Here is a 72,089-nt window from a genome sequence, read left to right as displayed (position 1 = left end):
GAGGTATGATAGTCTTGTTCACATGCTTAACATATTGCACTTTGTTGTTTGTCCTGCACTTACTGAATAGCAGTTATGTTTTGTGTCAGTAGGTGGAAGTAGCTAGTTGACCTTTATGAAGGGTCAGTCTGATCAGTTATTGGTTGGGAGACAACGCAGAAATTCTAGAGCTATTGGAATGATTAGGAAATTGAATAAATATTGTGAAAAAAAGCAATAGCTATCCACGTTATTACTAACAAAGCTGCATGGATGCAGTCCCAGGGAACTGGGGGAGTGGGGTGGAAGAGCTCTTGTTTCTCATAGGATCCAGTCATAGGAAAGCTTCTTCTAAACATTGGCTAATGAGATGCTAATGTATTTAAAACTTTTATCTATTTTCCTAATGACTGACGTTGGAGTTATTCCCCACAGAAAAATAAGCATTGCAGCAGAAGTGAAACTGATTGCTGATACGGTGATAAGTTATAATGGTGCTACAGAAAAATGGGATAAAAGTGGCTTCATCTAGAATGTGGATATAAAAGTGACAGCTGTGTGCTATAAAATACGGTGAACTGTGTTTTGTTTCTCTAATCCTTTTCATATAGAAATAGAAATATAATGGTGCTTTGATTATATTTGAAATTAATATAAAATCTGCTTAGGAAAAGAAAAGGGCTACAAACCAAGAGATTTATTCAAAAAATACTTCAGGGAAAATTCTTTGTCAGAGAGTTGTAATAATTACAAAATCATTTTTAAGTGCAACATTTTAATCTGAAATTACTCATAGCTGTTTTCTATAGAACAACCTTTGCCAACCTGACACCCTCCAGATACACTGTGACCAAAATCTGAAATTACAACCCTAAAATATGGCTTGTGTCCAATTGTCTGGTCCATTTTATAAAGATGCATGGCTTAAATTTTATAACTCCCTTGTAAATTTTAGGCATTCTGATCTGTTCTGTGTGCAGCTGCTGTTAGCTGTCCAATATAACTCAATTACCTTCAATGTGCTTGTTCTATTTTACTGTTTTCAAAATACACAATGACCTAACCATATGAACCATATTGATATTTCTCTTTTATTTGTTCATTTTTATTTTATACTTTTAAAATACTTATTTTGCTTTTAATGGGACCTTGGTCAATGCCTTCAATATATTCTATATGATGTATCAGGAATCCAGTATCCACCATCCATCTCTTGTTTTAAAAATCAGCAAGATAGTGCATGTAGATTTCAGGACTCCCACAAACCATAGGTTTTTTTTTACTTGCTGAAAACTTGTAAGATCTTAGTCAAGAATGTTCAAAACTTTCAAGATCTCAGTGAAATCTTAGAAAATGTTGGTAGTCCTTTCTGAAATCATCTGGGCTTTTGGTAGTCTCACTGTCAATGCTGCAAACTTTGGATGTTTTTGCTCTGACAATATAATAGGCAGCCTTTTTCTTTAAACTGTTTGCTGTGATTAAAATGAAGTTGGGGGGGGAGGGAAATGCTAACCCAGTTGTTTAAATAAGATAAGGAATGGGCTAGATAACGGAAGTGAAGCTTGCGTTTTGGGCTGATTGGAGAATGTGATTTATGACGTCTGAAAAAGGGAGGGAATTGTGTTTGATACAATGTGTTCAGGGGAGGAGAATTCAGATTTTGGCATCCATCCATGAGTGCCGATGCTTCGTTCTCATTATTATAGACTTTTTAGAATAAACAATGCTGGAATGTTCTTTGATCTGTCTCATTAGTCGGAACCATGACACTCACATTAGATCTTGTACAGTTTAGCTTTGGAGAGGAGTGCATGAATTATGGTGCATTTTTTGTAGAATTGGGCATGAAAGCATTTCAACAACAAAGCGGCTACGTCTCCAAAAATCTTCAGTAATTGGCTACAAAAAGCTGTACAGCAACTAAATAAAAGCTAATTGTATCCTCATCTAACGGTCCTCTGCATTTTTGCAGCTCAAACCTGGTAACTCTAGTCTGACATGCCCACTGAGGTTGATAGAAGTTGGAGAATGCTAGATTGTCTATTGTTGCATAGGCATTGGCCTCTTTGCACACCATATTTAACTGGCTTTTGAATTAACAATCAATTAATCCAAACAGTTTACGTTTAGCCTCAGAAAGTATCTTGCTATAGCGTAAAGAAACTCCTCCTTAGCCCAGTGTCATGCTAATTATTTTTCGGGAGCATTATGTGTCTTTTCTGTCCATAATTGAGAAAAGGCTGTTGGACAAGCCCCATAAAAATGCAGTATATTCAACCTTCCAGTTCTGTAGTTTTGATCCTCTGCAGCCATGAGGGAAATGGAAATAGAATAGAAGGACTTTGTGGGGTGGGAGTTGAGTGTTTTTGAACCTGTTCATAATCGTATAATAATCATACAAGTACTCTCATGATGGAAAATAATAAAAATGGCAGGAAATGGGATAGGAGAGGAATTATAGCTTCTTTTTTGCAACCAAACAAGACAGTGATTGGTATCTTTCTATCTTGCAAATGGGACCAGTTTTGTCCTGGCTTCTCTTACTCAAAGGTTACAGAGTCACGCAGGATAGCTTCTTTAGGAAAAATGACTAACATAAAAACATTGTCTGAGTTTACACAACACTGTAGCTGGTATATTAGGCAAATTCAGCTAGTATAGTTAGCATATGGTTCAGTATATTATATCAACACTGACAACTGCATTCATTAATTAAGCCATTAGTTAGTCGTGGCTTAGGGTGCTGTGCCGCATAAACAATGCTGTGTGCCTGAATGCAGTTTATGCTGCTCAGAACCATATGGAGCTTGAAATTGCTTAGATCAGAAAAAAAATCTTGGGTGAGCAAAAATAAGGTAATTTTAATATATTCCATAGAAAAATGGGTTGTTGAGAACACAGAGAATAGAATATATAAGACAGAATAACTAATCTAGGAGCAAAAGTATTTGAGCTTTTCCAGCAAACTGGAATTCAGTAAATCTCAGAGCACTTTGAGATTTAGAAGCTTACTTTATTTGAACTACTTTAAAACAAAAACAAAATCCCAATATCAAATATCAGCATGAGATACCCTATATGCTATCCCAGATTCTCAGAGATACTGTAGTCAAACTGCCTTTTTGTTAGCAAAGGCATCTAAAAAGGAGGGTTTCAAGATGGCAGCCAGGACAGCACAATCAAAGCTTTGCTCGTTTTATGTTTCTAAAATGAGTTTTGATCATGTAGTTATGGGCCCCATTTTTTTACCCTTCCCATTGACACTGTCTATTATTATTTATTCATTTCTTTTTCTATTCCTATGTGAGAGTTGTAATGTGGAGATTGAGAGTTTTCCTAAACAACAGTTTTCCACTTGCTTATTCATTGTCACCTAACCATGCAATAAACAAGGTTGAAAACATGTTATTTATAGATATTAAAGAATAGACCTGAAACAGTTCCATTAAATTATTATGGTCTTTCAGTAGTAGGAAATATCTTGGAGATAGTTTGGAGAAAAGGGTAATTCCTAATGGAGCAAGTGAGAATTCCCAGATGATCCTTGCAGAAGTCTCTCAATATCTTTGAGAATAGATATTCTCAGCTATGCAAGATTGCTCGGTTTTACAGAGTTTTGCTCTTGCAATTATCTTCTTGTTAATAATGTTGCATAGACCTAAAACTGGAAATGCAGTTTCAAGTAATTCCAGGCTATGCTGAAGTAAAATTTAATAGACATTATCTGCTTTACTTTCATATAAACCATACAGACTACTGTAGTGGGATTGATTGGAATTCTTAATGGAGTTTGTACATGGTATATGAATTACCAGGAAGTTCAACTAACTAAGGTGAGACGACAGAGAAGGATTGAGTCTGATAGGAACAATCCTACCTTGCTAAAATGAATACTGCATACGATATTTGCCTGGAAATAAATATATACTAGAAGAAGGCATTCCAAAGTCCCAATTAAGACTCTGCCAGTTGGGGCCTGTTGTAGTGTCATGGCAATAAGCTTTAAAAAGAAGTTCCTAAGGGAGGCATCTCTCATTATGGTATCTCTGATCCACAGGTTGCAACTTGTTGAGTTGTTGGATTGATTCAGTATTAGAAAAATGAGTTTGTATTTTATTTTTCATGCTTTGAGAAACAGATGCATAATAATGTAACTCCATGTGAGAGTATTTCCTACAATCATAATAGTAAAAGTGGGTGGAGGGATAGATATGGCAATAGAAGGAAAAATGAACTGTTTCTGGTCTGACTATTAGTAGCTATTGAAAAAAAAATCTACTTAATATATCTTTGCTTTAAACAATATTTTACTGTTGTTTGTTTCACTGATATCTTTTACAAGAAGTAACCATACAAGAAGTAACAAAACAGCTAAATTCACTTAAAAATACAGTTATACAGAATTTTTTTTTAAAAAAAATGGAAATCAAAGAAGAAAATGATAAAAACTCCAAGCAAACAAAGAAAAGAGAAAAACCCGTAAAATATTTATGAAATTTATTAATAGTCACTGGTTTACTAATACCATGTAGTATTATAATGTTATTATTCTTGTATTATTGTAAAATATCCAAAAGCTCTGCAAAGTAGTACATTCTTGGCTTCATTCTTAAATTAATAGAAAATATGCCAAGATGGATAAATCACACATTTCAAAAAACCATTTCTTAACATCTGGAATAATGTTACGTTTCCAATTTCTCAATATAATTAATTTAGCCATTCTCCATGATTGATAGAAATTCTTGATACAAAGTCAGATTCCAAAACTTGGTGTATAATTCAATATCACATTAACATCTTTAACATTTAAAGATTTTTCCATAAATCTACTTACCGTATATACAAATAATCCTCACCATCTGCCTTTCTTGGCTGTTGGAAGTTATAATGGTACTGAAAAAGTAGGCTTATGGCCAGTCCTTGAATTTACAGCTGTCTCAGCATCCCTGCAAACACATGATTGTGATTCAGCACTTCACAACTGGTGCAATGGTCATAGCATCTTGCAGTCACGATTGCCATTTGTAACATTCACAGCTAGACTTCAACCAGCAAAGTCAATGAGAAGTTGGCAGGAAGTTGCAAATCATTGTCATGTGATATTGTACTTAATGACCTGTAGTGATTTCCTTAATGACTGCCACAGAACGATGCTGTACGTCTGGTGCATTCATGTGATTTTTTATGGCCACATCACTTAGTGGTGGGTTTGCCAGACCCAATTGCAGTTGGTAAGTGAAAACCTGTATGTTAAAATACCATTCCAAAAAGATACCAGATATTTACATGACCATATCATCTAAGTTACTGAACCTTCATTTTTAAAGAAAATCTGATGCCCATCCTTTCAAGTATATTTCCTAGGGAATCTAAATACATTTTTTTGATAAACCAGGTTCAGTTTCAAATCTGTTAATACATTTAAATATTTTTAAGGTTTGTTGTTGTTAGCTGCGAAGTCGTGTCTGACCCATCACGACCCTATGGACAACGTTCCTCCAGGCCTTCCTGTCCTCTACCATCTTCTGGAGTCCATTTAAGCTCATGCCTACTGCTTCAGTGATTCCATCCAGCCACCTCATTCTCTGTCGTCCCCTTCTTCTTTTGCCCTCAACCTTTCCCAGCATTAGGCTCTTCTCCAGTGAGTCCTTCCTTCTCATTAGGTGACCAAAGTATTTGAGTTTTAGCTTCAGGATCTGGCCTTCTAAAGAGCAGTCAGGGTTGATCTCCTCTAGGACTGACCGGTTTGATCGCCTTGCAGTCCAAGGGACTTGCAGGAGTCTTCTCCAGCACCATAGTTCAAAGGCCTCAATTCTTTGGTGCTCAGCCTTTCTTATGGTCCAACTTTCACTCCATACATTGCAACTGGGAAGACCATAGCCTTGACTATACACACTTTTGTTGACAGGGTGATGTCTCTGCTTTTTAGTGTACTGTCTAGATTTGCCATGGCTTTCCTCCTGAGGAGCAAGTGTCTTTTAATTTCTTTTTTTTTATTGAAAAGTTTTACAGTACATTTTATTTTTACCACAACAAAACAAAACCCCTCCCAACCCCCTCCCCTCTTCCCAACCCTCCCAAACACCTCCCTCCCTCCCCCTCCCCCCTCCCCGCCTTCCCTGAGCTAAATACAAGGTATAAAAATACAAACAATCCTAGTCTACCATATGCAAACAACAATATACTATTAAATCTATCGCACTTTAACTCTTATAAAATAACTACAAGCCATATAAATATCACATCAGTACTTATTCAAATGCTAAGTGAAACTTTTTAGTCCCATATTTATTCTGAATATAATCAATCCATTTTTTCCACTCCACAATATATCTCTGTTGCGAATGGTCTTTCAAATACGCTGAGATCTTTGCCATTTCCGCCAGGTTGGAAACTTTTAAAGTCCATTCTTCTATAGTTGGCAGTTCTTCCTTCTTCCAATATTGCCCTACTAAAAGTCTTGCTGCCGTAATTAAGTTCAACATCAACTTAATGTCCACAACAGTAGTGTCAGTAGTAATGCCCAGTAAAAACAATTGTGGACAAAACTTTATCCTTTTCTTAAATATCTTCTGCATATTCCACCAAATTTTAATCCAAAATGCTTTAACCTTTTTACAGGTCCACCATGTATGAAAATACGTGTGCTGTCTAGATTTGCCATTGCTTTCCTCCCCAGGAGCAAGCGTCTTTTAATTTCTACAGATGGGCTACAGTCCCCATCTGCAGTGATCTTGGAGCCCAGGAAAATAAAATCTATCACTACCTCCATTTCTTCCCCATCTATTTGCCAGGAATTGAGAGTGCCGGATGCCATGATCTCAGTTTTCTTAATGTTAAGTTTCAACCCAAGTTTGGCACTCTCCTTCTTCACCTGCAACACGAGGCTCTTTAGTTCTTCTTCACTTTCTGCCATTAGAGTGGTATCATCTGCATATCTTACATTGTTAATATTTCTTCCGGCAATCTTAATTCCAACTTTTGATTCATCTAGCCCTGCCTTTCTCATGATGTGCTCTGCATATAAGTTAAATAGGCAGGGCGACAGTATACAGCCTTGCTGGACTCCTTTCCCAATTTTGAACCAATCAGTGGTTCCGTGTCCAGTTCTCACTGTTGCTTCTTGGCCCACATATAGGTTTCTCAAGAGACAAATAAGATGGTCTGGTACGCCCATCTCTTTAAGAACTTGCCACAGTTTGTTATGATCCACACAATCAAAGGTTTTAGCATAGTCAATGAAGCGAAAGTAGATGTTTTTCTGGAACTCTCTAGCTTTCTCCATGATCCAGCATATGTTGGCAATTTGATCTCTAGTTCCTCTGCCTCTTTGAAATCCTGCCTGTACTTCTGGTAGTTCTCGATCCACATACTGCTGGAGTCTAGCTTGTAGGATTTTAAGCATAACTTTACTAGCATGTGAAATGAGTGCAATGGTGCGATAGTATTCTTTGGCACTGCCTTTCTTTGGAATTGGAATGTAAACTGATCTTTTCCAATCCTGTGGCCACTCTTGAGTTTTCCAAATTTGCTGGCAAATTGAGTGTAGCACTTTTACTGCATCGTCTTTTAAGATTTTGAATAGCTCAGCTGGAATACTGTCACCTCCACTAGCTTTGTTGTTGCTCAGTTTTTCTAAGGCCCACTTCACTTCACATTCTAGGATGTCTGGCTCGAGGTCAGTGACTACCTCTGTGATTATCAGGGACGTTAAGTTCATTCTTGAATAGTTCTTCTGTGTAATTTTGCCACCTCTTCTTAATCTCTTCTGCCTCTGTTAGGTCCCTGCCATTTTGGTCCTTTATCATGCCACTTTTTGCATGAAACGTTCCCTTCATCTCTCCAATTTTCTTGAAAAGATCTCTGGTCTTCCCTATTGTATTGTTTTCTTCTATTTCTTTGCACTGTTCATTTAAGAAGGCATTCTTATCTCTTCTAGCTATTCTCTGGAATTCTGCATTCAATTGGGCGTATCTTTCTTTTTCTCCCTTGCCTTTCGCTTCCCTCCTTTCCTCAGCTATTTGCAAAGCTTCATCAGACAGCCATTTTGCTTTCTTGCATTTCTTTTTCTTTGGGATGGTTTTAGTTGCTACCTCTTGTACAATGTTGCGAACCTCTGTCCATAGTTCTTCAGGCACTCTATCAGATCTAATTCCTTAAATCTATTTGTCAGCTTTACTGTATATTCAACAGGGATATGATTTAATTCATACCTGAGTGGCCTAGTGCTTTTCCCTACTTTCTTCAGTTTAAGCCTAAACTTTGCAATGAGAAACTCATGGTCTGAGCCACAGTCAGCTCCTGGTCTTGTTTTTACTGACTGTATAGAGCTTCTCCATCTTTGGCTGCAGAGCATATAGTCAGTCTGATTTCTGTGTTGACTGGTGATGTCCATGTGTAGAGCCATCTCTTGGGTTGTTGGAAAAGAGTGTTTGCTATGACCATCGTATTCTCTTGACAAAATTCTATCAACCTGTGCCGTGCTTCATTTTGTACTCCAAGGCCAAACTTGCCTGTTATTCCGGTTATTTTTTGGTTTCCTACTTTAGCATTCCAATCCCCCATGATGATAAGGACATCATTTTTGGTGTTAGTTCTATAAGGTGCTGTAGGGCTTCATAGAACCGGTCAATTTCATCCTCTTCAGCACTGGTGGTTGGGGCATAGACTTGGACTACTGTGATATTGAATGGTTTGCCTTGGATTTGAACTGAGATCATTCTGACATTTTGAGGATTGTATCCCAGTATTGCTTTTCCTACTCTTTTATTGACTATGACTGCTTCATTTCTTCTGAGGGATTCTTGCCCGCAGTAGTATACCTGATGGTCATCTGAATTAAATTCACCCATTCCTGTCCATTTTAATTCTCTGATACCTAAGATGTCGATGTTCAGTCTTGTCATCTCTTGTTTGACCACGTCCAGCTTTCCTTGATTCATGGATCTTACATTCCAGGTTCCTACGGAGAATAGATCTTTACAGCATCGGACTTTCCTTTCACCACCAGACACGTCCACAGCTGAGCGTCCTTTCGGCTTTGGCCCAGTCGCTTCATTCTTTCTGGCGCTACTAGTACTAGCCCTCTGCTCTTCCCCAGTAGCATATTGGACGCCTTCCGACCTGAGGGGCTCATCTTCCAGCATCATATCATTTTGCCTTTTAGTACTGTCCATAGGGTTTTCATGGCAAACATACTGGAGTGGTTTGCCATTTCCTTCTCAGGTGGATCACTTTTTGTCAGAACTCTCTGCTATGACCTTTCCGTCTTGGGTGGCCCTGCACGGCATAGCTCATAGCTTCATTGAATTACACAAGCCCCTTCGCCACGACAAGGCAGTAATCCACGAAGGGGTTTTTAAGTTTATAAAGCCATAATTGGGACATTATCAGAGACTCCATTCTTTAGTCCATAGGTGAATATCCCCAGAATGTCACTTCAAAATCATTCTTTGAGTTTTCAGTAGACATATTTTATGGATTTCATGGATTCCATCAAACAAGAGAGCATCTCAGGTGTCTTTGAAGAGGTCAAAGCATATGACCCAGGATCCCATGTGGTTCACTGAGCCACGTTAATGGCTCATTAATGGAAGACATTGGAATCCCATTAAGGAGTCAGTGGGCACATGAATCCTGTGTGGAGCCAGGGTGTACTGTGGGAGGGACCACTATGGTGCTATGGAGTGTTGGTGGGAGAAAAAGCAGGAGTGTGAGGAACTTCCAAATTCATGCAGGCATTCCCATTAATTTTGTTTCAGAGGAATTGGCAGGAAACATAATCGAGCAGCCAGATCATGATCACATGACCACATGGATATTGGATTGGCCACAGCTTTGTAAGTCCCCCCTCATTCAGCACCATCACAACTTTGAACGACCAGTGAACAAGTGGTCAGAACCTTTACTGCCACTTTTGTGAGCTGTGAAGATCAAATTATTTTTGAAGTTGTGAGAGAAATCCTTAAAAGAATCCTTACAAAATAAATAGCTGGAAGTCATGATTCTGGCTTCCACCCAAACTTTCCAATGCAATATTTTGCCACCTATTTTCAGAATCGAATGTTTCCAAAGAGTTAAATATTCACATGTCTCATCAAAACCCAATCAATGCTCCAAGGTTTTATCACCATTTGCACTCATGGAAATAAATCACCTTTTCTGCTATACGTTGTATAATAGCAGAAATAATAGCTTTCCAACACAGGGCATAATGAGTAGTATTCTACTATATTTGTATTCTATATACTGATAGCTGATGAATATAATCCTAATGATATACTTGAAAATCAGATAGATAAAAGGCATCTTCCTCAAATGGTAATTTTAATTTAGCTAAAGAAAATGATGCTCCATTATTCCAAATAAACTTCCTATGTAATCAATCAATCTGAAGGAAAAATACTTTGTATTAACATAAGGATACCTTTAAACACATAAATAAATAAAGTGAGGGGCAATGTTCATTTTAATAACATTGCTTTTACCCCTCATTAATAACATTACTATTACCCCAGTTTAATGGGATTTTAACTCAACTTTGTATCCTAATTCAATGTTTTCTAAAAAATTGTGTTTTTACATACTGGGAAATATTTTGAGATATGTGAAATACCAAATATTTAATACAGTCAGTAGAAGTCACAAAATCCAATAATTTATATAACTACATTGATATATTTGGACCCAAAAGAAGTAAACAAGATTCATCCCAATTAATTTTATAATCAGAATACTTTCCAAAATCTTATACTACCTTTATAAAATTACTATGACTGTGACTATGTCACAGAGTTAGAATACTTATTCAAAACTGCTAAAATATCATCAGTATATAGAAATAGTTTCCACTCACTCCCTGCCAATGTAATACCTTTAATGCTTAATTACTGCCTTACAAGAATGACCAAAAGTTCAAGGATCAAATTAAATAGCAAGGGTAAAAATTAGCAGTCCTGCTAAATACCATGTTGTAACTGAAAAGAGCCCAAAATTTACTATTTTATAATTTGCACTGAGTTGCAAATAATACATTTATTTATTTACTTGTATTTATATTTCATATTTCTAACCTAGGAGGACCTTTGCTCAGCTTTGTGTTGTGCACCAATGATGCCTTTTCCTGAATGGGGGAGGGGGGCTCTCTGCTCCGTTTCTCATGCCCTGATCATCTCCTGTTTGAACTATTGCAGCACACTCTATATGGGGCTACCATTAGCTGGAAGCTTCAGCTACTACAAAGTCCAGTTGTGCAAGCAATTTTAGGCCCCCAAAGAAGGATGCATGTCATGAGCTGCATTGCGTGCCAGTTTGCTTCCTGATCCAATTCAAAGACTACCATATTTTCCGGCGTATAAGATGACTGGGCGTATAAGACAACCCCCCAACTTTTGAGATGATTTTCAAGATTTTTCGTCTTATACGCTGGAAAATCAGCGAGCCCGGGAAGGCACGCCCTCCCCTCTCACTGTGGAGGAAGCAGGGCAGGCTGGCATCTGGCGGGAGCCAGCAGGGCAGTCCTGCGCACACGCGCACTCCCCGGCTGTTAAGGAGCACTCCTTAGCAGCCGGGGAGTGCGCGCGTGTGCAGGACTGCCCTGCCGGCTCCCGCCCAACACTCTTCCCTCTTGAGGCAGCATCCCCGAGGACTCCTTAGGAGCCGGCTGATTTTCCGGCGTATAAGACGACTGGGCGTATAAGACGACCCCCCAACTTTTGAGATGATTTTCATGGGTTAAAAAGTCGTCTTATACACCAGAAAATACAGTACCTGTATTTTGGCTAGCTTGATTGCCAAACTTAATCTTTTTCAAAATACATATGGGCTAATTATTTACCTATGTATATATTCTTTAAATCTAATTTTGATTTAGCAGACAATGTTATATTTCTACATGAGGTTTTAGACTATGTCACCTTGGCTTGTTGCTGCAAAAAGTAATTTAATCAAAGAGAAGGGCAAAGAAAATAATCAAACTGCTTGTGCTTCTTTTAAATGAAGGCTTGATAATAATACTATTATCGGCTTCAAGAGAAACTAAAGGCATCAGTATTCACAGGAAGAGCCATTGTCACTTGAGTCTTACAGAATGCTTTTCAATTAAAAAAGCAAGCCTCATAAAAAGTCTTAGAAATGGGCTTCATTGAAAAAGAACTGAAGGAAGTTGCTTGATATTTGACAACAATAGCTACAGTGATTTGTAATCATGAAGGGCAGAAGATAACATATAATTTATATTGGTAAAAATAGAAAGATGAGTGGAATTTGTGCAGTCATTCTCCTATCTCTGTGCAATGTCATTTCTCAAAAACGTCCTCACTTTAACAAACTACAGCCGTCTCCAGTCTTATAAGCCTTTTTTATTTGCTTCTTTATTTGCTTCTTTCCTGTTGTTTCAACAGTGAAGAATAAACATTTTTTATTTTTGTTTTTAACCAAGAGACCAAACTACATTTCTGCTTGATTGTTAGTGATGTAGGGTCGGGATTTTGGATTTATTAATAATTACATCTCTGCTTAATAATATGTTATTGTGCATTGTTATGCTGGTACACCTTTTAAAATTGTTTTGTTACATACTGTATTCATCCTCTGAAAAACATTTTATTTTGAAAAAAATATATTTTAAAGGGCTTAATAAATAAATGCCAAGCTTATTACATACCTTGTATCAGAGTTCCTTTTTTTCTGAAGTAGCTAGCCAAAGATGCTGCCTGTAAAACTACCAAATTACCATTGAAACAAAAGTATATATTATTCTATCATTAAAATAGGAAGGGGGAGAGTGAATTTTGTAGAAGATTAAAATCAATACCATGCCCTTTGTCACACTGTAAATATCAATTTAATTTAAAATAGCAGCAAGTGCTCTTCATTTTGAAGTGACTCACGTGTAAATATTGCATCTGCCTTTATAGGAAATGATGTGCGAACAAAATCTGTAGCTGCTATGATTAGTAGTTGCTGATCTTTAAAGATAAGTTGACAAGACTAAAAGGGGGAAAGGGGGAAAATGCGTCACTTTCTGAAAGAGAAACTTTCTCCAGTTCCCAGAAGTAATGAGGCTGTAAATGAAAATGATTGTAATGAATCATTTCTCTTAAGTACAGCAACTTATCAGAAAAAAACATGAAGGACCTTAAAGATTGTGGTTGAGGTCATCAGGGGAAACCAAATACAGTGCAGAAACTACATAGAAAATAAATAAGTTTGTCTTGGCTTGTTTAGATGAACTAACAATTGAACCCTGTTGAGTTTCTATCTAACCATTCCATGGAATTCTTGGTTATCATTTTAGACTATTCGCTTATCATTCCCCTTGCTTATTGTTTCTGAGGTCCAAATACTGCTTCCAATAGCCTTCTGTGCCCTGAGGTGATTGTCTGGCACTCAGCCTTGGATAGCCTTTGATACCTCCATAGCACCTGAGGGCAGACAAGAAGCAATGAGTGGAAGTTTGTCAGAGGAAGATTCAGCCTGGAAATAAGGAGGAATTCCCTGAGTAAGAATGATTAATGTATGGAACAGCTAGCCTCCCGGGGTTGTGGGTACTCCATCACTGGAGTTTTTCAAGAAAAGATTGGATAACCATTTGTCCAGACTGATATAAGGACTCCTGCCTTGGGCAGGGGATAAGAATAGACATCCAAGGTCCCTCCCAGTCCTATGCTAGGGTTCTAGAACTTTGTGTGAAGCTTTTCTTCTCCAATTGTGACTTTCCATCTTTCCAATTATTTCCTCCATGCAGGTCACTAGATGGGCTTGGAGCATTTCCTCACAGTTTTGAAGTATTGCATACGAATAGTCTCCATCAGCTTCACTAATTAACCATTAGTTCTTGATGAGAAGAATTTTAGCTTTGCCAAGTAGATTCTCACAGGGCTTGCAAAAGTACATTTTATTTATCTTAAAATGTGATAGAGGGGCTTTATATCAGGAACTGAAAAGGCATATTAAGCAGACTGGAACACGAAATACGTGGTGGCTGATTTCATCTATGGCTAATTCTGAGGACTGATACAACCAGTTGATTTGAATGAGATTTATAATTGGAAGGACTGATCATGTGCTTATAGTAAGCACCCACTGCTTACAGAATAGAGTTGAAAGGGACCTTGTAGGTCTTCTAATCTAGTCCAATCCTTGATCAAGCAGGAAACCCTATACCATTTCAGACAAATGGCTGTCCAATCTCTTCTTAAAAACTTCCAGTGATGGAGCACCCACAACTTCTGGAGGCAAGCCATTCCACTGATTAATTTTTCTCACTGTTAGGAAGTTTCTCCTTGATTCTAGGCCTTCAAACATTGGAACACTGCTATCATGTCACCCCTAGTCTTTCTTTTCTCGGAACTAGCCATATCCAGTTCCTGCAATCGCTCTTTATGTTTTAGTCTCAAGGCCTTTAATCATCTTAGTTGCTCTTCCCTGCACTTTTTCCAAAGTCTCATTAAATGGGTTGAAGTAAGGCCTTGAAAAGGATTTTCCTTTTTATAGCACAGTTTCAGAGTGTTATGCTATTTTCTGTTCTAGAATCATAGAGTTATTTAGTTCAACCTTCTGCTCAGTACAAGATTTGGTAAAATTATTACAGACATTACTTACAAACTTCCAAGGTACAAACTTACGTTGATATGGACAAATCTGTCTGAAACTCCAGCCTAGAAGATCCAGAAAGTCAGGAGAAGATTAGCTTACAATGCACTACATACATACTCTTATTTGGACCTATGAACAAAATGGATCTACAAAATGGATCTATGAACAAAATCTCAGAACATAACCTGTTGAAAACCTTTAGTGCAGGTGCCATTGTTCCACTGGGTGACAGCTGGTTCAGTTCCTCCTGATGTACTTCCTTACTTCCTTGTAGTTTTAACCAATTGGCTCTGCTCTTGCCCTCTGGGGTAATAAAGAATCAATCTGCCACTTCTGTGTGGCAATGCTACTGATATTTGATGTTGATCCTCTGTCATCTTTTCCATAGGCCAACACACCCAGATCCTTTAGCCATTTCTCCTAGAATTTGGCTTCCAGAGCCCTCACCATTTTGGTAGACCTTCTCTGAATTTACTCCAATTTTTCAGTGTCATTTTTGAAAAGTGGTACCCAGAATGGGAAACACTTTCCAAAAAAGATCTGACTGGGGAGAGTAAGTAGAATGAAACAATTGCTTCTGGAGTCCAGTAATTATTTCTGAACATCCCAAGAATGCATTCCCAAATACCATTTTCCTTTTTAGCAGCTTCATTGCATTGCTAGTTCATGTTTAACTCCTAGTTAACAAGGACACATTCTCTTCCTTACATATACATTTCTCATAACAAGATTCTCCCTGTTAAATTCTACCTTATTAATTTCATCTCAGATTCAATATTAAATATTCTGTTCTTCACTTAAAGTATTAGCCATCCCCCCCAGCTTTGTGTCACCTGCCCCTCAATCTCCTTATCCAAGTCATTGCCCAAATAGTGAACTGTACAAGACTCAGGACCCAGCTTCTATAGCATTTTCTTTATGCTCCTGTCCAGGTTAAAGTTGAACTATCCACAAGAATTTGGAGGATTGGGTCACTCAGCCAACTGTAAGTTTATCTCATAATAAATTTATCTCATAGGTATCATCCAGGTGATGCTTTACCACTTTTAGGCTTGTCCAAAGACTTACAAGGTTTCTGTTGTAAATATCTGTTTGAATATATTTTTCTTAATATAGTTTTTGACTTCTTTGACTTTCTCCTAGGTCTGTCCTTTTTGAATAAATGGTATCCTTTGGGTGCTGTGTGGCAATCGTGACTCTCATCCCATCAAGTGCCAGTAATGCGTTATATCATATTCATCTTCCCGAATTATCATCCCTAGTTCTCTCTGTTTGTTTCCATATTCTTTGGTATAGAAATATCTGAATTTTGAGTACCACTTACCGATATCTCTGTGATAATGTCCTGTGAAAACCTGACTCTCCATCCTTGCCTCTTGCTTCTTCAGTTGTGTCTTGTCTCCTTGGCCTCAGTTCTTCACTTTTTTGCCATCCTTCCGTTTTAGTTTGACATGAATGCTTCCTTCCAGTTTTTGTAAGATGTTTCTTCTCCTCCTCCAAATTTCTACTACTAATACAGTACAGTTATTACTTCTACAACTACCACTAAACCTTTTCCAGGATGCAGTGAAATAAGTAAGGACAGATCTAGTTAAGTCTGGACAAATTTCTGAACCTGAATCTCAAGAAAGGTTCATAAGAAGCTGTTTATTATAGAAGATATTCTTGCTAGTCTGTGAACATAATAAAAATTGATTGATTGCCATATATTCCAATTGTTCGGGATGCACCCACGTACAGTACTTTTTCATTTATGAGATTTAGGAGTTTGGGGTGAGGTGTGACTGACTTATTCTATCAGCACATCATGAAAAACCATGTTATTTGTTTAGTTACGATCATGTAATGTGCAAAGCTATGATTAAGCAAAATTGGACCGTGTGACAATTCAGCCAATAGTTTATGAATAGTAGAACTAGGAGTGTTCAGTTGGGAAGCATCCCAGATGGTCTCATGATCTATTTCTTGCTAAAGTACTGGAGATAATCACACTGAATGGCAAGGGTAGAATTCTAAAAGGTCTTCCCCACAGATAATACCACTTTTTCCCCAGTAAATTTGGGAAAGCAACTTGACACCATCAATATTCTAATAAGACCACATTTGCATGTTTCATTTTCCCAATTAAGAACATAGGCATGTATTGAATATTTGCCACATTCTTCTCTTCAGCCCTCCCTGTTTTCCACTGGATTCCACCCATTTTTTTAATTCTTGGAAAAGTTTGCATTTATATTCCAATCTTTCACTCAACTATGGGGAGTATAGGTTCAATATGGATTTTTGAATGGATTTTTGAAGTAGACAGGCTTTAGATTTAGGGAGGCCTACACTTTATAAAAGTGTCAGAGTCTTGTTACAAGATATTAGGTATGTATATTATTAGGAATCAAATTGTGGTAGAATATTAATAAGTCCAATTCTGAAAAGTTACGGTACCTTAATGAATGAACACAATAGAAATGTATTCCAGTCCCTATTCATGGATGTTGATCCACCAATCTAATTTTACCAATTAAAAATTGATATTAAAAGTTTATCATATATAAATGTAGTTAACATTCTCATTAACTTCTTAGTTAAATGTATAATTGTTGTTTCTAGTACAATGAAATCCAATTGATGAAAGTCAGAAGGAACAAAACTGTACAACTAAATTTGTTCAATACTACGAATGTATTTATTATGTTTAAACCAATAAAAGCAAGATCTTTTTTTCATGCTATAAATTTTTATTAAAAACTGAAAATACATTTGTTTAAATAAACTAACTGGCAATTAAATTTGTGCACTGTGATATTCCCTTATAAAACTGAAATGTCATTTCTCTCTATGGGAGTCTTTATATATTTGACAGCTAAAGAGGGAAAACTGCAAATTGAATTTAACAACGTTCTAAAATAAGTACCGGTACATACACTCTAATTTCAAAAAATTGTGCATGTATTTGAACATTTGTGGCCCTTCAAAAGAGGCACTCTGATGCAGCAACAACATATCACATTTGCAATCAATGGATGCAAGTATGCCTAGAGACAGCTTTTGGAATCTGTACAGATTTGTGTGTCTTGGATATATTAAATATTAAATACTCTTAAAGACAGGAAAAATACAATGTATTGCAAATGCTATGAGTAATACTGTTCTAATCATGTTCATGGAGATAATGATTTTATATGAAAAGTGCTTAAACAGCAGAAGTGTTTCACCAATTTAGCTGCTCAAAATTAATACGTTCCAGGAAGAGACTTGTCTGATATTTCAAATGCTTGAAAGACAATATTCATTCAGGCTGTTCTTTTCCTGTTCATATTGATCCAACTGGTAATATTCAAAGGTTACTTGATTGATATGCTTTCCACTTGAGACTAACCGCAGTACAGTGTTGTCACAGCCAATCTTCATTTGAGCTAGTCAAAGAGAAATAATTTAGATTGTATTTTAATTGCTTTAAAAAATCTATAGTTCTTAAACAACTTTAATGGATTGCACTGTTATATGCAGGACTCGTGTACAAATTTTCAAAAGGTATGCCTATATCATTACTTTATACCTTACTGCCCCTGTACAGAAAAAAATGATCTGTGTCTATGGATAAAAGCAACTTCCATCTTCATGCACTATTATGCATGAAGATTAGACATGTGTATGCTTCAGTGAATATTTGGACATATGATATCTAACAAGGCATCTTCTTTCCACATTAAAATGTACATTATTACAAAGAGGATTGCAAAAACCTTATTAATATACTAAATCACTACCAAAGAATGCCTTCACGCTGATTTCATTGATGGCTTCAAAAAAAAGGTTGAATATTTTTCCTATTCTGGATTCATTGCCTTTACCCTGAAATGGCCTAATCTGATCTCAGTAAGATCAGTGTATGACCAATTTAACTGATAATATAACATGACAACAATATACTGTTCTTTATAGGATCCCTGATCCCTAATAATTCTTGAGGCATTAATTCAAGACGCACTATCTTTATATCAAGTGTGTTTAATTTGTCTTCATTAACACCCATTAAACCAAATTTGAATGCACACCATAATATTTCATCATATGAACTATGTTGTACTTGATTTCCTGAAAAATAAAAATCGTTGTAACTACAAAAATAGCAGGAGAAGGCAGAAGCAACTGACAGTGAATGATGCTGAAAAGATTGTGAAGGTTTTTGTTCGTTTGAAGGAAAGTCGTTTACACTCAGCATCATTTACAACTCTCAGATAGAAAAGACTAAGCCTCACTAAGTTGCATAGAAGGGAAAAAATACCTTACTGTGAGGGTATTTAGCTGAGCTAGGTCTTCTCATGTCTTCATGCTGCGTACATTATAGTGTGCAATTGCATCTAGATTGAGAAGGAAGACTTTCAGGGCCATGAGGCCCTAAGAGCCATGGTAGGTGGGAGCAATAATACAAGGAGAATGAGGCTATACAGATTACTTGGGTATGGACATAAGTTGTTGTTTTTTTCTGGATAGTGGACAGAGTTTGCAGGAGATGGCATGTCTGTGGGTCTTAGTTTGTAATAAGCTACAATTGTTTTGTGTTTTCTGACTCAAAAAGGGATCAAATAATTTTTGGCAATTGTGATTAGACAGGATAGGCATGGAATAGCAAAAGAGATGTTTGGGGGCTGCATAAAGCCTGTGTACTTTCAAGTGGAGCAGTGTACTTTCAAGTGGAGCAGTGGGCTAATGCCTCCTTAAGTAACACCAGCTGCCTTCAATTAGTGCAGGTTCGCATACCACCAGGCTCAAGGTTGACTCAGCCTTCCAACCTTCCGAGGTAGGTAAAATGAGGACCCAGATTGTTGGGGGCAATTAAGCTGACTTTGTAATAATGCCGCTTGGGGTGTGTGTGTGTGAAAGCCCTAATAATCAGGCATATACATAGAATGAAGGCTACTGCTAAGCTTGTAAGCCGCCCTGAGTCTTCGGAGAAGGGCGGGATATAAATGGAATTAAAAAAAAAAGTTTCCCACTTTGCTGTATGGTATTTGTGAGACCATCTGCACATAGCAGTGATGACACTGACTTGATACCCACCTAGGGCTTGGTCGGCAGCTAAGCAAAACTCTTCACAAGATAAGACCTTTTTTTAAACACTCATTGCTAGTCTCCTGTATTAATCTCTGTCATGAAAAGAAATTTGTACAAAAATATCATTCCTTATTGCAAAGTCTTCATTCTTTAATGCAAAAAATGCATGACCTTCCACATGTTGTCTAGATTTGTTGCAAAAAAAAAAATTGGCAGTTGCAGTTGCAGTGCATCTGAAGCCATGAGCTTGATTAAACAGACCACAATGGCATAAATTAGAATGCAGGTAAATAGCAGAAAAGCTGTTTTTCTCTTCAATACACTTTGTCATGCTTTTTTTTAAACTAGAAAGCTGAAAAATCCCAAGCAATTGGTTTACATAATTACCTTTTTTATATCTATGATGTCTATACTGTAGTGCCAAAATCTGGATGTCTATTAGATGAAAACAAAGAAAATAGCCTTCCTCTTTGCTGCCCTCTAAAGGTTATCTGACATATTACAGATAGGATAGCCCTATTATATTACTTTGAGAAAATATTTGAACAAGAAGCATTAGCACAAGAGATTACCAGGGCCGCTGAAAGAATGGCAAAGATCAGCCAATGGAAGCATGTTGGAAGGATCTAACCCATTTCCTCCCAGCAACTCCATAAAATCTCCAGTGCCTCTGCAACCTGCAGTTGGTTTCTGTGTACAAGGAAAAGCAGAAGGACACGGAATCATGTTAAATAGATAAATTTAAAATGCAAGTTTATTTTAGTAAGTGAGATTTATAAGATTATGCAAAACAATAGTGTGTGTTTTAGTTTTGATTAATGAAGTTCCCTTTCAACCTTTCAAAGTAGTTCAGGGTAGAGTTGTAATCATCTTCACAGTCTCAAAATACTGAGAACACACAAAGATTGCGATAAGCCAAAGTGACTGTTATGAATTGTTTCTCTTTTGTCTGAGGTGGGGGGTGACAGGTTAGCAAAGTTCAGTTCGGCATTTTCTGAATTTTTGACATACCAAGCCCAAAAAGTTTGCCATTGCTGTTACGAGCAAGGGGATAGCGCAAAGATTGTCATTCAGATTCACCACACTCCCAGAGATCCTAGTTAAAATCAACTCACTTTTTCCACACAAAAGGGAATAAAAGAATCTGCTAGTTTCTATAAACATCATGCAAATGATTTAAATGAAATATCACATAAGGGCATAAAAATTCAAGAAGCTTTTTAAGATTTCTCTTTTTAAAAAGTTTTTGCTTCCCAGACGGATGGCTCTATTCTAAATGCAGAGTTCACGAGTGATAGAAGCTTTGGGAGCCAGGATGTAGTGAACGATGGCTGTCTTTGTCCCATTGGATTTTTAACCTAACATGAATAAGTGATAATTACGTAAACATCAGGCTAAGCCAAAACCAAATAACCACTTTATGAGTTTGTCCTGTATAGTAGCTAACGTTATTTACATTAAACTAGGAGATCTCCTCATATGCAAGAATATAGTTCAGAAAATGTCTGTGTCTCAGAAAACATTGTCTCCTTCTTTTTGACCTGGTGCCGAACAGGAGAATGTAATGTTCAAAATCCACAGATGGGTACTGCCTTCCAGAGTTAGTGTTAGACAAATGGTTCTGGCATAAAAATAAAGAGGCAAGGAACAAATAGAAAAAAAGGCCAGATGTGGCCACAAGGACTAGCAGGAAATCTGCTGAATCGTGTAACCCTGTAGCAGATATATAAGGAAGAAACTGACAACTCACCTTCAAGTGAAAGCCCTTCAGATGCCCCAGACTAAGATCAGATATTTTTATCAATATTGGGTAGATAATGGAAAAACTGCAGTTCCGATGCTGATGAGGAACAATCATTGTAAACCTTCCACTCGGAGTCTGGGAGATGATATTGCAAGCTTTAGTACAGGGGAAGATACAGAATTACTGAGTCACAATTGGTTCGCTAAAAAGGAATGCAGACTTTTTATCTGAGGTCTGGGCACCAACACAGATAAGATGCTAATCAGCTGGGCTGAGGTCTTCCAACAGTGTCTCCCATTCACAAATCAGGCATGAGTTTTTCAATTTAGGGTTGCAGATATAAGCACTGGAAGCAACAGAAAATAACCACTGCTATTTTACTGAAGTAATACTGAAGGTGCTATGTCATCTAGTAGGGAAAAAAATCCATAGTGGCAAATAGCTTCCAGTGTTCGTACCTAGGTGTTCTCAGCATCAAACCTAAATTGTCCCCACATTGGCAGGAAAGGAGAAAGGGGTGTGTGTTTTTGTTTGTTTTTTTTAAAAGTCAGTCAATTTGCCAACCTTTTTATGCCATGTAAATGCATCACCGCCCCGAGTCCCTTCAGAGAGGGGCGGTATATAAATCCAAATAAATAAATAAATAAATAAATAAATAAATAAAATAAATCCTCAACCCCACAAGGAAAACCAGACTCAAAAATCAGCCCCATATAAAGGCTAAAGCTACTTTTATTGAAAGTAGCTATATAAGAAAATCTACTTACTTTAAGCTTTCCTCATTTTAGTCTAATTTTAGGAAGGACAAACATTTTGTTGCTGCTTTTGTTAAATCATTTGTGGTCATTAATATTCATTCATTCATTCATTCATTCATTCATTCATTCATTCATTCAAATTCTATAGCTGCCCAACTCAACCCAATTCTCTTTGGTTTCTCTTTGCATGCTCTTATTGTACCTTCAGGGAAGATTCTATTATTTAATGAGACTTCAATCATTTCTAAATGCCTATGCCAAATCATCCCTAAGGGCCCTCTATTGTTATTTGATCATGGCCCAGCAGTCAGTACCTTTGCCCAGTTAAGTTGCAATACCTAGCCCAGTGGTTCTCAACCTTTTCTTCACTATGGACCCTCTTTAAATACCTTTTGTGGCCATGGATCATGGCCATGGACCCTCAAGACTTAATTCAATATTTAAATCATAACATTTCTTCAAACCTTCACAGACACCTTGTGATGACATCGCAGACCCCCCTCAGGTCTCCACAGACCAAAGATTGAGAGCTACTGACTTAGCCAATCATGGTTGTTCTTAAAAATGAAACAAAAAACAGAGGGGTGAACCTGGATAGTGTTTGAATAGGAGACTGCCAGAAAATTTCAGGGCTGGTAGAATAGACTAGGAAGTCGGAAAATTTTTAGAGAAGGCAACAGCATGCCTCTATTGTGGGCAAGAAAACATAGTCAAGCTGATTGAGCCTTTGATGTATCAGTACCTATACTATTCCTCTGTATCTGATCACAGCTTGGCTACATTGTTGTCCTTCTAAGAAATCACAGCCATTTCAGAAGATAAAATGAAAACAAGCTTACGGAAAAGATTAGGCTGCTTCTTTATTGTTAATGTGAATCCATTCCCTGCATCCTGAATCCTGAAGAAGATCATGGCAACATTCTGAGATGACCTGATGGTGGTCAGGCTAGGTCCAGCTTCACACAAATCTCTATACCTTTCAGAGGTGGGTAGAGGGTGATCCAAAGAGCTAGGAAACTTCTCACCCTTTAGAATCCAGCCATCAAAAACCTAGAGAGATGTAGGAGTACAGAAGAGAATTCTGATTTATATCAGGTATCCTCATCTTGATCCTTCCATATTTACTGAAACTGCAATTCCCAGACTGAGGATATTCTTCTGTCTCCAAAACCAAGACAATTTGTCTATTAAAGTAAATTCTTTGTTTATCATGTTTCATATTAAGTTTTAAATCCAAACATATTGTTCATAATTGGACTGATTGTTATTGTTCATATTACTGGTATTATTGGCATCTCATTATTGGGTTTTCATTAAATATGGATAAGAAAATGCATGTTTTCATTCTCAGATTATTCCTTTTAGTGAGTATAATACTAGTTAATGAAGTAAAAAGAGACTGACTCTTTTTATTCTAGAAAGAATGTCTTGTAGGCTGTGGACTTCTCTTATATCTCATGCCAATTCAAGAATTTCACCCAACTGCTGCACCCATGACTTGGCGTTAACATCTATTATAAGTCATCACTTCATGCACCAATAATAATTACTCTGACATTCTCTGCATTTTCTACTTCAGATGTTTTAATAATTGGGCTTAATTATGAAAGATGCATTTCTAAACCTGACATTTAAACTTGAGGCGGAGTGATCAATATGCAGTGTCACATAGATGCCGGTTCCCTTCACTCCAGCTCCAGAGACCAGGCATTCCTTTCAGCGGTCCTGATTCAAGCATTCTTGAGCTGAACAGCCAAATATGCACACACTCCAGTTGAGGTCCCTAAACTTTGGGAGCTAGAAAACACTTTTGGAATATTGAAACTTATGTTTCAGACATTCTCACAAAATGACTACCAAAAAGGAATGTGGTGAAAATACCAGGTATCACCCCTACACCTTCCAGACAATCTTTCACCGACCAATTTAATTCTGATTTCTGGCACCCAGGTAGAGAAGCAAAACTCTGGGCTATGGCCATCTATCATGTTTTCTTTGAATTCCCCCAGGGCCCATATGAAATCCAGTGGTATTCTTGGAGATAAAAACTATTCAACTATCATTTGGCTTTGCAGAGTGGTAATTTTACACTTAAAGGTGAATAAAAATGATTGCTTTTTGTTCTAATCATCCCTTTGTTCTTCAAATAAACATGCGAGATCCTTCATGTTCCAGATCCAAGGGAAATAAAATGTTCACATTACATGAAGTCAAAGAAACAAATGTTTTGACCTCAGTGTTAATTATATTACTAATAAATTCCATTTAAAGACAAGGCAGACAATTGATTTTCAAGCAATAAATGCATGGTGTACAGTGGTTATCTGTGATGGAATGTAGTAGAAGGGATTCCCAGGTGGGAGGGGATGCATTAAAAAAGAACCCAGTCCAGATATTATGTGTGAAAGAAAGAAGGTGAAGTCCCTCCATCATCATCATCATCATCATCATAATTTTATTTATATACCGCCCTTCTCCCGAAGGACTCAGGGCGGTGAACAGGGCAGACATATAAAAATACAAAAATACAAAAGTTAAAAAGAATTAAACATGCCCAAGCTAAAAACAGTAAATACATATATTAAAAATGACAATAAAAACCCAACCCATCCCCCATCAGGCCAAGCCGGCTTGTTCAAATAAATGTGTCTTCATATTGCGACGGAAGGAGCGAAGGTTGGGTGCCATCCGGAGCTCAACCGGCAACCGATTCCATAACTCCTGGGCACCCACAGAGAAGGACCTCCCCCTGGGGGCCACCAATCGACATTCTCCGATCGGTGGCACCCTGAGGAGGCCCTCTCTGTGGGAGCGCACAGGGCAGAGGGAAGTTGATGCCGGCAGCAGGTGCTCCCTAAGGTACTCCGGACCCATGACATGTAGGGCCTTAAACACCATTACCAGTACTTTGAATCTCACCCGGAAGTTGTAGTTTTCAGAGTATATGGTAAATGCAGGTAGTAGAGAGCTTCAGTTTGGCAAGATTCTGTCTATAGGTGTGGAAACAATAAAGAACTCAGCTTGGAAGACTCATGTGTCATTCTTGGGTTTGGAGCCTTACGTAATAGGTTGGACTTCACTTCAGGGTTATGTTTTTTGCAATACTTTAAACTCTGACCAATGTATAAAGTATTATGATAAATTTATAGTATCTTTCCCATAACCATATCTTCTGTGGGCTATCAGTTTCCTTCTTTATTTCTGTGTTTATTGCCTGCAGAAGTTCTAACAATATTTTGTTGAATATTTTATCTCTAGATATTTAAATACTTAATTTCATTATTAAAAGTAAAATATTCCCTACTGAATCTCAAACCTATGAAAGACATTGTGGTAGAATGATTGAGGGTTGAGCTACAACTGATGAGTCTAAATTTCTACCCAGCCACAACTGCTAGTCTACCTGGCAAGCTTGCTGCTAGAAGAAAATGGAAAAAGGGAAAGTGTGGGTATGCTTGAAAACAAGATGAAAGTGGAATGAATAAAAAATAAAATAAAATTTATGGTGCTAAATAGCACGGCGACCAGAATCGTTACCTTCTCTTTTGATTTTTTGACTTTACTAGTGCCAAATATATCCTGTTTTTTTATATAAAAGAAAAGTTAACTTGTGGTGTGAATTCCTTCACCTCTGTCTGATACAGCAACTGTCAGTCTGTGGACAACCTCATACCTTCAAGACGTCTCCAGCTTGACAGTCAATGTTGACAAAATCAAAATCTATGCTGATGAACTCCTCTGGTTCTCCTATGAAGAATGTAGCACAATGCATCTGGGGTTGGTCTGTGGTGAAGGTGAACTGCCCTTCTATACTTAGCATGTCAAGACATCCTGCAGATGAGAGCAGATACAAGTCAATTCTTGCAGATGAGAGTAGATGCAAGTCAATTCTTAGGGGAGGAAGCTCTTTTCCCATGTTAGATTCAGGGGCAGGGAATATTGAAGAGAGAAGCTACAGTAGGTGCATGCAAAATGAAAGACAATTATGTATTTGACATTATTGAAAGAATCCCAGCTTTTAATAATCTTTAAAAATACACATGTAATCAGTGGTGGGATTCAAATATGTGAACAACCAGTTCTCTGTGTGGATGCCGCTTCTGGAAGTCCATTCTGGGCCTGGGCAACAATAAATTAGTTACCGGTTCTGCCCAAGTGGTGCGGACCAGCTGAATCCCACCACTGCATGTAATCTTCCAAAATCACACAATATAAAAAGGATTAACATAATAATTTTAGGCTCATATTATAAAAAGAGAAGCCAGCAGCTAAGTAATTCCTAGGTTAAGGCGCTTTTACATGCATTACTAAAAACAAGATACATGTAACTCACAAATGTGCTAATTATATGCGAATGTCCCTTTTAGGGAAAGGCCATCATTCTCAGCATGCTGTTTAATTTTTAAGCAGATTATACATTCAATCCCTGGCACACAGAGCTATAGAAGAGTCAGAAAGAAATCTTGGAAAGTTACATCCAGATTCTCTGGTCAGGTGAGGGAGCTCCCAGATTGCTTAATTATGCCTCCAAACTGGTGAAATCAGTTTCTGCCATTTGGATGCAATAAAACATACAAAACTGCATTGTAAGCCTTAAAAGAAACACTCTCCAAATCCAGAAACAAGTGGAGAATATGTGCAGAACCATATTATTCTCCCAATCACTACCTTTGCAAATCTCAGCCTCCTACCTTCACCCCAGTCATTAGGACTCCAGACTCAAATTTTTTCCATTTCCTATGCCTTCTTCCTAGTTTTTACTGTCATTTTTAAAACTCATCAGACAAAACCCTTCCCTTCTCCATCGGGGTTTGAAAGTTCATGTGAGGAGAGTCAGGGGGACACAATCCATATTTCCAGCCCATTATCAGGGAAAAAAAGTCTAAGCTCTACAGTTGTATTATGCCTTTATTAGGATTAATTAAAATGACATAAAAGAATGTGCAAAAGCTTTTGGGGTTTTCTTACATTGAGCTTGATGCTACCAAAAAGCAGGATAGAAAAGCAAGAAAATCCAAATTCTACAGCTCTGAGCTTACATAAATACTCAGACTCTTAAAATGTCAATTGGGGGCTAAAGGCATTAATTACCAAAAGTTGCAACTGATGTCAGCCTTTGACTATCATTCAAGATCAAATGGTTTTTCTCAATTCTGGAACCACAAGTCCCCAAGCTCACAGGCTCCTGGCTCAGAAGAGAAGTGGGGGAGGGGGGAGGGATCTTGAATTTACATCTTGGAAATGACTGATTGAATGATTGTGTGCCATCAAGTCTGGCTCTTCCAAATTCTTCTCAAAAGGATATACAATTATAAATGTATCTACACAATGTGCAAATTGGCACAGCATTTATACAGCATTTTTGAGAGTGCCTGGTGGGCTACTCTGGATAGGTTTTCCAAAAATAATTCTACAATTATTTCCCTGTATAAATGGAGAAGGCCAGCAAGAATACATGGCTTAAAGCTATATGAGATTTGAACTGTGGCTGTCTTGTTCTTCTTCATGGAAGAAACAGGAGGAAGTTTCTTTTCCTCACATTCTCATTTTGCTCTTATTAACATAAACAATAAGATAGAAAGTAGAAGACACAAATACTTCCCATTCATACTTGTAGCATTCGAGTGAGTAGGACGAGGATGAAAGCAACCATGCACTGCAGACTCCATCCCTTTTTGTACATGCATTATTACTGTATAGCACATTCACATACTAATGGGGTGGAACTTGCAGTACAAGGCTGCTTTTGTCAGAAAAATATAAGAAAAGCTCCTGCAGATAATGCTCCAATGCTATCTCCACTGCTGAATCCTTTCCTACCTCCTTTACCTCTATTTCAAATCACTGCAAGTATCTGTCATCCAGCCAGAATTTATTGGATTTTCCAACACGGGACAGGATAGGCAAAAGGAAAACAAAAAGCGTTACTTCAACATGAAGCAGATAAAATGACTTAAGCTTATCTCACTTGTGGGCTGGGAATGGGATGAAGGCAACACTGTGGAAACACATCAGAATGCATAAATTGCTTCTGCGTTTTTTTGTGCCATGGAAGGTGCCAGTAGAGAAAGCCCTGAAGTAGGTAATGTTACACTCCTGCAACAGCAGGCAAACTGTACTTCCTTTCCACCCCTTATCCAGAAGATTTTAAAGTCTGCATTCTGTTATTCATGAAAAACAGACATGGGAAAAGTACCATGTATCAGTGATAGCGTGGATTCATACATTATGATAAGTCGTGGTTTGTTTAATCACAACTGCTACACTCCACAATTAGCTGAGTTTAACCAATGTGCTAAGCCATAAAATGTGATATACAAACTACAATGGCATATTCATATAATACACCAAGCCAAAGTCACACAAACTGTATTGTGATTTAGTACTGTGTGTACATGTTGCATGTATTAGTGTCTCTGTTTAATCCCTGAGATGCCAGTTAAAAGGATGAAACAGAGGTATTGTAAAGAAACAGAGGGGATGTCAACAGAGATGAGCCTTTGGAGAATAACCAACACCCATGAGAGTGAACTGTGTTTGGCTACATGGCATAAGGTAGCTTTCTCTGTCTTAGAGTTAATTTTGATAGCCAGTGAAACTTTTCACTGCATTTCTGCAGTCCTTTTCTCTTGCAACTCACCTTATTCTGAACCTCATATTTTCTGTATTTCTTCCCCTTGTGCCAACCGCTTCCCTTCTTGTTGCACTGCTAAACAAAGTTATTGAGCCAGGAATCAAAATTGCCTTCATGCTTCACTGCCATTTCCTTTTTAGCATAGGACAAGGAGCTCCTCTCAGGTCCTTGCCCTAACCCTCCCTGAAAAGCATTGCTTCTGGCATCCTTCCCCATCTTAGAGCTTTGCAGCTGAGTGGTGCAGACATTCGGGAGACTGAAATCCCACACCTGCAGAGGGCATCTGGGCAAAGATGGCTTGGAATTTTGGTCCCAGGAGAGAGTCTCCCCTTAATTTGAACACAGGGTCAGGAGCAAGCTTTGGAATCTGCCCCAGTGTGCAGGCTCATCACTGGCATGTATTTAGTCATGAGGAAGGAGACCACAAGTGAAAACATATTTAAAGTTATCTCCTTTCAACTCCAAAGAGCCAACTGATGTCTCCTAGGAAGTTGGAACCATTCTCAGTGCACAAGTGAGACAACCACAAGTTATGCAGGGCTGTTCTTTTCCTTCCCTTAGGCAACCAGTACAGCATTGCTACCCAGCCCAACTTTTTCTCCTATCATATCTCCTCTTCTGTTGTATCTTCCTCCACTGGTGGAAACTCCACTGAAAAGAAAACTTCATAAAGTTATTTTCTCTCGTCTAGCTTCAGATGTTATCCACGTTCTCCAGGTACAACCAGTGGCCTGGATTGTCCGAAAGACATCAGACTGGAGAAGGTTCAACTACTCCCTCAGTCACAAGCATCCTCTGCTATTCCCCCCCATCCAGCCATCTGAATAAACCCACCATAAACTTTTTTCTTTCTTTTTGGCTGGCAATTTCAAGAGCACAGATGTCACATTATTATCTGCCTCTGAGATCACTTATTCAAAACTTATTTCGGCAATATACCCCACAAAAAGGAAGCTATGGTCCCCCCCTTTCCAGGCGACGTTGGCAACAGAGATACAGTACGGGAGGTGGAACGCCATACATAGAAGGCGAAGCATTTGGTGGCTTTGGGAAAGTTTTCCGCTCCAGCCGATCGCTCTGGAAAAGCCCTCCGCGCAGACGCTCCACAGCTTGTCCGATGTTCACTCTTACCGAAACGGGCGTTTAGAAAAGGCTCCGGGACGATTTCCCGTCGTTTCTCGCGTGCGAGAAGCCGTCCCTGCCTAAATTTCACCGCACCCGGTAACCTCTGAGGCAACACACCGGGTTCCCGTTTTCATTCTAGGGTTGGGATCAAGGTCACTTGAACTCAAGTCTAACCTTTCAGGACAGGTCGCGGCGGGCGGAGATCGTAGCCGCCGCGCCTTCTGACTCAACAGCTTCCCCCCCCCCCCGTTCCCATCACCCTCGAACATCTACCGGGGACGCCATCCCGACCGGCTTCTTCCCTTCCACCTCTTCCGCGAACCCCTCAACTCCCTTCCCCTCCGCCCGAGCTCGCCCGCAACTTCGCCACGCCGCCGGAAGAAACTCACGCAGCTCCCGACGGTAGATCTGCTCGCCGGAGAGTTGCCTTTTCAGCTCCTGGTTGAACAGAAGGGCCGGCCCGTCCGCGAAGGCGCCCTCCCTCCCCTGGAGACACAAAAGAAAGGGGGGCTCCGAGGGGGGGCCGCAGAGGGGGCCAGCCGGACCCTCGCCCTTAAAGGCTCTTGGCGCAACCGCCCACCCCCCCCCTCCCCGGTTGCGCCAAGAGTACAGTGGCCACCCCGGGGTGGAAGGGGGCCGGGCGGAGAACGGGGAGGGGGGGCAGCGGGACGCCCGCTCTTCGCTCACCTCCAAGAACCTGCTCTCCCCTCCGAGAGCGGCCCAGAAGATCAGGGCCAGCTGGCAGCGCCGGAATCCGACAGCCATGTCCGACAGCCTTTGCACCGCGGCGGGCGGAGACGGGTAGGAGCGGCGGGAGCGGCGCCTCTTCTGGGGCTGCCTCTTCGTCGGCTTTCCCGGACGGGTCCCTTTTATAGAGCTTTGGCAGAGGGGAGGCAGCGGGTCCCCCCGAGAGGGTAACCCATGGTTACTGGATCTCTGCCAGGGAGGCGAGGAGTGCGCAGTGATGACGGGGACCCCAAATCCGCAGCTGCACTCGTGCCCCGCTGCTGGCGCGGTCCACTCAACGCTCAGAGCCCCCCCCCCTCCCCACTCGAAAGCTCTTTGCCCCTTTTGCAATTCGCCCTTTTGGAAGAAAGCCACCCCACCCCACCCCACCCACCCCCGCGCAACCAACGACTAATTATAATATTGGGTCCTTTCCCCCCCCCCCCCCGGAGGTGGAGGCGAGAAAGGAGGCAGAGTTCAGTGTTCAAAACTGTTCTGTGTTTCTGTTCCGAGTGAACTCCTAGCACGTTCTGAGCCAGGATAAAAAAAACAGAAATCAGATCTGGGGGAGAGCTTTTGTTCAGATTAAATCCTGTTTTCCAGAGGAACAGATTTTAGAGTGAGAAGGGAATTTTACTTCATTCCTTCATTCCTTCATTCATTCATATGGCTCAGTGGCCTGAAAGTGTTTGGATGGGATGGAAAGACTGGCTCAATCCTGACAAGACTGTTTGCCCTCCTTCTCATTTCAGGGACAGGGATATTTTTTATTATTGGGCTTTTTAAAAAGTGGACTGACTGGTCTATCAGACAAAACTTCAAGTCTTCATGTTCTCTATTTTTTTTAAAAAAAGTTATTTTTATTAGAACAGCTACAGTAACAGAACCTTGCCAGTCTATGCTTCCCTTTCTCCCTCCTATTATGAGAATATGGGAAGGAAGGCTGTCTGAGGTATTTTCATAAACTATTTTTTGATCTGGACTCAAGGTTTATTTCTCAGTAGCAGATCTTCCCTCAGACTTTTAAGGCCATCCTGTTTACTCAATACAGATTGAAAGTAGACCCACCTCACTTCTTCCAGCTGAGATGTTCTGCTGATTTACAAGCGGTACTTATAACTGACTTAATCTGCTGAAAAGCTAATGCCAACAGAACTGAACAATGTCAGCCAAAGAGCCAGAAAGTGGTGATTAAGGGGAAGGTCAAGAAAGCATCCTTGTTAGACCAGAGCCAAACCGCAGCCAGCCTACTGTAGAGTTTCCTGGCTGAAGGTGATCCTTCAGGAAGGTTTGCCTGGTGCGCCAGTTGCGACCCTATCTGGACCGAGATGCCCTACGCACAGTCACTCACGCGCTCGTGACCTCCCGTTTAGACTACTGCAACGCTCTCTACATGGGGCTGCTCTTGAGGACCACTCGGAGGCTTCAGCTGGTGCAGAATGCGGCCGTGCGAGTCGTGATGGGGGTTTCCCGATACTCCCATGTAACACCTCTACTCCGCGAGCTGCATTGGCTCCCGGTTGCCGTCCAGGTGAGATTCAAGGTGCTGGTGATGACCTATGAAGCCCTAAATGGCGAGGGTCCGTGATATCTGAGGGAACACCTGCTGCCGGCATCAAGCTTCCTTCGTCCTGTGTGCTCCCACAGGGAGGGTCTTCTCAGGGTACCGCCGGTAAGAGATTGCCGGCGGATAACACCCAGGGGTAGGGCCTTCTCAGTGGGTGCGCCTGCCCTTTGGAACCAGCTGCCAGTGGAGCTTAGGACTGCCCCCGACCTCCGTTCATTTCGCCGGGACCTGAAGACCTGGCTCTTCGAGCTCTCTGGCCCAGGCTGGAATTTTAATTTTAATTTTAACTGGGGTTTTTATTTGTTCAGGGATTGATATAATTTTTTAAAATTGTTTTTAACTTTTGTATTTTTCGTTTTAATCACCCTGTAAACTGCCCTGAGTCCTTCGGGAAAGGGCGGTATATAAATATAATAAAATAAATAAATAAATAAATCCTTTTAATAAATTCAAGGAATGTCCTGAAAATATTGCCCTCTTGCGCATGATCTGGCCAGGGGATGCTTGAATTCAACACAGTCTCATGCCAGTTCATACGGCTATTATTTGCCTTTGTAGTTACTTAAGATAGAGATGCAGTTCTGTGGCCTAGTGTATACTACAAGCACCCTCTTACCCTTTGTCTAATCTGTTTAACTGTTAAACTTCTATTTTGCTAAATGACTGAATATTTCTTGGCAAGCTGAAACCTACATAAAATATATAAGCAAAACATTTAAGCAATAACACCATGCAATAAATTATATTACTCAATCTGATTTATTACATTGTGTTATTGCTTTAATATTTTAAGCGCAGGATTCTACATAAAGTAAAACAATTTCATCTTAAGATCCAAATGTCTGGTGGAAGTGACTTTTTGTCATTTTGTCACTGTAACAGCACTTTCTTTATTACTAACAACCTATTAAATACACGTATATCACACATACATGCACGCAGGTATGCATGTAGGTACACATACACACACACAGCGTTTGATTGGAATTTATTCTTAGAGGTGCACATTCAGCAGCAGAGTTGCAGCTGAATCTAAAATTGCTAAAATGGTTAAGGCACCATCTGGGCTTCTATCACTACGAGCAAAAAAGCAATTTGTAAGAAGAATATACTTTTATACATTGCTTTATTATTATAGTGCTACTCTTATCATAAATGCTGGTGTGTGCTGAATGGAGACAGCCAGCAATGGACTAGTCTTGGCAATTCCTGTATTCTGTTGAATAATCATTTAAATCTTACTGCTATTCTAAAATGATCTGATTAATTCCAGTTTCACCTTTTTAATGGGACCATCATTTTGATTCTTGGGAGACTTGTTTCAGGATTTGCATTATGTATCCTTTCAAAAATGCCATCCAGACAAATCTTGAAGCATATTCAGAGACCTGGCCAAGGTCAACGTCTGCTTTCAGCCATACAAGTTCATTGGGAAAGTGGACGTTTTATCTCTCTTGACCCCACTCTACTCACAGGGTGTTATTCTGGGTAGAAATAAATAAAATGTAGAAAAGTGAGTTTGGATAGCTATAACACACTGACCCAAACAAGTAGAATGCACTGGAATTACTTTCACGGCTCCAGAGGGCCCTTGCAGAAATCAGCAGATACCACAAGCTAAATGGAAAAAGCTGAAATAGAATGTAAGACACTCCATAAATTGCCAATGACCCACAATCTTTCATTATAAGGCTCTTTATGAGCTAAAAGTTACATTTATTTTGTAAAATGCAAATAAAGATTTTGAAATAGAATACTATGTTGAATATATTAAAGTGGAAAACCCATTTAAATTACAGCAAATTATTAATAGATTAGCTGAATGGAGGAGATACAAAATGATGCCCACATTTACGTTAAGAAAAAAAACTTTGAGGCACATATGCCTTAGCTCATGGATGGCAAGATCTAAAAAGTTGTCTAGTTATTGCTTACAAAGGATAAAAAAATAATGTATTGTGAGGAAGGGCCCTCAAGTTTCATTCTGCTCTGTTTTTCTCAACTTTTTTGTATGGAATATAATTCAGCTGTTTTACTTTCTGTGATTAAATATCAGAAAAATAACCACTATTTTTATTTTATATTATATATCAGACACCACAGTTATGATCTACTTTGCCCATGTTTCAGCAGTAGCTAAAAAAAATCATCATTTCTTTCTCTTTGCTCTATAAATTCTTGATGTTTTAGTGAACCAATTTTAGTGAATTTTTATTTGAAAGTAATTTTGTAGGGGGCTTGATGTTTTTCCTAGATTATCCCTACACTCAAAATCCTACAGCTAAATTCAGCTGATTTACTTTTGGCTGAGTAGTGGCAAGCTCAAATTCCAAAATCTCATTTTTGTGGTTTGTGACACTGGAGCTCAGCAGTTTAAGCTCCAAGATGGCCAGTTTACCATGGGCAGAAGGTCCTTCAAATTCCCATCTTTCAGATCTTTGCCTCAAACATGGTCTTGCACTAGACTTTAGGCAGTTCTTACAGGCTTTTTTTTCACACACACAACAACCCCTGAAAGATTCAGGCAGTGGAGCAATGAGGACCAGCTGGAAACCAATTCTGGCAATCTTTTATTGGTCATTCTTTTATTGGCCTGCAGCCAAACCTTCAAGGAGCATCTAAGAGGTGCTTTCCTCTCTCATTCCTGGGTCATCCAATAATAATAATAATAATAAAATATCTCTAGTTATGGTCAGATAAAAGCAACTTCACTAATTTAATGAGCAAAACAGTAACCATGCAGATATACAGATGGTATTAGGCAGGTACAAGAATAATTTTCAGTCAATAAACTATTTAAATCAGTGGGATGGAAACTTGCTCAGAACACTGTCTTTAAACATACAGTACATTTCAAGAGGACAGTAATACTTAAACCAATTTTCTCCAATTCTTGCAAATAATGCCTACAGCAAAAATGTCTTTGTAAATCTCATATACGTTCCTTCCTACTCTTCTTCACTAATTTCTTCATGATATTTAATCCTTCTTCTCAGCCTGGATAGCCTCCTTCTGAATTTGATCTGTTTCTTCTCAGTTCTCTAAACCTTCCCCTACTGATCCACAGGATCACTCCCTCTCTGATGAAACTGCCAGCCCATCTTCTAGATCTAAGCAAATTGCCTCTCTCCTCTTCTTCTTGTGCTTTTTTCCTTTATCTCTGACTGACTCAAAATCATCCTTACTCCCTTTCTCTTTGTTTGGCTTCCAAGTTAACTTCTTATTCTTTCTAACCATACCTCCAAGCTAAGCCTTTTCTTCTGTGTGTGTGTGTGTGTGTGTGTGTGTGTGTGTGTGTCTGTCTGTCTGTCTGTCTGTCTGTCTGTCTGTCTGTCTGTATGTCTGTGGACCCCTGTCTATGCCTGAGACTACACCCATAGTTTCAAAGTCTTTTCAACAGAAACGAATATATATAGCTCAGGGCTGAACTGTGGGATTCTTGTGCTATTGAGTGTGGGATTTGCTCCCTGTTTACATACACTAGCTTATCCTGCCAGTTAGTCTCTCTCTCTCTCTCTCTCTCTCTCTCTCTCTGTGTGTGTGTGTGTGTGTGTGTGTTTTCTCCTTGACAGTTCTTTGATTAGGGTACTGTTTTCTGCTTGATTATTTGTCTGTTGTTAATCTCTGCTTATCTAGGTGTTGAAGAGAATCTGTTCTGATCTTTTGTTTCCTTCTTAGCTTTTTTATTGTCTCTTTTGAATGGTGTGTAAATATGGTTTATCTCTAAGTTCTATTGATGGCTGATTTGTCTAAATGCCATCAGTCTTCTATACCTTACATAAAAAACACTTATCAAAGTCTTTTATATCTCCCCTAATTGAAAAGTTTCATTTCCTACAGGTGTCCAGTTCTGACTTCTTTATTGATTCTGCTCCCTCTGACAAGTAGATGTTCCTCTTTCTCGCTATGTGGCTTAGCATCCCCAAAGACCCCATTTCTTTTCTTTCTGATTTCTTCCATTTACAGGCTGTGCAATCAGATCCCTCATGTTAACTTCCTTACATCTCCTGGAAAAATTCTGCCAGTTTGCACCATAATTTGGCTTTTTTATTTATTTCTCTACTTTTCTGCAACCAACTGGACTATATTGGCATTAAAACAGCTTTTAAAAATTAATATGAGAGCCTTGCAAAGAAGGTTGGGTGATTTTGCTAAACTAAGAACCTCACTATCTTTTCAATACCAACATTACACTACCCTGTATTTTTCTTTCTTATTGCAATACAATTATATGAAGTAAGATTTTTAAATATATTAATATAAAAATTATATCCCTCTGAAATTACAGTACTTAAGAAATTGACTAATTTGAAATACAAAGAGACTCGAAAGGTGTAACAGTGTTGGTGAGAGCTTGTTTCTATAAAGGAAAGTCAATTTTTTAATTTCCTTCAGTCTCAATAATTGTCCCAACTCTTTGTGATTTTTGAGTGTCCTCCAACCACCTTGTCTCTTGCTGGCTTGTGATAATATACGGAAAGCCAGAGATTCACAAAGAATCTAAATGCTAGGATTTAAGAGTTTGAACAACATTCAACTTGTAAATCTTGTAAATTAACCTCCATCTGCCCAAGGTACAACTTGTCATTTATTGACCTTCATCCAGCCAATTATTTTTTAATGTAAGTGAAGGTGGAAATCATCTGAGGCTGATGTTAAATTTTATTGCAGACTGTTAAGATCAGAAAAACTAATTTATTCTCAAATAAAGCCATTTATACTATGTAAAAATATAAATGTAATTAAATGTTAAATATAAATAATAATAAACAACCTTTATTGTCAAAGTACAACATGTGTACATTGAGAATAGCTGAGCCTCCCCCCCCCCGTGCTCCCTCCCCCCAACACACAGTGACAACAAACCCTCCATCCCACCACACTATGTGAACCAACAACACCACACACCGGCCTCCCAAGTCAATTCTGCATAAGATTATGTCCCATTTAAAAGCCTAACAGCTACAATACTCAAAGTTTTGGGTGGAGAGAAAAACTGAAACAGACAGATAAAGGTAATTCTCTCCTTTGTTGAACTCAGTTTGGTGAATAGATGTCCACGTTCATGTGGCCTGGGTCCGGGATATCTGAGGGAACACCTGCTGCCGGCATCAAACGCCCTTCGCCCAGTGCGCTCCCACAGGGAGGGTCTGCTCAGGGTCCCGCCGGTAAGAGACTGCCGGCGGGTGACACCCAGGGATAGGGCCTTCTCGGTGGGAGCGCCTGCCCTCTGGAACCAGCTGCCAGTGGAGCTGAGAACTGCCCCCGACCTTCGATCATTCCGCCGGGGCCTGAAGACCTGGCTCTTCGAGCTCTCGGGCCCAGACTGAGGAGGAATTTTTAATTTGGGGTTCTTTTTAACTGACTACAGGGTTAATTTAATATTTTTTAATTTGGTTCTTAATTTTTGTATTTTGGATTTTTAATTCCCTGTAAACCGCCCTGAGTCCTCAGGGAATAGGGCGGTATATAAATATAACTAAATAAATAAATAAATAAATAAAAATTTACATGGCAATAAGGTAGAGAAGATTTAGTCACTGTCCTCTTCTGGGATTCTTTTTTTTTTCTTTGTTTTACTTCCCAGTTTACTGTACAGGCTGGGATTTCTGAATGGTCCCTCCCTACCCCCACCCCCAATTATTAACCAGGGGACAATCTAGTTCTTATTTGATTATACTGTGGCTTACGATCCACCTTCCTGAAATGATATTCAATGAAAACTACTATAGAAAATTAATTATATCATTTATTTCTACTTTTGTATTGCTGTCTGCAAATGGGTTGTCTTCACTCATTGAAGATGCTCTTGTTAATAAATTGGCATAGAAATAGGAGAAACAGAAAAAAATAGGATCCTCCCCCCAATTGAAACTAACATCTGCAAGAATGACAAATTAAGAGAAATAAATCTGATATGTTTTCATATTCCTAAATGAGACTGATCACTAAAAAATACATACCGGTAAGTATTTTCCTGGACATTGTTCAGAAATAGTGTATGGTCTCCTGCTTGGGCTGGGGGTTGGACTAGATGACCTACAAGGTCCCTTCCAACTCTTGTTATTCTCTTATTTAATCTCATCCAGTGGCATAGCGTGGGTTGTCAGCACCTGGGGCAAGGCAAGTAATTTGCGCCCCCTAACTGCACGCCTGGCACCCCCCCTCCACAGTGGGTGGCGACCCGACGGCTCAGATCGGATTCGCACAGCCAGCACTGCAGTGAGAGAAAGTGAGTGAGCCAGGCAGGGGCAGAGAGCTGCGAGTGCGAGCGCGCCCCCCCAGATGTTGCGGCCGGGCCCCCCTGCACCCCCACGCTACGCCACTGATCTCATCATATTCTTCCCCTTATTCTTCCCCTCATAGCATTCCATGATTCAAGTGGGAATGTGCAATTATTTCCTTATAGTGAAAATCTGTTTCCTTATGTGTTCACTCACTCAAGCTTCAAATGAGAAAGTTAAAAGTGAGCATTGACAATGTTACCTAGTTTGGTAATGAAATGTCTGCAAGAAAACAACCAAGCTCAGAGAGCACCAAGGACCTCACCGTTCAACCCTGAGCTACAAATATCCTCAGGAAACCCCAGTCTCTAAATGGGTCTAGCAAACAAACTCTATCATATAATAAAAAATGGATAAAAAAAGGATACTGTTCGTGTAGTATAACCCAGCAGAAAACATTAACAAGCTTTAAAACAAGCTATTGCACATCAGCGCATTTTTACATCATTTGTCATGGTGTAAATCAATTAAATTGTTTCTGGAAAATAAACAATTCATTAGTAGACTGACAATTAAAAATTCTCTGGAGATATGGTGTCACATCAGCATGGAAAAATTATCATCTTTGAGAAGTTTTTGCTGTTGTAAGATACACTATAGTAAATAATGTGATACGCAGATGGTCTTGGTTGATTCTTTATTACCATTCCATTTGTCTCTCCAAGACAAGTGAACTGGACTTTGTTTTTATTGTAGTGGTTGAATCCAAATGTTCTTCTGGGTGGGGTTTTGGTTAGAGATGATGCGGACAGAAATGAATAGCAGAATACAAACAGATGCTTCTCTCCAGGGGATGTTCTCTAATTGCTTCCATGACTACAAATCTGAAGTTGGCATTTACAGCAAATATTCACTTGCATCTTTATACCTGATACCTTAATTGAAGACTGATGTGGGCAAAGTTGTTACTTCTGTTTTCTATCCATTTTACATTTTCCTAGTTTTAAGTTCATTTCATCTTCTTTCCATTTAAGTTTGGGAGATTGTTTTTAGTTCACAGCTTGTGCATATTTTTGCTTGCAGATTTTACTTTTTCCCCTGTTACCACCATATTTTTATGTTATCTTATATATTTTGCACCCAGTTTTGTGCTCATAATGCTGCTAATGCCAAGAGATGAAAAGGTGTTGTGACTTGGAGAGACTATAAATTTAGATGTTAATCATTGGACTATAATGTCAGCAAGAACCTTATTATAATCCTTGGCTACAACAGCAAATGATTGCAAAGGCGTATTAATAGTGACTTTCTACAATGTTATTAAATGAGTAATTTTCTCCAAGTGCTACTTAAAGTCTATTTAAACAGGCACAAAAGGTGGTTATTTCCTACTTTGGGTTTTATTTTTAATGATGTGCAAATATATAAATGTCATTAAATGTGGATTCTAAACAAGCTTGTTTTTTTCACTCGATTACGGTCATTTAATACAATCTAAACTCTATAAGAACTTAAGACACACTTGTTTGACATTGCCGTATCTTTTACTGGTCTAGAATGTAAAAGAAAGGATATTAGACCATAAATAGCTTTTGCTCTTCTATTGATTTTTTTGAGTAGGTTCTCTGATATAAACTACTTTCTTAATTTAAGTGTTTAATGGCAGAGCTGAAATGTCTGGCTAGGCCCACACATGAAGTACTTACTTCATTGTTCAGAGACAAAGACTAGTCTAACCATGATTATAGAGTGATTTAATTAAAGAAGCAAATAAATCTTTAGCCTTTATCTGACATTGCCTAGATTGCTCTGTCTCTTCAACTGATCTAATAGAAAAGCAGCATTAAATTGTCTAGAGCAAAGAGTAATGGATTGCAACTTTCCTTTTGAAGACAGTACATACAAACATTCTAATCCAAGCATTAAATCGATCTTCAGAATATACTCGTTCTACTACCACTTACTGGGTCTACATGTATTTATAGGGTTGGATGGATTCCTGTCAGGTTTCACATGTGTTCCACATTATTAAATGTATAATTTTAATAATGGTGTTGAATTGTGGAACTAGAAATGCCTGTTTTTCCACTTAATGGACATGTTTTGGTATAAAATATCAGAACGTATATTCAAAAATCCCCATACCAAAATTTGTCTAGTACTTTATTGCACATTTTAAAAACATGACCAAAAGGGATAAATAAAATAAAGTTTCACCAGGAAAAAATTAAGGCCATTTTTACAACAACAGTATTCTAAGGCCAAAAATTCTGAATTAATCAAGAAATGCAGTTCAGGAAAAAGAAAAAAAAGATAGAGAAAGAAAGGTTGTTTTTGGATCCCGTAAATAGAGTGACAGACTTGCCTTCACATGAAAGGGATTACTGTAAGGAAGTTTCTCAAGAAAAGAAATTGGGGTTTCAGCCAGAGGTCACTGGGAGGGTACTATGAATGCTAGTCCACAGGTGTCTATAAGAAACCAGAGTAGTGTCATAGTTTTACAGACATATTCCTCTTTCACTCCCTAAAGCCCCACTAAGGCTAAGCCTATTAGCGGATTCTATCTTAGTCAGATGAAGTAAGGAATGCTTTCGTTGGCATTGGATTAAATTACAGGTAGCTTATCTGATGCTAACGGGCATCATTGTGTCCCAAGAGTGAGTGCTGGTTGGTGTACATCATTATTCCTGTCATTCATGACTTTTACTATTTAAAAGATTCCCTTAATTCAAAATAAATGAATGGGAAATATGTTACAGAGTAATTACCAGCATCATCTTTATTCTCAGCAAAGCCTGTGGCCACATACGGGATTCCTTAAGCATAATAAAGGTGGGATATAAATAAATAAGTAAATAAAATAAAATAAAACAAAAATAGATTTCCAGAATGTAGGAAGGTTAGGTGGCTGCATCCCAGGGTTTGGCTTAAAAGGACGCGCTCCTGCCAAACAAACAGGCAAGCAGCAGCAAAAGGAGGGCTGCTAGGGCGGTCCTCGGGAGTCAGAACGACAGGGCAGTTTTTCTCCAAAGTCCTGTCCAGTGCATTGATATTTCGGGACAGATTACATCTTCTATGGCTGCCATTTTTCAAGTGCCACCAACTAGAAAAACTTTAGTAGACAAAATTTATACTATAAATTTTCACCAGAGAGAAGAGCTGATCAGCTGCTGAATTTTCCTCATATCTTTAAAGTCTGCTGGCAGCCTCTGGGGAAAAGGTTGCTCTTTGCTGGTACTATACTTAAGCTATGATGTATTATTAAACAGCAAAATTTCTCTGTTAGCCATCTTACCACATGCTGCACAATGCCTCAACTGTGGAAAGGCTGTGTAATCCCACTATAGCCACAAATTAAACACAAAATGGTGTGCTTAAACTCAAGAAGAAACCACTACTCCCACCCTCCCAAAAAACCCTTTCATTCAGTTATATGGGGCTCTGAGCTTCTATTCCATCTTTCTCTAGGATCCAGTCCTGTTTATCAAGGTGACAAGGTGGCATGCAACAATATCAAATCTAATACGGAAATAACTCCAATACATATAATAACTGTATTTACATCCCCACTTGTGTTCACAGATGCTAAATTGACAGACTTACCAAATGCACTTCACTTATTAATAAGCTGTTTACATGCACTGATATAAAAGGAAAAAAATGACAATATTGTTGGGAAAAACATATACTATTAGAAGAGGAGGGAATGCCATACATCAGTACCAAGGGAAATGTGGGAACAGAAGAGATGAAATCTATTTCAGCTGAAGTTATTCTCTCCCATCACGTCCGAAAGGTAATTTTTGCCTGCAGTGCAGAGAAATATGAGAAATATGAAGTAATCAACCTTAGGAGATGAAAGTTATTCATTTTAAAATTGCCATGTGCTTAAAAGTGGAAGCAAAAAAATGATTGCATTGAAAAATAGATTAGGTTATAGATACAAATACAGGTATCATTAAGAGAATTTTAAAAGTCTTTAAACTGAAGATGATAATCAGTTTGGTGTAGTGATTTAAGGCAGGGGTCCCCAAGCCCTGATCTATGGTAGGGGGCTTGGCCGCAGCCCCTTGGGAACCGGGCCACGCAAGCGATGGGCGAATGCACGAGCGCACAAAGCTGCATTTGTGCAAGCGGCATGCTCAAAGGCATCCCCTCTGCCCCCCCCCCCGCTACCACTGCTGCGGCCACCAATCCAAAGAGCTGGAAAGGTTGGGGACGGCTGATTTAAGGTGCCTCATTACAAACCAGAAAAACATGAGTTCTAGCTGGATGACTTTGGGCCAGTCACATTACCTCAGCTCGAGGAAGTAGGCAATAGCAAACCATTTCTGAAAATCTTAAGAAACTACCCAGACTTGTCCAAGTAGTTGCCAGGAGTCAAGAATAACCAAAAAGCACCAAAACAACAACAAAATGCTAAAGGGGTGTGTGTGTGTGTGTGTGTGTGTGTGTGTGTGTGTATGGCATGACTAGACACCAAAGGCGCACGGAACGCGGTTACCTTCCCACCGTATTGGTCCCTATTTTTCAACTTGCATTTTTTACGTGCTTTCGAACTGCTAGGTTGGCAGAAGCTGGGACGAGTAACAGGCACTCACTCTGTTATATATATGAATATATATCGAATAGTGCCAAGTAGTGGCTCAATGGATTAGGACACTGAGCTTGTTGATCAAATGATTGGCAGTTTGGCGGGTCGAATGCCGAGTGCCGCGTAACAGAGTTGAGCGCCTGTTACTCGTCCCAGCTTCTGCCAACCTAGCAGTTCGAAAGCACGTAAAAATGCAAGTAGAAAAATAGGGACCACTGCGGTGGGAAGGTAACAGTGTTCCGTGCACCTTTGGCGTCTAGTCATGCCAGCCACATGACCACGGAGACGTCCTCGGACAAGTGCTGGCTCTTCGGCTTTGAAACGGAGATGAGCACCAGCCCCTAGAGTTGGAAACGACTAGCATGCATGTGCGGGGGAACCTTTACATTCACACACACACACACACATATGTATGTATGTATATGTACATATGTGTGTGTCTGTGTGTCTCTGTGTGTCTCTGTGTCTGTGTCTGTGTCTGTGTTTGTGTGTACACACAGACATACAGGTATACATATACTTGGCACTATTCAATACCTTTTGGGCTGACTTAGGGAGTTGGCGGTGGGTGGCACAGTTCTCTGCCAGTTCAACTCCTTCCTCCCAGGCCGGTCCCAATCAGTGTTAATAGAGAGTGATTGGTCCAGCTCATAGTACTTGCTTTGTTGAGTGCTAAAGGGTGCAGTGCTTTCGCCACTCCTTTTTAACATCTACATGAAATCTCTGTGTGAGATTATCTATCACCATGATATGAGGTATCCCCAGTATGTGGAGGATACCCAGCTATATATCTCCATTGTAGGTGAAGTGAGTGATGCCATGGACCTTCTTTTTCAGTGCCTAGAGACTGTGGGCTCCTGATGGGCAGCAATCAACTTCACCTGAACCTGATAAGATAGGGTGGCTGTTAGTGGGTCCCTCAGTTTGGTCTCGGATGGGTCGCACGACCCAAGACAAACCCAGTGTGTAATCTGGGGTTCCTCTTGGATTCATGGCTTCTGCTTGAAGAGCAGATAGTGGCCGTAGCCAGGAAGCCTTTGCTCAACTTCATGCTGTGCACCAGTTATGCTTTTTCTTGGATAGGGAGGCTCAGTCACACATTCCTGGTCAATTCCCATTTTGACTATTAGGATGCAATCCACATGGGGATATCCAGAAGCTTCAGCTGGTACAGAATGCATCCGCGTGGGCTGTTATGTGCACTCCAAGAATAATACATGTGACAACTCTGCTGCGGGAGCAGCGTTGGATGCCAGTCTGCTTCTGACTCCAATTCAAGGTGTCGGTTATGACCTTTAAAGCCCTAAATGGCATGGGGCCAGGTTTCCTATGGAATTATTTTTGTCCCATTACAACTGGAAAGTGGGGGGGGGGTGTTTGAGGGTGAAGGGAGAGAACAAACAAACAGAAGTCTTAAGTTCTAGAAAATTTCTAAACCTGATTGGCACATTATATAATACAGGCTGGATATTGTTCCCATCCAAATCTTTCTCTCCCAATTTGTTTTCTTCACCACGGAGAACAAGAAGAATAGCTGTCATTTTGCTATTTGGAAAATAAAATTTTCCAGCTGGCAGATTCATAAATCTCTCTTCTGTCCCCACAACCTCTCTGTTCAACTGCTCAGCATTAGGCAGCCTGAAACAGCTGCCTTGGGAAACAGGTTTTGAATATTATGAGGGTCAGGGATTGTTAATACCTGCATTTAATTTTTTCATGGTGGACATTCTGATTTAGGGGTTAAAGTGTGTTGGGTTAATTTTGAGTTGAAAAGTCTGCTCTGATTGCCAATTAATTATCAAGTTACGTGATTTATTTCCATTTATGGTGTTCTCAGGAGCCCAGAAAGAAAATAACTGATAATTTGCTTTTCTGTAGGTCTACTCAAGCCTTAAATTCTTTCCTGCCTATCATAATTAGTGACACAAATTTAATTGTGGTTGGAAACATTTTTCTCTATTATAGCATACAAGATGTGAAAGATGGCCCCCACAGCGTGCCATCCACACACCCATACCCCTCCAAATATTTGTGCAATAAATAAAAGTCAACCTATTAGGCCAACAGTTTAGTAGTAGAATCTATTCCTAGCTTCTTTTCCTACTTTTTCATGTATTTTTCAAATAATTGTTTATATATTAATTGCTGGTGCTACTGTTTTTATGTTATTTGATTATTATGCAATGAGAATAGTTTTAATTTAAACAGTGTTGGTATTTCATTTACTCTCTGAAAGCATCCTCTTCTTGAATGGATCCTCTGTCCAACTGGGTAAAAGTTGGCACAGTGCCATCAGACTGTCCTGACCATGCCCATCAAGCCCTAATTCTTCAGGCCAAAGTTGGAATGTGGGCCTCCAATCTGGTCCTCTTGGTCATTCCCCAAACCATCTACTGGGATTGATAGTATGTATTTCCATTTAAAATCAATCCCTTTAATCAATCCCTTTCTGGGAGGGAGGATTTGTCCAGGATAGATTCTTCCTACTTCCTATCAATGCCCCCCCCCACTCCCCCAAGCAAAGGCTTAAGGACTCTACAGGGCTTGGAGAAGATGGATATGAAAAGACCATCTGTCTCTGTTGCCCCCAGCATCTAAAAAGCTGTGGCAAGGAACATGTACAGAGTACATAGGCATAACTTCCCAATTAGGACAGGGCAGGAAATTCTCGTTAATGCTCATTTGAAGATTGTAAGCATCTGTGATTTTTCTTGTGCTGTTCTCGTATGAGCTGAATGCTCACCTTCTGGCAGGTTAGAAGCCTACAGAGATGCCTATCGGTTATAACCCTGAGGGCTCACTAATTATGGGGATGTTTTCTGAGAAATTCTGTAGAAGCCAGAAGCAAAGACTTTAAATAGTGGTCACTTAAACTATGGTAAGTTGCAGAGAAGAAAGGGAAACAAGAAGACACATCCATGGATCTTTATTTAAATTAGAATCTAGTTTGTTGTAAATCCCCAGTTCGTTTGCCCCATTTTTCTGCGCTGGTTTATATAATTTCTGACCTCTGAAGGATAGAATACAAATTCCTGTTCTAGATGCCTCCATTGCCAGATGTGGAGTGAAACTTCAACTATTTTCATTTTATGTATGGTAAAGGTCTGATTATAAAGTAAGATATTTATCTCAATACAATGCCTTTAATAACATTTTATTTTTTAACTCTTCTAACTATGGGATTTGTGGTTTGAATGGATATTCAATTGAGAGGGACTTTGATATACCTAAATAATTCCATAATATTCCAGACAGTCTATTTAAGTTAATTATTAATCAACTACACAGGATAGCTATAAAACTTTGTGTTACTTACCATTTCTAATCTCCTTTTTTCCTCATTTGCTCCTCAAAGAAATCATTGCACGCAACAGTCAAAGCAGCAACCAGAACCACAAATTCATTAAAATCCACTTCATTATCTCTGTTAATATCAAGATCATGCATGATCTTATCAACCAGCTGGGGATCCTTTTGACACTATGAAAGCAAAAAAAGCATGCAAAATTGTTTGAGGCCTGGGAGTTGCATTAGAGATTTCTTTTTAGTTCCTTGAGGCTATGTATATGCTTTTCTCTATAAGCCATAGGGAATTTTTATATGAACAGTGACATTTACCATTGTCATAACAGTGTCTGCAGCCTGTGTTTGTCTCAGTAGATGTCCCCAGTTTTAATATGCATACATTCTATTTTTAATCTTTCCAACAATTTATTGTCAAGAGGTGAGCAAAGCTCCCCAATCTTTTGGTCTTCTGCAAAGGGCCCAAAACTTGGCTGTGTAGCCTTGCGTGAAGGACACAGGGACTCACACACCAGGGGGTGGGCAGACTGGCCCCATGAGAAACCTCCCCCCACCATACTAACAACTTTTAATTCACCATTTTGGAATTCTTCATCTTTTGAAATTTTTATAATGTTGTATAATTTCAATTTTTTTAATCCTAAATTATTCTGATTTTAATATTTAATTTTACTGATTATATTGTACACCACCCAGAGTCGCACTCTATTAAGAAATATAACAAACAAACAAACAAACAAATAAAATGTTTCTACTACTTCTGTCATTCAGTTAAATTAATTAAATCCTGGCTCCACCTCTAAGATGATGCAGCCCTGTACGTTTTGTGTCATCAGCTTTCTCACTGCAGTCGCTCTTTCTTCTTCTGTAAAACTTTAACTGGGGTTCTGGTGTCCAAAATGTTGCCCACCATGCAGGACTGTGATTTTGTTTTTAGCACATAATGTAAAGGGACAATTGTGATCGATGCCATTGAGCGCATAAAAGAAAGGATAAAATTCCCATCATCCTTCACCGCTTGATTCATGAAATCCCCACAGGTACGCACATAGGATCCAGGTTTAAAAACAAATGTGATTAAAATAAATGATTTTGTTGATTTCCCCCACTCTTTTTAAACAACCTCTCTTCTCTGGGAGAACATTGTACAAAAAAAGGTCTAGAGAAGAAGGTTGATTTTCCAAAGCTGGTCATTTTGGTCATAATTGGACCCTGTATATTTAAACACTTTAAAAGATATCAAAGAGCAGTTGCTCACTAGGGTATGACCTAACTTTATAATCTAATTAAGATCAAAGAAAGGAAATTGAAGCTCACAGCGCAGGTGGACTTGTCCTGAACCTAAATATAGCCTACAGTTTGTTACTTTTGCCTGACATACAAAATTGTGCAGCCAATTTATTTATTTATTTATTTATTTATTTAGTTGCATTTGTATACCGCCCTTTCCCTGAGGACTCAGGGCGGTTTACAGGGAATTAAAAAATCCAATATACAAAAGTTAAAACCATATTAAAAAATATTAAATTAACCCTGTACACAATTAAAACCCCAATTAAAAAATTCTCCTCAGCCTGAATTTAAAGTCTGAGAAATCACCCACTCAGGAAATATCTTAGTAAGTTGTTACACAGGACAAAAAAATCCAATCCAAGAAAAGTGATGATTGATTTTTTTATTCTTCTTTCTGCTTTCATAGGGCTGCAAATTTTTAAGATGACAATTTTTTCTTAGAATAAATAGGCTACAGATGCCTGTTGCAGATGACATTTGTCTCCTTCTTCATCTCTGTAGAACAATGTTGGTAAAATACTACTTAGGAACAAATAGAGCAGCAAAAACCACATTCTCCCCAGAAATGTGTTCTCCCCAGAATTGTGCAGCCGTCCGCAACATTTCCAGCTCAGCGGACTGGCAGTGGCAGGGGGTGGAGGCAGTGGTAGTAGGGAGAGAGGGCAAGGTTTCACATACATGCATGCGCCACTTTCACATATGCAGCTTCGCGGGTGCATGCACTCGCCCACCACTTCTGTGGCCTGGTTCCTAATTGGCTACTAAACAGCACCGGGCCGTGGACTAGGTGTTGGGGACCCCTGCTGTAGTGGGAGCTTTTCTTGGCAGTCGCTTTGTTTAGCACAAATAGGAAATTATATTTAGAGCCTTTACATTTTCCAATCAATTTGTGAATCATAGATTACCCAAGTTGTGTTTTGAAGAGCAGTTGTACCTTATGCTTCAGCTACTCAACTTTCAAATGTTATTTCACAATATGGATTCTTCATTCAATTCCCAGGCCAATCCGATCTAAAGGCCAAGGAAGCTTTCAAACAAAGGGTCATTGATGCCCAAGATGATATTGCATCATTTAAATATTTTCACTGACTCAGCATACGTTAACCTCTCAGTTAGAAAAATATTTAACAACTTATATCATATGCCTCAACATCTCAGAAGATGTTTTACTGAGATGTTTATCTCAGTAAAAGGAATTTAAAATGGAAAAATGTTAAATAGAAAGAAAAGTACAACTAACAATTACCTGCCACTTTTGCTACAGTTCATTTAATAAATAATGCTATCTATCTATCTATCTATCTATCTATCTATCTATCTATCTATCTATCTATCTATCATCTATCTATCTATTATCTATCTATCTATCTATCTATCTATCTATCTATCTATCTATCTATCTATCTATCTATCTATCTACTGTGTTTCCCCAAAAATAAGACCCAACTGGAAAATAAGTCCTAGCATAATTTTTGAGGACTTTTGTAATATAAGCCCCACCCCAAAAATAAGCCCCAGTTAAAATTGTCAGCCAGCCAGACGCATTTAGTACGGCATTTTCCCCAAACTAAGACCTAAGCAGAAAATAAGTCTTAATGCGTCTTTTGGAGCAAAAATTAATATAAGACCTGGTGTTATTTTTGGAAAACACGGGTATCTATCTACACACACACATTTAATTGTCAATTTTGAATTATTCATGTTAAATAAATAAATAAAATTGGCATTGGTATACAAGGCATTATCAATTCATCAATATCAAAATATTGAATCATTGGGGCTTCAAAAAAAATTGCAGCTAACTAATCTTAGTGTTCATTTCTGTTTGGAATAGTTTATCTGCAAACAATTCAGGAAACCAGATTGTTTTCATTTAAATAAATATTTATTAAACTAATAGCCTTCAGACTAAACAACAATCTTCTTAAATCTCTACATGTGGCGTAGGTCTATGAGCTGTACTTTCCCACATTGATCTTGAATCACCTGAAAATTGTATCTTGTGACTACTTTACAAAATCAACCCAGTTGTCTTCAAACCCATCTCTAGCAACAGTGAAGTTTACAGCCACCTGCTTTGTTCCTCCTGAGGATCCACCAAGTATAATTGGTGATAACTAAATATTACTATGCCTTTTTGTAATGTCAACTACAGAATTGGTGCCACCACATTCTTTTATATGATTGCTTAAAAGCCTCCAAATCAACAAAAATCTCATTAGAATCCACCAAAATCCAGTGAGATGTTATTGAGTTCTCATAATTTTTCAGACGTCTCAGTTGAGTTCTTGCACAATTTTGACATTCTTGGAGAAGACCATTAAAATTTCATAAGATTTCAAGAGTTTTAAGATCTCATAAAGAATTTTAAGAACTGTTACATTTTTCAAGGCTTGAAATGCCTCATGTATAGTTGATCTGTTTTTTTAAAAATTGTAACAGTTCTTTTAAGCACATGACATAAAAGACATCAGCATAGCAGAGATATTTCATCAATTCCACTGAGAAACCAACTGCCTTTAGTAGTGATCATTTCAATAAGATTCCTGAACTATTCGCCCCAGAATAAGAAGCTTATGAATAGGCTCTGGAGCTTGTTTTTTGTCTCTTTTTATTATTTATTTATTTATTTATTTATTTATTTATTTATTTATTTATTTATTTATTTATTTATTTATTTATTTCTTTATTTATTTATTTGTTATTTAAATTAAATTAATAAATTATATAAATTTAATTATATAATTTAAATTATATAAATTTATTAATTAATTTATTAATTTAATTTGTATACCGCCCTTCTCCCGAAGGACTTTTGAGATCTAAGAATAGCCAGCATATGAATTCACAAATGTTTTTGGCCAGTACTCCTGGAAATAAATGGCTGGACTATTGTAGGTGATCTTGATAAAATCCAGTTTATTTCTATCTGAATTTTAAAAGTATGTTCACAGATCTTACTCTGATCAGCTTTGTAAGTGAAATACAGATTGGTGGCTATTTGGGATTGGATTTTTTGCATTATATATTTCCAAGTTTGGAGTATGCATTTAAGACAATATTGCTCCTAGAATCTACTGCATTGGCATTTAGTCCTAGCAAATACTTTATTTTTCCAATCCTCTTAATAGTATTCATATTTGTTCTGAAATTATGTATTTTAATTCATTTTAAAGAAATTTCTTAAAACTTTATTTTCTTCTATATTTTTATTTAATTAATATTGTGTTAAGCATCAACTCTTTCTATAATACTTCCAATTCACGGTAGGTTTTAACGTTAGGCTTAAGTAACACCAGTTTGTTACTGAGCTTTATCCAAACTGGTAGCACATTTCACAAGCATGATCTCAACCTATGATTTCCCCATTCCCAAATCAAAAAGATGATAATTGTGCTTTTCATAATAATGAAACCAAGATGCCAAGCTATATAGTTTTAAGAGCTAATTCTCTTGGAAGTGGCATAAGATTGCATGTCTGTAATGTATAAACTGTTGCAGAAAATGTCTGATTACTTATCTAGAAGACAAATGTTTTTCAAGCATCAACTAATAGCTATTCCTCCTCCCCAATTTTTATTTATAATATTGTAAATAATCAACAGAATATATTGAAGAAGAATTTGTTCTTACCGCAAGGAAATCAGTAAGTTCACTGGTGAGAAGTTGTTTGAGTTCTCCTTTATTGAGTTTGTATTTGTCACCTTCTTTTGCAGAGTAATGATGAAAGACTCTGATTAAGGTATCCATCGCACCCTCCAGTTGTGATGGCATGCTGCAAAAGGATTAGAAGCTAATGGCCAGCTTTCACAAATGCTCCAAAAAGGCAATTATTCCCTTTTATGCCAACAAATAAACACCCTGCTCATCAGAAATTCATTAGCATAGCATCCAACCTCTCTGCTGCTTTGATCAAGAGCACACAGTTGTTGTTTACCATGTTAAGTTAGGAGAACAGTTTCTAAAGATGAATCCTGGGAGATACGTTCATGCATTGGGTTCCTCAAATACTGTAGGACAAAGCAGGCTACACAACCAGAAGTCCCTAAAACAAATAAGACTCCCATCTCCTCTCAAAATTGCACGCAAATTGTCACTTTCAATGCAAGAAAACAGGGAGACAAATGTCTACAGGTTGTCAAATGACCACATTACTAATTCAATGCAATTCACTTGTTTTTGCTCTGATTAAACCATTTTTGGAGCCTCAGCCTCAAAAATGCAACCCAGGGATAAAGAAAGAAAAAGTTTATAGTAGGAGTATTTAAATACAACATTCAGAAGTTCTCCTTCCTACCTGTTTCAGATAACGCAGTTCCAAACAAGCACTATCTCCAGCAGGTACTGTATAGATTCTCTTTGGTTTTATCCTGAAAGTCCCACCCAACCTGTTCTATTTCCCCAGAGCTTCTAGAAGGAAATCACCAATGACAAAAAGCCCCAACTCTCAACTTTCGCTTTATTTGTGACTGCTTGTTAACTGTCAACAGCTGTTGGTATCTTTCCCCTGGAGTCCTTCCGTTGGCTGGTTGGCTTCCCTGAGCACTACGTTAGGAGCTGAGAGGAGAAAGGCTACCAATTCATTAAGCTACAGAGGTCGGAAATCCAATTAAGTTGCTAGGAAGCCAGCCTCTTGGGGAAACACAGGAACTGCAGTACTGAACAAGAAGATACAATGAATTCTCTTATTATTTATGGAATTTATTTCCCACCCTTTCCCTAAGAGCCTGAGGACAGCATGCGTAATCTCGATCCTTGTAAATTTCTTTCCACATGGGTGCATCTACTTTGGGACAACAATGGTTCCATATGGGCTTTGAAAAAGGTGTTAGGAGAGGTGAGAGACAGGGCAAGGGGAAAATAAGCATGGCCACTAAGTTAAGTAAAATATACTCTTCAATCTCTTCTCCCTAAATATGTTTAATACAAAGTAAATTTACATCTTGGATGATACATTTGGTTTATAAGAGCCCTGCAGTATATATAAAAGCAAACAATCATGGTAGACCCATGGGTATCCAGCTAACTATCAGTATGATTTTGGATATTCTTTCTTTTTCAAATCAAATAGGCTGAGTCACCATGTCTTTGGTTTTATAAAATAGAATATTGTCACAAGTTTAACTTGCTAGAAAGATGGTGTCACTCTTCACCAATTTTTTAAAAAAGTATCCTCAGTATATTGTTTTGGAATTTAAAATTTATTGTAGATACACGAATGTTTACGGATTAATTAAATTAATTAATTAAAATACTTAATGCTTCACAAGACTAGGTGGGCAGCCTCTGGATCCCCAAAATTATTGGAAATATGTGCCCAATCCCTTACCTGGCTAAATGCATTGAGTAAGAAAAGAATGCATTTCCTGCTGCATTTCATGTAATGAAATCTCAGATAGGACCTGAGCACAGTCACCTCTATTTGTACTTTCCACACTGTAAAAAAATGACAATACTCCTTTGATTCTAGTGAAAATTAGTTGGGAAAGGGAGAACTATGGTTGAGGAATGGAACTCGGATTATAAAGTATGTGGATTTTTTTTTTAAAAAAAGGATTACTTTGCCTGTATTTATTATTAAGCACATTGCTATCCCGCTACATTCAAAGACTCTCAAGGGCTTAGATAGAATAAAAAAGATAATTTAAAATACTGCACCCATGATAAATCTAAACTAACTGGCTGGGGAAATTAGGACTTGAAGTCCACACATCTTAAAATTATCAAGTCTGAAAAACACTGATCTAAACATTACCCTCAACATCATAAATGTCAACAATAAAACAACTTTGAGCAAGGAGTGACAATAATTTTAATCCAGAATCCTATTGTGCATTACAACTAGATATTTTCTTTGGAGTGTGTCTCCCCCTTGTGTTTTGATACTGGGCAATTTCATCTCTAACTTTTGCAATAGGAAAGCATTTGAGCAGGGGTGTCCAACCTTGGGATCTTTTAGACTCATGGGCTTCAACTCTCAGAATTGGCTGGGAATTTTGGGAGTTGAAGTCCACAAGTCTTAAATTCTAGGAGTTATGGTCCCAGAATTTAACTCCACAAATCTTAAAGTTGCCAAGATTGGGCACGCCTGCTTTAGAAGAAGTTTGTTGTTTCTTCCATGTGGCCAAGAGAGAACTGAAATATATCCACATACTAGCCCCAAGTCTTTCAGCCAGTTATAATCACAAAAATAATCAGAAACTAGTGGTTTAAATTCATCCCCTTGTGACTCTATTAAAGTATTTGAAATACATCCACTATGTATTCAAGATGGACAGTGATTAATATTTATATGTTATTTATATGTAAGAGTGTTGGTTTATACATATGTTGTATATAGCATGTTTAAATGTGTGTTATGTAAGTGTACACTTTTGAGAGCAAGCAACAAAATTTCATTTTTAATGTGTGCCAATGTGCCCACAGTAAAAATTGACAATAAAGGTTATCTATCTATTTATTGCCATAATCAAGTGGAATAAAGTAAAATACCAGAGCATTCACAGGAGAATTGAAGATGGTAGTCATAACTGTATAACCATAACCACACCCACCTAGGATGGAGTATCCATCAGTTCAAATATGGTTGATTCTGAATCTTGTGAATGTTTATAATTTTGATTGCATGCATGGTTTTTAAGGAGTATTTTACTGATGATCATTTTTTATTGTTAATACTAATTTATAGCTTGGCTTAACACATTGTCAATTGTTTTTAATTGTTCCCTATTTTAGGGTGGAAATAAATATGAGGTTGAAAAATAGCATAAAGAAATCATTAGAATAAAGCAGACATGTCAAACTCACGATGTCACGTGATGTTGCACAATGTATTGGGATGGTTTTGCCATTGCCGGCAATGGGATGGGTGCAGCTTCTGGATGACACATCCAGCCCACGGGCTGGCAGTTTGACACCCCTGGTATAAAGGAATGAAACAATCTAAGTGGTTTTGTAAATGCTACATAGTAAAAACAGAAAATTAATACAATGAAGTTATTACTGGCATTGCAATAAAGTAGCATTATGGAATTCCATGGTTGTGGCAATGTATAAAGTGATTAAATGAATGTTTTGGTACGGAATATTTTTTAAAGACCTGATGTTCAGAACATAATCAGAAGAGGGAGCTCATGACATATTATAAATAAATTGTACTATAATGAAGAGATGGGCAAAATCAGGCTAGCCAGGTTTTGACAATGTTGAATGATTTCTTTTTCTTTTCTTTTTTAAAGACCCACATGAGCAACCTTGGGAAAAATAATGTTATTGATACTATTAGTAAACCACTGAGAATCAGTAATCAAGTATAAAAGTGCAACAAATTCAACCTGTGAATCCTAATTTAACTTTTCCCCACCTGTGGGAAGTCAGCCCCTCAGAGAAGGAAATATTAAAAAGGGCAGAAAAATATATTTCCTCAAAGGATCTTAAAGAGGCAGGAAAGCAGGAAAGTTTTTTTTAATAGTCCCAAGTCTCCCTCCCCCAAGCAGAAACCAGCTCTGTAGAAATGCAGATAATCTTGCCAGAAAGACTGGAATCAGGAAATTGGGATTAGGAAGAAAGATCCCTAGAATCAACAACAAAAAACTAAGAGTCATCAGTCACAGCCACAGGGAAGCAGGATATGACCCTTGGGACATAATAGGATTAACCCACCACCATCAGAATACCAGAAAGGCACAACCAGACTCAGGTCAGAATACATGACACAGGAAATACAAAGCCTCAAACAGGAGCAGGAAACAACTTCAAACAAAAGACTCCAGAGGGTATAAAACCCCACTCCCTACATGTGCTCACTATTCTTTCTTCCAGAGCCATCTTTCTATCTGGCTCTCCTCTTCAATAAACTGCAACCTTCTTCCTAAAGCCGTCGCCATGTTGTTTATTCCCGGCTTGGACTGAACCATGATCAAGACTTTTCCTTCAACACACCTTTGTAATAATAGGCACTAGGTTAAGTTAATATTTGCTTTGTTACTTCTTTCATATTTAGCTAAACATTCCTGCCATCAGAAATATTTCTGGGTAATTTTATAATCAACCATAAACCTGATCCCAGCCTATTAAAAGAACAATAAAGAGTTTATAAATCAGTGGTAGTTATGTTAAAGACATAAAGACCTAATATTAAGAAACCATAACAGTCTTGCTCTGCAACATTCTTGCCTCTCACCTAAGTAAGGATATAGCATCTTATTTCAGAAATCACCCTTTTCTCCCTCTAAGTAGGCATAACATTGCAGATGGATATTAATGTTACATAACATTGCTAGGACACAAAAGAGAATTAATTTGGCTTATAAGCATGAAATTATACACTTGGAATGATTTAACCTATACTAATGTACAGTCCTCACAGAAAGTTTTTGAGTTTGGTTAAGTAAAAAAAGGGGGGAGGGGTGTCAAATATGTTTAGTACTTAAAGCAAAAAAAAACCCTTTAGATATTCTCAGGGCTGGTTTGGAAAGTCAGCAGCAAACTATTTTTGCAAGTGTCAATTAAACTATAGGGACATATTCATACAGTTAGTATTAGTCACGCTCAACTTAGCAAAGTCCTTATTTTAAAGCTCAGGGTCAGGTTTTTTGGAATAATCCACTGCAGATGCCAGGTTATTTGTATGTATACTACACCACATGATATACTTAGGCTAGTAAGGTTTGCAAATATAAACATAATTTCAAAAGAGCTATAATTAATTCTTCAGCTAAAGGGGTGCATTTGAAGAGCTTTTGGAAAAAAGTAAATGCTCAAATCTACTTGTATTTCTTCTTGCTAGTCATTATATTTAAGTAGTAATCATAACTGGTTAATTTTACAGTAATTAATATTTAACTAAGAAAACTAATTCAATACTGTAGGAATGTAACCAGCCACCTACTCTTATGGATGCTTTTCATAAGAGGTCTGGTTCCAGAGAGTAGTGAAAAAAAGGTTTATTAGGGTTACTACACCATCCTTACAATTTTACCATTTCTCAATTTTCCCCATCTTTATTATTTTTATGTATAATTCAAGGTGGCATACATGCCTAACACGTCTTCTTTGTCCTATTTTCTCCACAAGTCTGTGAGTTGAGTTGTGTTGAGAGGGAGTGATTGGCCCAATGTCACCCAGCCAGCTTTGCACAAAGTTTCCAAGAAAACCACAAACATCTCAGATGACATATCTTAGATGTTTGAAGGTAGCATTATAATGCCATGCTTGATGGTCCTGAAAATCCAGTTCAGAAATAGGTCCCACTGATTTCAATAAGCTTAACTTTCCCATAGGAATACAGAGCATTTCAGGTTTAAGCCAAAAACCTATGTTAAAATTTAATACCAACTATGAACTTCCTCACTGTAAACTACTCATTTCTTTAAATAAAATTTATCCTTTCTAAATATATTTAACAAAAGTAATAAGAGGAAATGGGATTCAATATTATCCATTTTGTGTGAGACGATAATTTAAAATATGGTTCTTGCAGTTCATAGAACTCTATGGAATGCTGTGTCCAACTGTAATAAAAAATCAAGTTACCTGCTTGCTTCTTCTATTAGGATAGAAGCTTCAACCAAGCTACCTTTTTATCACTGGCAGAGATTAATTATTGCTCAGTGGAAAAAATATGCTTTGTATGTGCAAATTTAATGTCATGATTTAGAGAGTAAAATGCTTGAGATCCTAGAAAAGAGCGGCAAGTGAGACTATACAAGCTGAAACTAGTTAGAGAAATATTTTGATCTAACAGAATGGAATTTGTCATCTAAGATTGTCTCTCTAAGATGAAAGATGGACCGTGTATGTGTGCCAGATAGCAATATTTATCATTTAGGTTTGTTCATATTTGTGTATAGTCTACAAAAACACAATCTAATGTTGCTAATCAGACACAGCTCACAGCCAGAATACAGAAACAATTTAACACATAATCTATTCTATAAACATTAGAGAAACTGGTCTATCATCATCTGCCAAACATCATGGGGGGTGATATGATGTTGCAGTACAGTTAAGTACAAAAAAGGCTATTTTTTGTAGCTGTAGCAGGAGGCCAGAAACATCATTACTGCCAATAGTTTTTCCAAAATGTTACAGAAGAATTTGATTCTAGTTAGTATCAGCTTTGGCCTCCAAAATCCTACTTCCATTTTCAAAGCAAATATAAGTGTAGGGATCCATTTGAAAGAGAAGGAATTCATACCAGACGAATCCTGTAGAATTTTTCAGAATGCAGTAAATAATCAGAGAAAGAAACTATTTTATGCTGTTTGAAGCATAGAACATTATGAATTTATTCTAAGATATGACAATCTGTATTATGGAAAAATGGAAAAGTTATGGATTTAATAGCCTATCTATGAAATGACATTTAGGACAAAATGTAAAAGAGAAAATGATCAAATATCATTCCTGACAATAAGAACAATTAACCAGTGGAACAACCTCCAGAAGTTGTGAATGCTCCAACACTGGAAGTTTTTAAGAAGAGACTGGACAGCCATTTGTCTGAAATGGTATAGGGTTTCCTGCCTGAGCAGGTAGTTGGACTAGATGACCTCCAAGGTCCCTTCCAACTTTACTATTATGATTATGTTTATTATGATTTTCCTTTCTTCAGCAAAGCCTTGGCTAGCTCTTTTCTTAAGATACCTACCTCTTTGGTCTTTTAAAAAAAAATCATGAGAAGATATGAATGAACCTTTATTGTCAAAGTACAACCATGTATACACTGAGATTGGCTGAAACTCTCTTCGTGCCCGCCCCAACTCACAATGACAACAAACCCACCATCTTGTTACACCATGTGAGCCAATTGCACAACACACCGGCCTCACAAGTCAATCATACATAAAGTTATTTCCCGTTCAAGAGCCTGACAACCCATGGATAGAAGCTGTTCTTCAGCCTGTTGGTACGGCTGGCTATACTCCTGTATCACCTACCTGATGATAGGAGAGTAAAGAGGTACTAACCAGGGTGTGAATCATCCCTGAGAATACAGTATTAGACAGGAAGGTATAGCAAAGCATGTGAAATAAACAAAAATATGCATGGAAAAGGTAAAATATGTACAGCTTGTCTTGATCAGTTTTCTCCAACTTGTTGGGGAGTTATGGATTAGTTCAACACATCTCAGAGTTCCAAGATGCGAAGGCCGTGTCACTGTCTAAAATGAATCACCGTGTTTGTTAATGTAAAATATTGTTTTGTTTTCCCTAGGTCTGCTCTCTGCATTGTGAGTAACCTATTTGTTCTGATTAGCACTGAAAATCAAATTGGACAATTGCATTATTTTTTTCTGATTGCCCTTTTTGCAGAATGTGATGGAAACACAGCCTAAAAGCCTAATTAAGTTTGCATACCAAATCATCCATTCCATTTTAAGACACTACTGAACAGCAAACTATGTCATAATTCCTAGCAATATTCATTTATTGCATCTACTTTATTATGCAATATGCATCTTTTTTATTATGAGTGCACTCAGCTACATTCCCTTTTACTCTTAAAAGCATTTTTAATTACTATGTTTCCAGCCTGATAAAAAAATTCTTATGAATTTGATTACTTGCTAAGATCTTTGTTATTAGTTCCCAAAGAATATGCACTTACTGTGAGCTTTGGTTCATCCCACTGTTACCTTTTCTATGTCTATGACAGCTGCTTGAGGAGCAAGAAGGGATTACAATATACAACAGCCTCCTTGTAGGTTTCACTTCTTAAACATTGAAATTTTGTGGGTAGAACAAACAGCCAAAAACTGACTCAGTGCCAAAGAGGTGAAGTGCTTTTAACAGAAACTTGTTTAAAACATAGCAACACACTGGTATTAGATACTCAAACCTCTTATTGTTGCTCATGAATGTATCTGGTGAGATTACCTTGTTCCATTTCAGCAATTTTTCTTTGTTTCTGAATATTCTTGGAGGAAATCCAACCTTTCTTCTGAGCTTGCAGTGCAGTTGAAGGTCTTTAGTGAAAAATTGCTTTACAGCACTGACTTTTATCCAGCTTAAGTAAAGAACTACCGTATTTTTTTCAGGTTAAAAGGTAAAGGTAAAGGTTCCCCCGCACATGCATGCTAGTTGTTTCCGACTCTAGGGGGTGGTGCTCATCTCCGTTTCAAAGCCGAAGAGCCAGCGTTTGTCCAAGGACATCTCCGTGGTCATGTGGCCGGCATGACTAGACACCAAAGGTGCACGGAACGCTGTTACCTTCCCACCGTAGTGGTCCCTATTTTTCTATTTGCATTTTTACGTGCTTTCGAACTGCTAGGTTGGCAGAAGCTGGGACGAGTAACAAACACTCACTCTGCTACGCGGCACTCAGGATTTGACCCGCCAAACTGCCGATCTTCTGACCGACAAGCTCAGCGTCCTAACCCACTGAGCTACCGCGTCCCTTTTTCAGGTTATAGTTCCTAAACAGACTGCAGAATGGCTCAGCGATGAAAGACACTGAGATTGTCAGCTGGAAAGCTGACATCCCGGGTTGTACATGACGGGATGAGCTTCCGTTATTTGCCTCAGGTCCTGCCCACTAGCAGTTCAATAGCATGTGAATGCAAGTAGATAAATAGGTACCACTTTGGTGGGAACGTAACAGCATTCCATGTGCCTCGGGGTATAGTCATGCTGGCTACATGATCATAGAAATGTCTTTGGACAGTGCTGGCTTCCTTGGCTAAGAAACAGAGATGAGCATTGCCCCCTAGAGTAGGACACGATTGGAATGGAGAAACATTTACCTTTATATTATTCTATAAAAAAATCTTACAATTGGACTTATCAGGTGCAAATCCAGTGGATCTAATTTGGAGATCGCTCCTCCCACATTCCTTGGCACATAGGGTTTTTTAATTTTTTTAGTCAATAGAGACCAGAGTCTTATGGAAGGATTTCTCTCCATATACTATGGGAATGTCCCCTTCAATAGGAAAGTGCAAGCTGCAAATCAATGGTATTGTAGCATATTGCAAACAGTAAAAAAAACTCCAGTTGCTCTGCCTTAAGTTCCCACCCCTCCCAGCTTTCTGTACCTTTGCAGCAAAGAGAGCAGATATACTGGCATATTTCTTCTGGTCTTTTTTTTTTAATGAAGAGACTACTATGCACTTTGCTTTCTGATTCTTGATTCACGTTCACTCACACTGGGACTTGCAATGGCATGAACAAAGCAAAGAAAAACTAGGGCAGTTCACAGTGAGTTGGGAACAGCTGTCCTTCCTACATTCTCCCTGTGTCTCCCGGCAAAATGCAGTTGTTGGGATGACTTCACTTTGCAGCATGCCTGTCTCATTTCAATGTCATCAGGAGGTGAGAAAGCAAAGGTGAGAACAAATGAAAGAAAGGAATTTAAGACTGAGGGAGGACAGGAGACTAAATACCCAGGAATGAGTATGCATAGATATGCATGGTGATATTACCAGTGGGAATCTTGACTGGGGTTCTTTAAGAGATACCAGATAAACTGCTCAGTCTCTCAAATTAAAATACAGTTTGCAGTGATTTTGACTTTACAATGAAACAACTGAGCTCATACAGTCTGCAGAAGCTCAGATCTTCTAAAACTTCGCTGAGTTGTGAAATTTGGGCCATTTTCATAATAATATTTTAAGGACTGGCAGGCTCTGTCCAGTAGTATTAATATAGGAGCTCATTTATAAACCATGATTTCTGATTTAACATACTCTGCAACAGTGCTTTTTTTTGTAAAAGAAAAAGGTGCCGGAACTCACACATGTCATACAACCTGCCTTACCTAACCTACAAGGTTCCATCCAAAAAAGGTGCCAGAACTCCGTTCTGAGCGTTCTATGACAAAAAAAGCCCTGCTCTGCAAACCCAGCAAAGATAGCTTATTTAGTAAAACATGTTTTAGCGTGGTGACTGAACAATGTCAGCAAGTCTTTCTTTGTCCTCATATTCTTAATATGTTCAAGCTTGAATTTTCAAACTAATCTTATCCATCTCTCTTTGGACTTTAAGATTCATATTCCCAAATTACCTGACCTTTGGGAAGTTAATAGCAGTTGAAATCTAAGACATCTGGTGATTACCAACATTAGCAGTTGTTTTGCACACATTTCTATACGTAAAATATTTCTATATTCCTAAAACAGATTATATCCAGGAATTAAAGTGGGAGGCACTTTTTTTCTGACAATTTAGGTGCTTTGCTTTTAGAATATAAAAAGGGGGGAGGGTTAATTCACAAAACCCACTCCTTCCTGTATTTCTGAGCATGACTCATATTTCAGAGCATGACTCATTTGAAAGGCAGTTTCCTGGAGTAGTGAATCACAGAAAAATGCAGCCAACAGGCTCCTGTAAAATAGTCTGGTACTATCTTGAGGTAGAGGAGGCCCTGTCATAGAAAAGTTACTCAGCAAATGCTTAAAAAGAGAAAAGTCACAGCCAACAAACCAAAAAAATGATTACTTTTAGAAAGGAAGTTGTTTGGTTACTGAAACATTAGCTTTAAGGCACACTGTTTGAGGATCACATTTTAAGAAACCTTCTGAGGGAAAACTTAGTGATTGTAGTGATCATAGCAGCACAGCTACACTGAATTCATAACTTTCAAGATTTTTGTTTTGCAAGAAATATCTGAAGACCAATAACTCATCTTTTTTTTTTTTTAAAAAAGAGGTACTTTGTGTGCTAGTTCACCAAAGATAGGATAAACCATCCCCAAGGCTCTGTGGCCTCTCATTGCTTACTTATTTATTATTTAATTGGTTTTATATACCGCCCTATTCCTGAAGGACTCAGGGCGGTTTACAGGGCAAAGTTAAAAAACAATATAAGTTAAAATATGTGATGTTGCCTGTGGATGTGAGTTAATATGGCATGGGTCCGGGTTACTTACGGGAGCATCTGCTGCCGGCATCAACTTCCCTTCGTCCAGTGCGCTCCCACAGAGAGGGCCTCCTTAGGGTGCCGTCGGTGAAAGAGTGTTGACTGGCGGCCCCCAGGGGGAGGGCGTTCTCTGTGGGCGCGCCAGTCCTTTGGAACCATTTACCGGTGGAGCTCCGGATGGCTCCCGACCTTCGCTCCTTCCGACGTGACCTAAAACATATTTATTTGAACAAGCCGGCCTGGTCTGATGGGTTTAGGGGTATTTTAACATTTTGTATTAATTTATTCAATTGGGCTACTGTATTTAATATTTCTTTTAATTTTTATATATTGTATTTTATTGCATTGCCCTGTACACCGCCCTGAGTCCTTCGGGAGAAGGGCAGTATAAAAATTAAATTATTATTATTATTATTATTAATAATATAGTTTAAGAATTTTTAGGACATAATAGTTTTATCATCCTTGGTATTGTTTTAACTACTGAGAGCCACTTCGGTTTAATGGTTAATGTATTAGGCTAGAAACCAGGAGACTAGAAGTTCTAGTGCTGTTGGTGGGTGAATTTGGGCTAGTCATCTTTCTCAGTCCATGATGTTAGGCTCAATTCCTGATTCAATGGATCAACAATTGGTTTAGATAAAAAACAAAAAGTAAATCCTGCGGGAAAAACACTATGAAGGAAAATAAATGTTCTAACTACTGACTCTTCCATAGGGTGTGCATGACATGCCAAATTTAAAATCCCCAAGACATTTTGTTTTGAGCTCAGATTAGTTGAAACACTCAAAATATTTTGCACTTCTATATCTCCATTTTTTAACAAGCTTATAATTCTAATTGTACTGCTGACAGCTCTCTTCTCTAGAGGAAAAAGGTAGGATATACAATTTAGTAAAAAGAAAGTAAGTTCTTAAGTGCTAATATTAGTTTAGAAAAAGGATTTTCCTTGACTCGTAAGAAATTCAAGCTGGTGCTGCTAAGATTTTTTTAAAGTTTTACCAACATTGAGTTGCCTGTATTAGTTTACTAATGCTATTTTCAAACATATTTTTGAGACCAGATAAAATAGAGATGTGGATTTGATCTCCAAAATATCTCCTTAACCCAGAAGAGAATTACTGAAAAAAGTCATTGTTCACAATACATACAAGCAAAGCTTATAAGCCTTGCATCCTGCCATGCCCAATTCAGGAGCAGTCTACATTGTCAAGAGATGGAAAAAGCGCTTATTTTTGGATTAGCAACAGAGATAAAAGATTTCAGGCAAGTTGCAATCTAAGTTAAAACACTGGAATGAGAGATTAAGATCACCTTGATTACAAAAGGTGCTACAGACAGACAAGTGGGAGAAGGAGGATAGGCAATCATTGGGGTATTAATGAAAATATTTGAAATGTTGCAAATGTGTTAGCGATTCTTCTACAAAATATTTCCTCTAGAAGGGCATGTCTATTAACAAAATATTAAGTTCACAGAAACCAATTTGAGAAAGCTGTTTCTCTTAGTCCCAGCCAGTTGCCTTTTTCAGTAATTTGCCATTGTGAGATTGTGAGTTTGTGTGCATGTTTGGACAGGTGACTACATTTCCCAAAAGCAGTAGGCTGAAGCCATTCAACCACTGTTTCTTCAGAAAGCCTATGGGACTCTTATAGAAAAAGTATAAGATGGTGTTAAATGCTGGTGCTTTAGAGTGGGGCAGCTTCTCATTTTTTTTCCCCAACAGGGATGAAATTTAATAAAATTAGATGGGCAGAAAGCCTGGCTAGACACACTTGTGGCCCTGAGCATCCTACAGTGGAGAAAATGAAATCAACCAGTTTTTCTATTGATCCATTTCACTGCTTTGGAGATGTGGTTCTTAAATCTTTATTTCATTTGGAGCCAGTGAGAAGAAAATGGAACTTTCACAAGAAGAAAGAAGTTTGGTAAAAGTGAAAGCAAACTTCATGCATTTCTTATCAATCTAAACAAACTCAAATAAGTATATAAAAGTGTTCCTTTAATTAAAAAATATTTAAAATATTGCAATAAACCTACAATTACATGCTACATTACTGGAAACATTGCATATTCACAGCATAGTTAAAATAAAGGTATTAGGTATATTAGTGCAAGGAACAGTCATTGGGATATTAATAATACAGTATTCCAGGGCTTTCACAGTTCCTGGATTAGGGAAAGACAGGTTTGGCAAACACATACAATTACTCATATATGTTCTTCTACAGTTCCTTCTGTTATAAAACAGAAGATGCTTAAAATCTCAAACTAGTTAATATTAGTTAGGACTACCACTTGCGCCTGGGTGCAAGATGCTTGTTTGATTAACACCAATATAGAAAACTTCTTTGCACACTTGCTAATCACTTATAAAAATAATTCTGTCTTGTATTGGTCTAAACCCAAACTCAAATATACTATATTGTCCATACCAGGGCTGCCGCTTTGATTTTTCCCTTTGTAAAGAACATGCTTGTCCACATGATTTTGTATGGAAAGTAGGTCTACCAGCTGTAAACATTTATTAAATGTTACTGGAGTTCAGTTTCATGTTCTGCCCATGGAAGTCCAGACAATCCTGTGTCATACGAACAAATTTAATAAGTTGACTTAGTTGTGTTCGAACTAGAGGAATAAGAGGGGGATTTTCTTGGGTATCTGTTTGAAGAGAGGGAGACTTGCATCCTCTTGGTAGTGCGCACACTTCGACAGAGGAGGGCATTTTTAATATTATCCCTAAAGTCTTTTGAAATGAAGTAGTAGATAAATGGATCGATGCAGCTGTTTAGAGCAGAAAGGCAAAGGGCTGTAATATACGATGCATATACATTACTGACACCATTGGTTTTGATCTGGGCATAATGGACCACCAGCAGAATATTGCTAGGCAAGAAACAGATCAAGTACATAGAAAGCACTGTAATGATGAGCTTGATGGCTCTTCTCCTTTTCTTCCCAATCGTTACATCTGTAATGGAAGCATTAAGAGTCTTTATCATGAGAATGTAAGCCCCAGTTGTGAGAACAGCTGGGAATAAGAAGACCCCAATAGCCAGAGAAAGGAAGTAGTTAAACATGTCACTGGCCAACACAGACTGAGGTAAGACATCATGACATGTGGTGATGTTAAGGTTAGAAATATAAACAGTTTGCTTAATAAGATATAGTGGCACTGTGCCAAGCAGTACCAGTATCCATACTGCAGCTGAAACTTTCATAGCAATTTCTGACTTCTTTCTTGAGTGCAGTATGGGGTTTGCAATTACCCAATACCTTTGCACACTGAGGCATGTCATAAAAAGAATGGAGCAGTACATGTTTCCATAAAAGAACACAACAACTATTTTGCACAGGACTTCTCCATAGATCCAGTTGTTGCCATTAATATGGTAAGCAATTTTCAGAGGGAACCAGATTACGAAAAGGAGATCTGCCAGAGCCAAATTAGCCATATAGATCACCGCAGGATGCTTCTTCTTTGTTCTGAAGAAGAAAACCCACAGAGCCAAGGCATTACTTGGCAAGCCAATGATGAAGACTATAATGTAGATCACAGGAAGGAAAATTGTAGTCAGTTTTCCTGTAAGGATTTTGGTTGCAAAGTAATCTATGTTGTATGCATCTTCATTTGTTGAATTGCTTTTATGACCAATAAAGCTTCTTCCTCCTTTTGAAATGCCAGTTTGGTTTGTCACTAAAAAAGAAACAGAGCAAATATGTTAAGTTACTTGGCCATTAACAGTCTCCCACACAGCCTATATAATGAAGTAACAAGTTATAAATACATAATTGGTACTATAATTCATTTGTTTTGGATAAAAATACTATTGAATTGAGGAAAGTACACAGGCTAACTTGATTCCAGTAGGAAGACTAGTAAGAAAAACTCTGCAGGTAGTCCTCAACTTACAACTGTTTAACAACAATTTGAAATTATGACAGCATCAGAAACATTGTACTTATGACTGGCTACCAAGCACCTTACAGTCATATAAGTGCCATCTGGATTCTTTTCTGCCAGTTTCCCAGGAAATCAATGGGGAAGATGGGAGGGAAGGTTGCAAGCTGCTGCTGGCTACTGAAAAGATTCCTCTTCATCTTTGTGGGCTGGCTGAAAGAATTGTCCACTGAGGGGAGCTGAACTTCTTCAGTGGGGTGCAAAATGGAGCTGAAATTCTGAAGCTGTTCCTGCACCCCACCAAAGGAGTTCCCTTCCATGCACAGAAGGAAACCGAAAGCCTTCAGCTGCCAGTTCTCACAGATGAGAGGGATCCAAAATCCAACAGAGAAGTAGCCTCTTGGCACAGGTTGTGCATGAGTGTCTCAGGGTCTGAAAATCCTGCTCAGATTTTGGGAAGGAGGATTTTCAATTTCCTGTACTTACCCAACCTCTGAGACCTCATCTTGCCTGGGACTCCATCTGCTTAATGACCCATCACAATTACAAACCTGAATGCCAGGATTGCAGTCACTGAGTGAAACAGTCATGCAGCTTGTTTAACAAGCACTTTGCTCAGCAACCAATAAATATTCCAGTCCAATTGTGATAGTAAGTTGAGGGTTACTGGCAGTGCTTTTTTCCTAAAAAAAAAAAAAGGTGCTGGAACTCACACGTCATACAACCCGCCTTGCCTACCCTATAAGGTTCCATCCAAAAAAGGTGCTGGAACTAACTCCATTCTGGGCGTTCTATGACAAAAAAAGCCCTGGTTACTGATATAGCAAAATATTCTTATCACATTTTAAAATGATTTTCTTATAGCTGGAAAAGGGGAGACAGTCCTCTTCAGGTGCAGGGGTGTAGCTAATCAATGTCATAAAAATCACAATATTGGCCAGATTTTGAGGGGCAAAATAGGTGCTGTAAAACTCTAAAAAAGGAAAAAGATCGGTTCAGAATAGGAAGGATTAGGAAGTTTAAGGAATGAAATAAGGGCCTTAAATGTATACCTTCACATAACTATTTTCCCCTTTCCTCTTAGTTCTAAACATTGCCTGCTCCAGGAACACATGTAACCTGCTGCAGAATACATTTCAATATCCTGGATGGAGCAAAAAAAGGAGGGACAAAAAGGAATGATCAGCTCTGCAACTGTTCTCACTTTTTAACATTAGCATCTAAATCCAATAGATTCAGCTGAGCTTGTTGATCAGATGGTCGACAGTTTGGCGGGTCGAATCCCGAGTGCCGCGTAACAGAGTGAGCGCCTGTTACTCGTCCCAGCTTCTGCCAACCTAGCAGTTCGAAAGCACGTAAAAATGCAAGTAGAAAAATAGGGACCACTACAGTGGGAAGGTAACAGCGTTCTGTGCGCCTTTGGCATCTAGTCATGCCGGCCACATGACCACGGAGACGTCCTCAGACAAGCACTGGCTCTTCGGCTTTGAAATGGAGATGAGCACCGGCCCCTAGAGTCGGAAACGACTAGCACGCATGTGTGGGGGAACCTTTACCTTTACCAATAGATAAATCATATCTAGTTTGGCCTGAATAGCAAATTTGAAAAGGCAATTTCCTTTTTTAAGAAATAAATTTGTTGCCATTGAAGAGGATCTAATGCAAGCAAGGGAGTTTTCAATTGGCTTTGATCAAAACATCTGGGGGGGCAACAAGATAAGGTAGATGTTGCATATCAATGAGAACAGTTCTTGTCTAGGATTGTCCTCAACATGGAAAGGGAAAAGATGCAATTCCTGCAGTCTAAATTGCAGGGTCTCATCTGAGACAGATCACAGTTTAAGCCTGAATACACATTATTAGAACAAATGGATACACCAAATTCCCACTTTGCCCAGCTAATGTGAGCTGGCCAGCTAGCCAAAATACATGCACCCCTCCTCCCTTTTTAAAATATATGCAGCCCGTCTTTTTAATTTTTTTCAAATAAGTTCCTTAATGAACACACATGGATATATATCTCACCCTTTAAAAGCTCATTTTTGCTCAATAAATAACATATGCATATTTAATAATTTACAACTAGTTTTACTTCCAACCTCGTTAGGTTTATTTCTATGTTAAGGTCTAGAAAGTAAATAGGAAAGAACATTTTTCTTTTCTTAGAAATGTCCCATTCCACTACTCTTGTCAACTGGCTTATTTATTTAGCATATGGCATATCCTATGTGGACTAGCAATATATATTAACATTTCACCAAGATTAACAAAACACAACAAATCTGTTAATTGGTATTGTAGCACAAACACGGCATTGAGAATCGTGTATTGATTCATAACATGTAACTTCGCCTATTCTTGTGCAAGAGACTGAGAAATAGGCACAATATTCTTGCCTGCCAGTTCCCACGCACTCAATATCACCAGCTCATTTTACTCTAGCATACTCAGGACTAACTTATTTGACTGTGCAATTTATATTATATTCATGTTGCTGTGTGGGAGGCCATTAGTATTAACTGGATCAAAAGTTCACCCATTAATTTATGCAAACTCAGTTCAGTTCAGCCTTCACTGGAAAAGGTCATTTTTTTTTGTACAGTACCCGCTTGAAACTATCTTGGACGTTAAAACAGGAACCATTTCCCTTATGTAGAAAGTATGTACTCTGTCGTAAGCAGAGAAGGAATCCTTATTAGACAAAGATGCATCTTCTTCATCTGAGAAGTAAAGGGCATTTTAGGTTCTTCTCATGTTGAGCAATTTAGGATCACCACATTCATTCCACGTTATTTTCCTCTGTAGAATAATACCTCAGAATCCCTAGCTCTTCATCCTTTCTCTCCATTTCATATTAATGCAAGTTAACGAGGGTAATACTGAGTATTAAACTGCAAATACTGCATTCATTGATGAAATTATTACATATGAATTGCACTGATCCTCTAGGACAGGGGTGTCAAACTCAATTTCACTGAGGGCCGCATCAGCATTGCGGTTGCCCTCAGGGGGCCGGGTGGGTATGGCCAGGGTGGGCGTAGCCTACTGGGTGGGAGTGGCTAGAGTGCATATATTATTTATATTTATTAAATAAATGGTCTACTGGGTGGGCATGGCCAGCTATACATCCTTCGCATCAAGGGTGCCTATGGGGGCCTGGGCAGGAGTGGGACAAATCTGAGGGTCTCTGGCAGAAGGAGGGTCTCTGGGCCAGGACCAAGGCAGTGGGGGCCGTTCCCTCACTGTTTCCAGGATGGCTTCACGGGCCACATGAAACCACTTCGCAGGCCGGATCCGGCCCCCAGGCCTTGTGTTTGACATGTCTGCTCTAGGAACTCCCCCAAATCATGGAGACTTAGAAATACCAGTTTAACCACAGATACATTCTTCTTTCTTCTTCCACCTCCAAAAGAATGCACCACTGCCCAACTAATCAAACTACAAAATTATATCATAAGCCACGATAGGAAGGACTGCTTGCTTTATGATCATATATCTCTTGTTCACGTTGATGCAGTCATTCATATTATTAGGTTGTACATACAGTTAAGTTCATCTGTCACCTTTCTTAGAATCTTAACATCCTCTTTATAGTCTAATTAAAATTTCTAAGCAGTTAAAAGGAAGGTAAAATGAACAGTACTTACAGGTCCTTAAGCAGATTATATATATTATATCTAATGCTATTGTTCTAAAATAGCTTTATAAGAATGACTTTCTTATGCTATTCTGAACATTTATTCACATGTTACAACAACCAATTACTGGAAAACAGATAGTTCTTGCCCTTGGCTACCATAGTTAAGTATATAGGCAACGAGAAAACAACAAAGTTCAACCTAAGCTTGTAAGGAAAAAAAATTAGTGGGCTTTTGAAATAATAAACTCTTTAGATCTTTTCACTAACAATCAAAGTACAAGAGGTATTAGTTTGCTACAAGTCAGCTTTTCAAGTGCTGAGCTGAGACTTCTCAAGCAAAGCAATCAAGGCAGAAAAAGTTTCCTGAACTTCTGCTCTTAGTCTTTGTAACTAGAGATTAAAAAAACAAACTTTTGCTTCTGCTCTAAAAGAACCCGTTTCTATTAGGAACTAGGTTAAGCTTCAATTTATCAAGCACAAAAACAAAAAAGCTTCAGTGAATTGATAACATCACTGCAGCAACTCAATGAAGTTACTCCTGTTTTTGATTACAAAAGAACCTTTTCTACTGCCCAGAATGTCAAGCTAAATTCCCAATATGGTGCCCAGAGCACAGACGTACACCTAAAGAATTTCCCTTCGTGCCCCTCAGGTTTCCTATCCTATCTGGCATTTTCCTTTTTGAAAAAGGAAATGGGGAACGAAGCTGGGACCACCACCAGATCCAGCATCTTATTCCCAAGAAAGGCCCCTAACCTTTCTCACAAAGGGGGTGTGTGTGTGTGCGATCTTCGCTAAGCTGTCCTCCTGCTGATCCCCAAAGCATCAAGATCAGCAAAAGTAAGAAAAAGTTCGCCGTGGGCTAGGGATCGGGAGTAGGGGCAGAAGGGAAAGAGCAGGTAGCCATTCTGATAAAACAGGTTTTTGCCCCTGGTCTTATCCCCGCAGCAGCCATTTTGTTGAGAGAGCAAACTGACCCCCATCCAACAGCCCCTTGGGGGGAGGGGGGGGACACACGCACAGCACGTTCCCAGAACAGCCCACCTCCCCAGCGGTCCCGAAATGCGGGAACCCCCGCTCCGATGGAAAAGACGACGGGAGAGGGCGAAAACTTCCCGAGCGCAGCTTTCACTTCGCACCTGTAGCAGAGACGAGGGCCAGAGTTCCTCCCAGGACCAGGACCCCCAGCCAAGGCTGGCAGAGGCGCCCCATATCCTCGGCAGGGCTCCCTTTGAATCGCTGCGGCGGCGACACAGGAACCTCCACCTCCTCCCTTGTCAGCGCCAGGGAGTTTCACTGGAGTTTCACTGCAGCCTGAAAAAAAAGGAAAGGGCGGCGGAGGCGGAGCCTCGCCCCTTCACGCCGGCCAGGTGCCCTTTGAGCCTGCGAAGGGCGGGGAAGGCAGGAGTTTCGCCCGGCGGCGGGCTGGCAATCGCCTCCTCCTGGAGGGCCCGAGAGCGCCGCACAGGAACGCCCAGGGGGAGCCGCGAACACCGCGACTCGCGGGCGCCAGTTGGCGGGTTAGACCCGTGTCTCTACCTGCTTGGAATCTCTTCGTTTTCGAATAGGGATTAAAAAAAGGGGGGGGGGAAACTCTGCGTTTTTTATGGAATGTTTTTATTAGACTAAACACCCAAACGACCCGAAACAACAATGAAGAGAACCCGTGTCTATAATCACGAAACACTTCGGTCTAATCAACGCTAACCGGGGGCCACGCCGCTTTTGTTCGCTGCCTCCGCCAGGAGATTCGCGGAAAGGGAGGAGCCCGCGATGGCGCCGAAAGAGAAGAGTTTGTCTGGCATGGTGTCTCCTTTACTGCAAACTATTAAAAACTTTCTTTTTTTTCTGTTGTTGTTGATAATCGGCTGTCTTCAGACGCATTTTAGCCTATTGTGCAATTTTTACCACTGATAACGTTTACAGTAAGATTGGTCTCTCTGTCAACCCCAACAACTTTAGGTAAAGGTTCCCCCCCCTTGCACACGCGTGCTAGTCGTTTCCAATTCTAGGGGCCGGTGCTCATCTCCGTTTCAAAGCCGAAGAGCCAGCGCTTGTCCTGGATGTCTCCGTGGTCATGTGGCCGGCAT

The 72,089-nt window shown here is 38.8% G+C and overlaps 3 protein-coding genes across 3 annotated transcripts; all 3 read right to left on the bottom strand.

The window, feature by feature from the left end:
* Window positions 1-17,841: 17,841 nt before the first annotated feature.
* On the bottom strand, window positions 17,842-30,710 carry CRHBP (corticotropin releasing hormone binding protein; the record flags this gene model as incomplete). The annotated part of the gene is made up of 7 exons (XM_083353164.1): window positions 30,581-30,710; window positions 30,283-30,379; window positions 25,808-25,965; window positions 22,974-23,184; window positions 21,383-21,531; window positions 20,205-20,322; window positions 17,842-17,990 (listed from the first exon to the last, which is right to left on the bottom strand). Exons 1-7 carry the CDS (start codon window positions 30,656-30,658, stop codon window positions 17,842-17,844), a joined length of 960 nt encoding a protein of 319 aa, XP_083209290.1. The 5' UTR covers window positions 30,659-30,710.
* Window positions 30,711-46,325: 15,615 nt separating this feature from the next.
* S100Z (S100 calcium binding protein Z) lies at window positions 46,326-51,374 on the bottom strand (the record flags this gene model as incomplete). Its single annotated transcript, XM_083351969.1, has 2 exons — window positions 46,326-46,484; window positions 51,234-51,374. The coding sequence occupies 2 exons, from the start codon at window positions 51,372-51,374 to the stop codon at window positions 46,326-46,328; spliced, it is 300 nt and encodes a 99-aa protein (XP_083208095.1).
* Window positions 51,375-64,450: 13,076 nt separating this feature from the next.
* On the bottom strand, window positions 64,451-71,320 carry F2RL1 (F2R like trypsin receptor 1). Its single transcript, XM_083351254.1, has 2 exons — window positions 71,139-71,320; window positions 64,451-66,155 (listed from the first exon to the last, which is right to left on the bottom strand). The coding sequence occupies exons 1-2, from the start codon at window positions 71,209-71,211 to the stop codon at window positions 65,059-65,061; spliced, it is 1,170 nt and encodes a 389-aa protein (XP_083207380.1). The 5' UTR covers window positions 71,212-71,320; the 3' UTR covers window positions 64,451-65,058.
* Window positions 71,321-72,089: the final 769 nt, after the last annotated feature.

This window comes from Vipera ursinii, assembly GCF_947247035.1.
Source record: "Vipera ursinii genome assembly, chromosome: 2".
Taxonomy (NCBI): domain Eukaryota; kingdom Metazoa; phylum Chordata; class Lepidosauria; order Squamata; family Viperidae; genus Vipera; species Vipera ursinii.
The sequence above is the reverse complement of the archived record's forward strand: the minus strand, read 5'-3'. Positions and strand labels throughout refer to the sequence as shown.

Excerpts from the sequence above, each read along its gene's own strand:
- F2RL1 (XM_083351254.1), bottom strand. The coding sequence starts at position 71,211 with ATGGGGCGCCTCTGCCAGCCTTGGCTGGGGGTCCTGGTCCTGGGAGGA. Across the intron at positions 66,156-71,138 it reads GGCCCTCGTCTCTGCTACAG|TGACAAACCAAACTGGCATT; the intron begins GTGCGAAGTGAA and ends TTTCTTTTTTAG.